General features: G+C 38.0%; 1 protein-coding gene across 2 annotated transcripts; it reads right to left on the bottom strand.

The window, feature by feature from the left end:
- Positions 1–1,229: 1,229 nt before the first annotated feature.
- VDAC1 (voltage dependent anion channel 1) lies at positions 1,230–36,510 on the bottom strand. Of its 2 annotated transcripts, none has more exons than XM_020991177.2 (9): positions 36,403–36,510; positions 20,248–20,317; positions 19,091–19,140; positions 15,721–15,873; positions 15,571–15,623; positions 9,225–9,452; positions 5,790–5,940; positions 4,720–4,777; positions 1,230–2,247 (listed from the first exon to the last, which is right to left on the bottom strand). In XM_020991177.2, exons 2-9 carry the CDS (start codon positions 20,312–20,314, stop codon positions 2,156–2,158), a joined length of 852 nt encoding a protein of 283 aa, XP_020846836.1. In that variant the 5' UTR covers positions 20,315–20,317; positions 36,403–36,510; the 3' UTR covers positions 1,230–2,155. The 2 variants fall into 2 exon arrangements, with proteins under 2 accessions (XP_020846836.1, XP_020846837.1); XM_020991178.2 differs by having other exon boundaries at positions 20,248–20,314; positions 36,403–36,487.
- Positions 36,511–59,474: the final 22,964 nt, after the last annotated feature.

Below are 59,474 nucleotides of genomic sequence, written 5' to 3'. Positions count from 1 at the left end.
AGTACAATTTTATATAGATGTATATGAATGTATGTCTATGTATGATTATAGATATCTAAGTATATATATATGCATATGTATGTATACATACACACATATATAATATATAGTCTCACTTAATTGTAGCCTTCTTGGAGGTAGAGGAAGGGGGAAAAAAGAACAAAGTAAAAATTGTACAGCAGAGAACAAAAGAAAACTTACAAGGAAGCAAAGATGGACAGCTCTGAACACAATGTATGGCATTATATAGGCTTTCTTGAAATGGAAATTTATTGCTGTATATTATTAATCCTTTCCTACATTTTGCTGTGCACATGGCAATACTTTTTTCCTTTTAATTTGTATTTAAGTTAAAAGAATATAAGCTTCTTGAAGGCAGGGACTGTTTTATCATCTTATCATTTGCATTTAGCACAGTGCCTTAGACCCAGAAGCCACTTAAATGCTTGTTTGAATTAGTTCACTTAGGCCCAGACATATAAAGCTGGAGAGCATTCTAGAGATAATTTACATGAAATCACTTCATTTTACAGATGAGAAAACACACCTAGAAATATAAAATTAACTCACCTAAACTCATATAGGTGATAATTGGAAGGACCAGGATTTTAATCCAAGTCTACTCATAGCGAAGCCAGTCATCTTTCAAAGGTACTAAGCTTTATCCAAGGATACACTCATTTCAATTAAAAAATGTTAATTAAATACCTACTCTGGGTAAGGTGTTATATTAGCCCCTAGGGATACAAAACTAAAAACAGAATAGTTTTAATGAACAAATCAGTGACATTCCTTTTAAAGACTTTTCATCTCATTTGATTTTACCAACAGCTAGCATGATGAAACCTGACAAATCCTCATTTCAAAATCCCCTAAATGCAGCCATGGTGTAAAGGAAAAAAAACGAGCTTTGTAAGCACATCCACAGATAAACAAATTGAGACAAATACAAATCACAACAAATACTAACACATGTACTTTTTCTGATACTTGGGGCACAGCAAAACATTAGAACCAAAGGAAGAGCAGTACTCTTTCTGCCTGAAATCCATTCTAAAAATGTGTGTTCATGCTCTTTCTTCTTATTTAACCTTTGTCTGAATAAGGTATACTTATAGAAAAGGGTCAAAAGTATTCAACATGGTTCTAAGCCCATGTGTATTTTTATTTCTATTAACAGCTACTTTGATATGTAAAATAAATAAATTAAAAACAAAGAGGAAAAGGCAGAGGTTTCAATATTTTATTCAAGTTGTATTTTTAAGTGGTGGTAAGTACAGCATTTGGAGGGGAAGGCATCTAATTCCACACAATATGGAAGATTCTAAAATATATCCATTAATTGCTAAAAAAAAATTAGTGTGAGAATACAACAGAAGTCCAATTTTGATTCCAAATAATGTCACTATGTGAGCACAGTTACACAGACTCTTCCCTGCTTATGGTTCTGTGTCCTAGCAGCCTCTTTATATGTAACTCAGCCAAAGTGAATGGAACCACGAGACTGGGAATTAAGTACTACATATTGTCTTAATCACATCAAACTGGCTCCACAACAAAATGGTACAAAATGGACACCTAAAGGACTCTGCAGACAACTTTTGGCAGAAGTAACTAACCAAGGCTGGAACAATTCATAAGGATTTGACTTAAAAAAAAAAAAAGAGTCCCCTTTTCAGACAAGTTTTCACTCCATCAAGGAATGAGCCTCTTTCTACCCACTTAGGATAGATATGTAGCCAAGTTGACTGCAATGGACCATGAATTCTCAGGGAGTAAAATTTCATTCATTTAATCAGTCCACATTTACTAAGTGCCCACATGTCATTGCCTTCCACTAGCAGCTATCTCTAGATAAAAAAGGCGACTCAATGCACCCTTTCAATCCTTAAGAGAATTCTGAAAGCTGTTGTGGGAATCATCACATATCCCCTCAAAAGCCTGGAGCTGAAAGGACCTTTTTTCTGAGTCGGGTTTCTTCTGTATCTCTGAAAGGATAACACTTTAAAGCTGCATCATCTTTAACCTGGAGGTCTAACATGATTGATACATAGCAATACTTGCGTCCCAGACATACAACATGAAAAGGTACACTAATTTCTGAAGGTAGCTATCCTGCAAAATATTTTAAAATTAAGTGATTATACAACTTCTTTTATGCTTGAAATTCCAGTCCTAGACCAAGCTTGTGGCCACCAGCATTGACATTCTTGCCGTCCAGCAAAGCTGATAATGTCAGTTTGATACCTATAGTGCAAACAATCGGGATAAGAAGAAAGATTTCATCAATGAAAGATTAAAATATTTTACATAAACCATAAAAAATTCAGAACCTCCCATTAGAAATGTTCTTTGAGGGCAGAGACAGTATCTTTATCTTTTAGGAAGAACTCCAAGCATACCAAGTCACACAAATGTCTTCTGGTTGAGTGGTCACATGTGTAGACTATTATGTAATAAAGTTAGGAAGAAAAAAAGTCAGAATTTCTTGGAAACACTTATGAGATAGGGACATTAAGCATATGGCAGCAGTTCTCAAAGTGCAGCTTGTGGACTCCTAGGGTTCACCAAGAATCCTTCAGGGGTTCTAACAAACGTGTTATTTGCCCACTAAAAAGTCCCTCCCGTTTCCAATTATGTTTCAATATGAGGACAATTTTCTTTATATAGTTCTACCAAAACAAAATATCACAATAAATTGAATAAACAATTATAAGAATTTAGCTATCTTCTATCAAACTATTCATTATAGAAATTTGCAAAAATATGTAAAACAATGACACTTCTAAATTGGTTTTTGTTTTGGAAAATATAGTTGATTTTTCGTAGAAAAATTATGTTATTTGCATTAACATATAATGGACTTATTTTTAATGAATTAAGTATTTATGAAATGTATTCATTTTTATTTCTAATATTTTGTTATAAATTTTATTTATATTTTATTATCAATATTTTATTTCTAATATTTCTAATATTATCGATAGATAAAGCCCACATAAACAAAAACTCTTCAGGGTTCTAAATGATTTTTGAGAATGAAAAGAGATCCCAAGAACAAAAATTTTGAGAAAAAAAATTTTCCCTAATATAGGAAACTCTGAGGTGAGAAAATTCCCTCTACCAATGCAGGTCAGTACTCTTTCTGTAACTTAAAAGCCTTAGACAGCTGTCTACAACAGCTTAATTAACAGGTTAATTAACTTGCCTATGGTCCCACAGTCAGTATATGTCAGAGATAAGATTTGAACTCAGGTCTTCAAGTCTGTATCCATTAAATCAGGGGTGTCAAACAAAAAGAAACTACTTGCTGCATATTAACTTAGAAAACTACACATTAATGTTTTCTATGTTGTACTGTATTTTTATTTATTTTGTCAAATATTTCTCAATTACATTTTAATCTAGTTTGAGTTGCACTCTGGAGTTTTGCTCACCAAAGCAGCCTACCAGCTGTGAGTTTGACATCTCTGTGCTACACCATGCTGCCTAACGTTGATGATATTCAAATGGAACACTAATCTCACTGGTGTGGATGTCCCTGAACAATAAAGATCACACCTATTTGAAGTCTACCTGCCTTCCACAATTTAAGGTCCTACCTTAAGTTCACTACAATTAACTCACATGTACTTGGTGCTTTAAGAGTTATATGTCATTTAAACCTTCAAATTGTTATTTTTCCTCTCAGCTTATTCTCCTCTGAAATTCCCACTGGATTTTCCATGTTGTCTGGCACAACCAAGTGCACCTGGGTCCATTTCCCTCCCCTTATCATTTATGTCCCAGAAACACATCTTATGCAATGATTAAGAAGTATCTTGTAACAACTAATTTCCCCCATTTGTTCCCCCATTTTTTCCCCAATATATTTAGTATACAAGAATGCATTACCAAGTCTTAGAATTTATCTTGACTGGATGCATGGTTAAGAGCACTGAGTTTAGACTCAGCAGATGTTAACTCTGGTCTAGTTGACATTGACTTGTTGTGTGACTTTGAACCCTCACCATTTCTGAGCCTAAACTTCCTCGTCTTCAAAAATGAAAGGGTTGGGCTGAATGATTTCTAAGGCCTTTTCCAACTCTGAGTCTATGAATTTACGACAAGAAGAAGAAATCAATCACATGTCTAGCACTGATCAGTTCCTTGGAAGAACTTGAAATACTAACTAAATCCAAATGGCTCAGCAGGATAGTCAGAAGACTTGTACATAGGTCAAAGGAATAGAATGAGGATGTCTTTTTCATTTCTGGTCAATAATAATTGGGATTACTTTTAGGCTGGTGGTGAGAATCAGAAGTTGAAGGCTAGAGAACATAACTTAGGAAGCTGGAGGGGACCTTGGAGGTCATATGACCCAACCTGATTTTACAGATGAGGAAATTGAAGCCTTGGGGGTGAAGTGACTTATATAAGGTCACACGAGTAGTATCATAACCAGGATTCAAACCCAATTCTCTGCTTCTAAATTCAATGCTTTTTCAACTTCTCCACTCTGCCTCTCAAATGACATCATTTAACCTCATTATACCAATGGTGAAACTGAACTAAAATTGAGAAACAATTTGGCTTTAAGTCTTACCATCCACCTAAGGGTCTTTCAAACCAAACCCTAATATAAAACATTACAGAAAAATCCCACAACCAATAATATACAACACAAAATATTCTTACTGTTGAGACAAAAAGTGGATTTCATCCACAAGTAACCCTTACCTGGTTTTAGAGTCTGGGTGTAACCTAAGCCTATCAGGCTAGAATTGTTCACTTTAGCCTATTTAGACAAAAAAGAAAAGAGTTAAGTGCTATAAAGTGAACTAGAAAGCTTTTATCATCTACCAACTCTGGGTTTCAGCACAGAATGACTTTCTTCCCATGTTTATGGAACACATAAAATACAGAATTCATGAAAACTTGAAATTAGCTCTTGGAGAGTGAATGCAAAATAAGTATTCAAATGTTGTGTTTAAATCAATATATGTAACAAGCCTTGAAAACCCGATTTCCAAGAAAAAAATCATGCATTTCTTCATTGTTCCTAGAAATATAACTTTTGACAGTTACCTCATGAAGGATTAACTGTGTTTTAATTATTGAGGTCATTCTAAATGGTGTGATTCCTTGTTTAAAATTTCTAAGTAGTTATGACTTCAGGTGGCCCAGGTAGGTGATAATGACTATCTATTCATTCCAAACCCAGACACAAACCAGTCATTTGGTGAAATATAAATAATTGAATGGAGGGCATAGGTAAGAGGCTGAATGAAGATGGAAAAGGTATAGAAAGCACAATGACATTTGCTTTCCTTCTCATTTCTTCTCTACCTCCTGCCACCCTAAGGAGTGGGGTCATTTTTACTCACTCCAGAGAAGAGAGTTACAAAGGACAAGAACTGTTAACACAGCATATGTGGCAACATGAGACATTTCACTAATGGCAATAAGAATAGTCTCTAAGGCTATCCACCAGAGAAAAAGGCTTTTTAAATACTTAATGAGTGCTGTTTTTTTTCCTTTGTTACTAGGGAAGGCTTATGTGAAACATGGGAAGAGGTAAATCAAAGAATGACTTATTTAAAACCAAAAGTAATTAATAAAACTTATTTTAAAAAACAAAAATAAAAGCATGTATATTAAACCTTAATGCATGCTGCAAGCTCATTAAGAGATAAAGGACAAGTCACTGAAACCAAAGCCCAGTATTCCTGGAGCACACAACAGCTGAATTTAAAAATGGAAAATAGTTCTACATTTCCTTTCAAGCTTGTGAAGACCCATGTACTCACAGAGAAAGAGGCTTCAGGGTCAATCTGATATTTGGCTGCTATTCCAAAACGAGTGTTGCTATTTCCAGCTGTCCAGGCTAGGTTGACAGCAGTTTCCAACTTCTTGTTCACCTTCTGATAAATAGAGCCCCCAAACTCTGTGCCGTCATTCCTGTAACCAAACACAGGAAACAAATGGCAAAATGCCATTGGAAGACAAACCCAGAAAATGTAGCAAGCACTTCATAAATACATGTGGAATTGTGTTGAATTTAAAAAGCTAATCATAGAGAATTTTTTAATGGGCTAAAGTTGTCATAGGAATTTTGAATAACATAGTCTTTATCGAACTTCACTAAGAAGGTATGTAAAAATTGGACAGAAACATGAGTCAGGGAGGATCAGAGATGAGAGGCATACTATTTCAGCCACATGAGGGCTGCTAGAAGACAGCCTAGGTTTCTATAATGAAGCCAAATAGCCACATGAACCAAAGTTTACATCTAAAATGGTAAAAAGTACAGGAGTGGATAGTGCAGATGGTGGCACAAAAGAGACACAGGAATCCTATCTTGGCTATAGTTGACATTCTGAGATATTACTCTCAGCTATAGCTGAGACTTCTGAGCAGTTTTTAATATTAGCTACATGTCATGACCTCCAGAATGGACAGCTGCAACGTATTCTGAAGTGTGGCAATGAAATTTATCCAGGGCTGCCATTGCAAGAGTAGCAGTGATGGAAGAAACTAATTCTTACTCTAAACTGTCACCACTTAGGCACATTGAAAAGAGAGTTGTGAAAATCCAATCAGGATTTTCCACTGAAATATGCTCCCACAGTTTTGAGACTCCATTTTAAGAAATTTAAGTATTTTAGGAATTTTTTGTATGGTATTATTATTCTGTTCTGTAACACCCAAATGAAACAGAATATTGATTTTAAAAGCCCTCCACATCCTAGTCCAACCCACTATCTCCTACTGTTTCAAGAACATCCCTTAAATTGATTTCCTCATTGTTCTCACACATGTCAGATTTATATCCAGATTTGTTTTTCTTTATTCATGTTGCTAAAAACCCACCTGCAAGACCTGTCTCACTCCCCTCCATTGATCTGATTTCTAAACATGCTTCTATAAATTTCCAAAATTTCAAAAAGTTCAAACTTCCAAACCCCTACTGCATTTCTGATTTGTTCTACTTTATTTTGTGCTATACGATTCTTGTTAGTGTTGCCTTTCCCACAGAACTGTAGCCTACGCAAGGGAATTCATCCTCCATGATCCTTAGCACAGGATTAGGCTTACATCACAGGACCAGAGACTTGGAGCTGGAACGGATCTTACAGGTCATCCAACACTCACATTTTAAAGAAGAAATGAGGCTAAATGGCTTGCCCAAAATAACACGGTAGTAAAGTGTGGCACAAGGATCAAACCCTGGTCCCCTGCCTTCAAATCATTCTTTCCATTGCTGCCAAGTAGGGATTACAGGAGCTAATAACCTGCCTGATGGATTATCCAGGTTTAAGTCTGTCCACATCTTGCAGCCTGAGAAACTTGGGTTACCTCTTATTACCCAATTGATTGTGTCTTTGATGAAATTGGGAGGGATTTTGGGGAGGAGTGGAGAGCTCCCTGCTTTGAAAACCAAAGTGAATATTTCATCTATCTTTCTAAGATACCCAAGAGATAAGAAAGGGGAAAGAAAGAAAAACAACCTTTCAGAGATAAAGAGAAAACCACAACATCCTCACTTCCAAACCCTCAAGATTTTATCAATGTGGGTCTGGTCTTCATCTTTTTTATTCTTAGTGTCAAGGGCCAAGCTAGTCACTTCACAGGCACTGGTGAGCTCCAGCAGCTCCATCAGTGTATTCTTTATTGTCAGAGTGGTCTATTCTGGAAGATAGAGATGTATCATTCACTATACTGTCAAAGGTCAGAGCTGGAAGGGGCTTCAAAATTCATCTACTCTGGCTGGACTTGACCTCATTTTGCAAAAGTGGAAACTGAGGCCCAGTAAATGCTCAACCAATGCTTGCTGACTGGCTTATTTCTGAGGAAGAACAATGAGGCCTATAAAAGAATGACTTGCTTCCTCTCTCTCTCTCTACCAAAATATGAACAATTCCCCAAACTGGTCTTTAAATACTTCCATAAATTTAACTGGAAAGAAACATTCCACTGTTCTAGTTCATCATTCTGACAATTTCTAAAAAAGATCAGATCTGGTTACAAGTTTGGGCTGACTGTTTTTCAACCAAGATTAGTGGTTAAAGCAGCATATGTCATTAGGAAAAATTAGGTTCAAATCCCACTTCCAAAACTATGTGACTTTGGACAAGTTACCACCTGTATGAATTCAGTTTCATCAGCTACAATATGATGTTAATAATATCTGAAGTATCAAAGTACTTTAGGGAATTGTGATATTCAAATGAGATAATTTAGAGTACTATGCCAACATTAAAATGCTATGTAAATATCAATTATTATTACTTATTACAAAATCCTGGTTGCAATCTCAAAAATTAAAAGGCCTCAATCACTAAGGAAACTCCATTCAGAATTCTAAAATAGTCTATGAAATTTGGTAAAACTATGATATTCTGTCACAGAGTATAAAGCTGGGTTCACCCAATTAGGAGCTAACTTGCAGCTTCCAAACATTTGTATGTTCCCAGGCATTTGTTATTTGAAAACTACTGAGAAATCAACCCAGAGCTACTTAAGGCAAACTGGGCAGGAGAAAAGAGTACCCTGGAAAGACCACCAATTGATGCACCTTTTTGAGGTCTAATTGGAGATGAGATTTTCTACAGCACAAGTGGGTGTCTCATGGGTCATTGGAGTGCTAAAAACATTTTTCAAAGTCTGTCTACAAATTTTTATTTTTGGCTTTAAAAAAGCCTCAGAAAGAACCAGAAAAACCTTCAAACACATGTTTTGTTTTGTTTTGTTTCTGACAGTGAATATAAAGGAAGGAACCTATGAAGAGTCAGAAACACAGGAGCAAATAGGTCTCAACTGTAACAAGAAGCCTAACTTCTAGTGACCTCTGCTGGAAAGGGAGAAAAAAAAAAGTTTGTGCTTACCTCACTGTATCTTATCACCATGACTACCTTCCGTCAATTGAAGGTCGGTAACTCTAAGTTTCTCTGCCACTTAATTTCTAACTATTACTTAGGTTTTCTTCCCAGTTTACAATCTGTCTGGTGCTTTTGCAACCAATCTGTCATTTTGTGTTTACAAAGTAATACATTTGTTGCTTTTAGTTCACAAAGAAAGTACCAGCTAGTTTTACCTCCAGGAAAACAACATGGACTAATACTGTGACAAAAATACAAATACTTTGCCAGTAAGTACTAAGTGAAGGCTTCATCATTTCCAACCAGGGATGAGAAAGAAAGGGGAAAGGACAGGACCAAAGCTTCTTGTCCTTTTTCACTCACACATTGGTGTGTAGCTGGAATTCATCGGTCTTGTAGCCAACAGCAAAGTTGCTCTGGGTCACCCGAGATTTAGAAGTTTCAAAATTCATCTGGTAGCCTGCCAACCAGCCCTCATAGCCAAGTACCACAGCTCCTCGTATTGAAGGTCCAGAAATATCAAAATCCATGTCACAGCCAAGATTGATATGTTCCCGCTTATATCCTGACTTAATCTTAGCACTTTTTTTCCTAAAGGAAAAGAAAGCAGGGTTATCATCTTCACAATCAGCACTTATATATAGCATAACAGTAGTTATACCCAATATGCAGATTTCAATGGATATATCACTTCATTATAATAAGTATACCTAGAAATCCAATAATATCCAGACTTTAGCATTAGAGGAAAAAGTAACAGTGGATAGTACTGGATCCAGCAAAACCTGGGTTCCAATCCAACTACCACTACTTTAATATTTATTAATAACAACTACCACCCAGGGTTATTGGGAGGATATTTGTAAAGGTCTGGCTGACTCTAGGCCCAGTACTCTATCCACTGAGCCACCTGCCTCTATGCCTAGGAAGACCTGGGTTCAAATGCAGCCTCAGACAATTACTAGCTGTGCAACCCTGGGCAAGTCACTTAACCTCTGTTTGCCTTGATCCACAGGAAAAGGAAATGGCAAATTACTCTAGTATCTTGGCCAAATGAGAAAAAATAATTTTAATATAATACCATTTGATTATTAATAATAATTTGTAATATTCCTTTCTCTGTCAAAAGGGGCTTCTGAAGCCCGTCTTGTACAAAAATATTTATAGCAGCTCTTTTTCTGGTGGCAAAGAATTGGAAATTGAGGGAATGTCCAAGCAAGTTGTAGTATATGAATGTAATGGAATACTATTGTGCTATAAGAAATGATGAACAGGCTGACTTCAGAAAAACCTGAAAAGACTTGTATGGTCTGATGCTGAGTGAAACAAGCAGAAGCAAGAAAACATTGTACACAATAACAGCCATGTTGTTCAATGACTAATATCGATAAACTTAGCCCTTCCCAGCAATACAAGGATCTAAGAGATGTCTTATGATGGAAAATGCTATCCATATCCAAAGAAAGAACTATGGAGTTTGAATGCAGATTGAAGTATACTATTTGCTATTTTTTTTCTTCTGTTGAGTTTTGTTTCCTCTTTCTGGTGGTTCCTCCTATTGGTTCTAATTCTTACTTACAACATCACTAATGTGAAAATATGTTTAATAGGAATGTATATGTATAGCCTATATCAGATTGTGCCCCATCTTGGGGAGAGTGGTGGGCAGGAAGGGGGAGAAAAATTTTAAACTCAAAAGCATATGGAAGTGATTGTTGATAAATCAAAATAAATTAATTTTAAAACATAATACAAAAAAGAAAAAATAAATAAAAAACAAAGAGAAGCCCCTCTCAGACTAAAAAAAGTCATAAGCGTTTCAGCTTTTCTCAAGGCACCTGGGCTGGGGCCCACCCACCTGGGAACCTGATTTCTATCTTCAGCATAAACAGTATCCAGTTTGAGTTAGGTTCTTCCCTGAGGGGAAAGAGTGTCAGTCCTTGTTCTGCTTCATTAGTTTAGGGCAACCCAGCTCATGAAGGACAAACCAAACTAGAGAGAACCTGATCAAGATGCCCAGACTGCTGAAGGGGGCTCATACCAGACCACATTCTCAGGTAACCTCCATGAAGAAGTGATTGAGAGGGATCTTAACCCATCTTCTCATTAAATATCCACTAATCAGGGTTGAGTTTCACTTGCCAGGGGATTTCCCTGTCAGAAGGAACACATCTGATTTAAGATTTTTCAGTCTCCCTTGGTATCTTTGATTACCAAATCACTGACCATTAATTTACTGATTGGCCAGTCTATTTAATAAATTTATTTTTATTACCTGGAACTTTGCTCTCAATTTTTACTTCCAACACAAGAAAACCCCGTGAACAACATTGGCATGTCATAGTCAGTCACAACTGAACAACAACTATAATCCTTAAAGTGCATATAAATGCTAGCTATTAATATTATTTTTATTTGTGAGCTCTGTGAGCACAAAGTCCCTTAACTTTTCTGAAACTTAGTTTCCTCTCATCTGTAAAATGGGGTTAACATTGCCTTGTAATAACAACCTCATGGGACTGGGGTTGTGAGGTTCAAATGAGATGACATATGGAAAATACACCAAAGCACAATTAAAACATCAGCTGTGATTTAGAAAGAAGATATGCCAAGATAGTCCTTAAGATGACATGAAGTAAAACGTATATGCTAAGTCATATTTTGATAATCTTTAGCGTTGCTGAAATCTTACTGAGGAGGATCATTCTCCTAACTTGTGAAAATGAACACATTCTAGTGTTATAGAGTATCTAATAACCAGAATGAAACCAAATTAGACAAAAGCACTGATGCAATAACATAATAGCAACACTGTCTCTGACAATGTAACACTTACCACAATTCCCTGAACCCTATAGTAATTTTCTAACCCAGCCTACTATGTATCCTATTGCTAAACATTAACTCAGGTACTTAGCCACTTGGGTTTACTGTGTTTGAACTAAGGAGGGCTGGGAAACAATATTTTTATTGCTATTATTTTAAAACAAGTCCCATTGAGCCCCATGGAACATAAATTATGGAACACACACATTTTTGTCTATGGGCCCTTTGGAAAGTTCAATAGCTAAGAGTCCCGTGGACTCTCTGAAGTGGGTACACTCCTTTCAACAATATAGATCACAACTTACTCATGCATATCCTTTCTGCGTAACCCTTGTTCATTTGTCCTCCAATAACTTCACCAAGGTTTGGGGGGGAGATTCGGGGAGGTGTCAACCAAACATTCTTCAGTCCATCTTCAATTAGGATGAGAATACCACTGAAGCACATCTTGATACAAGACCAAATAACCCTTTTCTTTCTCCTGTGCATACCTATTTTTTTTACATTCTTTGTTCACCCTTTTATTCCCCAACTGATTTTTAGCTCTATAAAATAAAGTCTTTGATAGTTTCATGTGTATGGCATCTTATAAATTAATTTAGATAATGTTGCCATTTTTATTATACTAGCACTGCCCAACCATGAGCAATTAACAACTCTCCAATTATGTAGGTCAGTAGAGTGTTTTATGGTTGCATTTATATAATTTCTTTGTATGTCTTTGTAGGTGGACTCCCAAATATTATACACATTCTTTAGTAATTCTGAATGAAATTTCATTTTCTATCTCTTTCTGCTAGACTACATTGCTAAAAAACCAGGAGGGAGGTAACAGTGGAAAGTTGACAGTGGCATTTTTCTATCAATTTAAAAAGAAAGAACAGTAGAGGTTCAATTATTCATGGGACATAAAATCCAAGGAAGCCAGCAATAAATCACAGGGCTAAATAAACTGCCACATATAAGTGTAATAGGATATAATTTTGCAGTAAGAAATGAAGCAGGGAAATATTTGTATGAAGTGATTTAGACTTAAGTAAGCTAAACCACAAGAACATATGCAATTATTAAAATGTAAAGGAAAACTCACTAAAAGGAAGCTAAAATCTGAATAACTGAAAAACCAGTGAAGGTCCTAGGGAATGGATAACAACACACATCTCCCTCTTCTTGACAAAGTCAGGGGACTATGAGGACAGGAAGCTACATGTTGTCAGATGTGGTCACTATTTTGATTGGCTTTTGCTCAGTTGTTTTTTTTAAGGACGCATACAATTTTTAGGGTGAGAAATAGGTGTTAATATCCAGAAATTACTATGATAACAAAAGAATAGCATTGGATGCTAGAAGCAGGGCCAAGATGGCAGAGTAGGAGGAAGAAGTATAATGAGTTTCTCCTCCAACCAAAAAAAAGAAAAGAAAAGAAAAAACAGCCCTCCTCCAGAGAACTAGAAAATGTACCAGATCATATACTGACTGGAAACTAAAAAAAGAAAAAAAAATCAGTGAGTCACATTTCCAGATCAGGGAGGTGTAGGGAGTCAGAAATTGAGGTCTGTAGACACTGGGGATGAGGTCTGGTCAGGAGCTGGCTGAGTATTCCAGTGCAGGGAGAGGCTGTACACTAGGGCAAGATGTTCCAGATCTAGGAAAAAAGGACCCAACCCTGTAGGGTGCAGGGAACAAGGGTCAATTGGCAGCTCTGTCACTCACTACTCAGTTCTAGGGGAGGAATGAGGAGAGGATGTTCAATGATGGGTGGCATTACAAGGTAAGAGCATCTACGCACCCTAAATTGTGTACCTAACAAGGAAACAACATTTGTATGGGTCAGACCCCAGGAGTAGGGTGCAATCTCAGTTCTAGCTTCTAGGTCAAATCTTAAGCCTACATAACCATGGAAGGAAACCCAGAACAAAGAAAAGCCTATGGTTCTGCTGCTCTGAATCAGCAGAACTTTCCAGCTGGGTGATAGAGGCTGAGTCCAACAGTAGTCATTTGAAACTTCAGAGGGTACAAGTCCACAGCTCAGACCCAAACCCAGGCCAGGAACTTGCAAAGCTCTGACCAAGGGGGCAATGACCACCTGTTGCCTAGGATAAGACCCTCTGGGAGTACTGAAAGCTTCCAGATCCCCAGCCTCAGCTGTCCCTGAAATCCTGGAATAACACAACCCCAAGAAAACAGCAGCAGGACCAGCTTAGACATTTTCTCCAGAAGCACACAGGGCCTGGCTATAATATTAAATTCAACTAGAATTCCTAGAAGAGATAAAGAGAGGGTTTTTTTTAAAAAGTTCCAAAATGTTAAGTGATAAATGAGAGCACTAGAGGAAAAATAGGAAGAGAAATGAGAGCTATGGAAGACCTAGAAAGGGAATTAAAAGCTTGGCACAACACGTGTAAAACATTGCTCAAGCAACAAACTCTGAAAAGGGGTTGTTCCCAAGCAAAATAAACTAAACTAATAAATAAATAAATGAATGAATGAATGAATGAATGAATGAGTGGATAAATTAAAATAAACTAACTAAAGATGCACAAAAATATTTATAGTTCTTTTTGTGATATCAAAAATTAGAAACTGAGAGTGTCCATCAATTGGGGTATAGCTGAACAATTTATGATACATGAATGTGAAGAAATACTATCATGCTATAAAAAATGTTTAAAGGGATGGTTTCATTGAACCCTGGGAAGACTTACATGAACTGATGCAGAGCGAAGCAAGAAGAACCAGAACAAAAAGTATACAATGACAACAACGTAAAGACAAACAACTCTGAAAGACTTAAAAACTCTGATCAGAATTATTGTTGGTCAGATTCCAGAAGACTACTCATGAAATACGCTACCTACCACCTTGATAGAAAGATAAATGATTACGAGGACAGAAGAAGACATTAAACCATTTTTTTAGATACAGCTGATGTAGAAATTTATTTTGCTTCACTACATATGCTTGTAACAGGAGCTTTATTTTTCTTCTTTTCTCTATTGCACAGTGGATGGGAGGGTGAGAGAAAAGCTGAATTTTTGTATAGTGGAAAAATCTTAATTTTAAAAAGAAATAGCATGAATAATTTTTAAAGACCTCAACTAAGAGGGAAACTACTACCTCCCATTCAAGCTATTTCATATAGACAGCCTTACTTGTTGCAACATCCATGAGTCTTTCTAGTTCTGTTCTCTAGAACTAAACAGAACACATGTAATCCCTCTTCCACATGAGAGTCCTTTAAATATTTGGAAAGAACTTATCATTGTCTCCAACTCCCTCGACTAGTTATTCTCTTCCTAGATTAAATATGCTCAATTTCTTCAGCTGAGGAAATGGAGCTTCAGATATATGGCATGACAATGCAGGTATCATCATTAATTTATAGATGAAGAAACTGCGACTCTACTTTTTCCACTACACCACAATATAGTCATCTTCTACTTTAGTCTAGTTGGTTTATCTTCCAAAGTAACTGCTGAGCCACTTAAGCCTTTGGAATTAACAAAGCATATGGCAATAGCATGTATCTTTACTTAATACTCAGATTTTTGGATGTCAAGTTCATATTACACAGTAGATTTAGTTTACACAGAGATCAGGCATTATTTAGTGACAAAATTAGTATCCTTCACAGATTGCACTCAGATGTAAGAGATATTTTTAATGTACATACATGCACATGTACTGAGCTATAACATAAGAACATATAACTTATAGCATGTCTTAAATTGCAGAAAATCAGAACTGAATATAAAATAGATCCATAAGTAAAAGCTATTCAGAACACAGAATCCTATGCCCACCTTCTCCCCTAGTAACTGCTTTGCTTCAGACATTATGACAAAGCAGCCTTGTTACCCAATTCAACTAGTTTAATTCTTACCCAGTGTTAGGTGAGAAGGACGAATCAAAGGTCAGCTTCAGTCCACGTGCAAGCTGAACAGAAAAGAAATTCACAAGTTGCATTTGTAGTTGCAAAGAAGGCTATAATACACAAAATCATAAAATGGTGCCTCTTCAGGGACATGGTTACCTGATCCTCAACAGTAATTTCAGTGCCCAATGTATTGTCTGTGTTCCATTTTTCTATGAATGTCAAGCCATATTCAGACCATTTGTATTTTGTTTCCAAACTGCCCGAAACTTTGCTGGTCTCAGTGTTTGCTGAACCTGAACTTGTAAATTCCTTTTATAAAAGAAAGAAAGAAATTAAGTTAGGGGGAGGCACAAAATTATATAGTTACAGACTTAAAATGGGGAAGAATGACTATTGGTTATCTAAAATGTTCAATACCTACCATTATATAATAAATATCTGAAATACTTCATGGTGTAGTAGAAAGAACACTAGATTCTAAGAAAGAGTTCAAGTCTTGAATCTATCTAGCACTGACCATGTGACTTCTAGCAAGTCACTTGACTTCTCTAAATCTTAGTTTTCTCATCCATAAAATGGGGAGAATAGTAGTACTGTTGTGACTAAAGTGTTTGTAAACCAAAATGTGAGCAGCTATTGTTATTAGTTATAAAACTGTCATTAGCTGTGTTCAAATGATGTTTTCATAAGATGAATCTATACACTTATCACCAGAGGAACTCACAATTCTAAGGAGTTAAACAAAGGATTACTTTGCAAGACAAAGAATCACCTCACTCCAATTTATTTGTTTCCAAATTTCATAAGGGGGAGATGGGAACAAACATTTATTAAGCACCCAGTATATGACAAGCCCTGTGTTTTACAAGCACTCCATAATGACTTAAACTGAACTCGGGCCTAAACAGCTTCCTTCTTATTTTAGTTATATGTGGCATGAAACAGAGTCCTCCTTTGTGTACATTTCCTTAAATTGGCTTTGAAAGGAAGGCTTAAACTGAAGCTGTCTTCTTAGAACTACAACCTGAAAAGTTCTTCAAACTTCAGAGAATCACATATTTAGATCAAAAAAGGACCACAGAAGCCACCTAAACTAACCCCTTCATTTCATAGATGGGGAAATTGATGCCTAGAAAGGTTAAGTAGTTTTGTAAGAGAAAAGAGGTAGTAAGTCATAGAAGTGGGTTCTTTACTTTTACCATGCTGCCTCCTATATGCCAAAAGCTAGTAGTTTCTGCTAATAGATCCATTAAGAGACACACAACAGTTTTAATTACCACACATTTAATTTTTAAAAATATTTAAATCCCTTGTTAGAATGTGGACAGACCTGTTATTTCATCAATGATACAGTTAACCCACCCATTACATCCGAACTTCAGGATTCTTTTCCACATCCTGACATAAATCCTACACAGGAAGTCTAAGTAACCTTCCTCCTGCTCTCCTGACTGCATGGATACCAATGAAGCAAGCAAGCAGGCTATGTACTGGGTTTCCTTTCCATCTCTTGGGAAGAAATGAGAAGGAAACATCTACGCTATTGCAAACCATATACTAGAGCAAGGTAGATCTTTATAGTCTCACAATTGACAAAAAGACTCAGTTGTTGGTTTTTGGCTCCATGTCAAAAATCATACAAGATAGCTTGAGAGACACGCAAGAGGTAATTTTGGTTAATAACACCCTGGTTTTCAAAGTTAGGCAAGTCATATGCCTGACAAAGGTGACTATTAGCATCATTCAATCAGTCAACAAACATTTATTAAGCCATTACTATGTGCCAGGCAGGGTGCTAAAACTGGGGATAGGAAAAAAAAAAGCAAAAATACTGTCTCTACCCTCACAGAGTTCACCAGGACAGAGTACAGATCAAAGTCATGGTCTCATGTTAGAATATGCAAAGAAATCAGTTTTATAATTTTAAAAAAGGAATGAGAAAAGTCAAAACCAAGAAGCTATAACTTGTCTGATTAAACATTAATTAGCATCTAATGTGAAACATGTTGATTAGTATAGATCACCTTTGAATATCCCTCCATCACAAGGGACCCATGACGTACAGGAACTGAAGCAGTAGTTATGCCAAAAATCATTTTGACTTGGTTTGGAATGTATAATGTGAGATTTGGTTTTTTTGTTTTTTTGTTTGTTTGTTTGTTTTGCAGGGTTATAAGCCTCTTTTGGTTTTAGACTGATGACATCTGTGTTTGCATGTTCCCTGGGCAAATATCAATCAATGGGGAAGAAAGGTGACCAAGGAATATGGTGAAGAGACTGGAGAAGTCAGCCTAGGATTGAAATTTTTCTGTAAATAATTTAAAAATAGATGACTTTATTTTTTTGTTTTTCTTTTCCAATATGGCTAATATGGAAATATGCTTTGCATGACTTGACATGGGTAATGGGTATCATATTGCTTGCTTTCCCAAGGGTCTGGAAGAAAGATGTGCAACTAAAAAAATTTTTTTAATGAATGTTAAAAAGAAAATAAAGTTGATGAGAATTGATTCTTTTAGTACCTGTCCTTTCTCCTCCCCACCATGCCATGCAAACTAGTAAAGAATTTCTAAAATAGTATTTCTTCCAGCCTTTAACAAAAGTGATATGTTTGAAAAAAAATTCCAAAAATAAAATCACCCCACCTAATCCCCTACTGGAAAAACTCAAGCCTCTGGGTCAATTTTGGTGAAGGAACAAAGAACAAAAGAGAAATGTTAGCCAACTTTCCCCTATAGGACTGGACAATATTCTTTCCTGTGGCCTGACCAGAGCTTCATGGGGAACAGGCACAGTGACCTGAAAGGATGTGGAAAGAAGAAAGAATCACTGGAGTCAAGTACCTGGACCTGGATTCAAAACCCACATCTGATACTTACTATCTTTATGACCTTGGGCAAGTCACTTAACCCTTATGGGCCTCAGTTTCCCAATCTGTATAACAGGAGTGGAGGTTACTCCCAAATCTAGATCAAAGATTCTATGTTCTTATGATTATTAGGGAATTTGTTTTGCACATGGTTTTCAGAGAAAGGAGGGCCTGAGGCCCAGGCCCCAGAGTCAGGCCTCCCCAAAAGTTTAGCATAGAGAATCTAAACAATGGAAAATCTTCCAGAATTTAAAAATGTATGTTATTTCCCCCTATCAAAGCTGTCTTCTAATGCTACAGCTGTCCCTCTTCATTATTCACAGATGAGGTGGAATTCCTCAGTGTTTGGCACTTGACAACATTTTCTCAAATCTAAAGAAGAAATGAACCGCGATTCTATGGCCCAATCCTGCGCATCCTCTCCCTAGTTCTGTGTTGCCACCCCCACTTCATTAGCTGCTCAAAATGAAGAGCCTAACATGATCTTGAAATGATAACTTTGTAGATGATTCAGTACACGTTTGGGGGCGATGAGACAGACAACGACTGAAATTAGCATCTAGAATTATAGACCATTTCTAAGTGCCACTTTTGATAACAGGGGACTATTTTACGAAAAATTTTCAGGATCAAATTTATAGGGACTGAAAAACTTACCAGTCCATTCTCAGATTTTGTTTTCAGATCCAGTTTTATTAAGCCAAATCCTAAAGGGGGAAAAAAAGATATTAATAGGGAAGAATTACCTAGAAAGAATAATTCTTTTAGTGATATTCTAAGTGTTCCTTTTAAAATAAGGACCATAAAATCTGGATTTTTCAACTCTGCATGCACTAAGCTTCTACTGTATAATAATTATCAGGCCACTGCTGCTAATGGGCTGTCAGAGAATACCAGCCTAGGGAGGTCCCTTGTCCCACCCCTGCTTTCCTAGGTTGGCCCAGGCGGAAGCTGGCACTGCTGTGCAGCAGTCATTGGGCACAGTGCTCATAGGTCTAATGACGAGCTAAATTTAGAAGAAGAAAAAAATCTCCCTCTGGTACTGTTCATATAACTGTCTTCAAGGCAAAGTCAGACCTTGCTTTTTCCTTCCAACTGAGTTCTGGCTGCCAGCTTCAAAAGCTTGGCCACAGGTTAGGCAGAATTGTGTGAATGAAGAAAAGGAGAACATTCCAGGGACTTCCTACTTAAATGCTTAGGATGAATGCTTCTCATAGGTAGATGGAACCATTGAATGAATCTCTTACCATCCATTTAATGCAATTTTTATTCTAACAGGTGATATTAATCATCACTAATGCACCCAGTATTCTGAGTGTTTAGACACATTATTTTCAAAAACAAAGTGTGCAGGAAATATAGAGGATATGGAGACCCAGGGGAAAAAAGCAGGCATCAGTCATGTAGCAAGAATGAGAGACATTAGATAGACAACCAAGTACTGTCCTCTTATAGATGAATTTCTAAAAACAGAGGAAAGCTGCCAGTGCATTAGTAGAGCCTCTACTGAGGAATTCTAGAAAGACATGGCCAAGAAATGCTTAAGAAGACATTGAAGGGTTGCAGTTTGTAGCAGCACAAGAAGTTCCTACATCAATGAAAACATGGATCCAAAGTAGTAAATTATTTTGGGCAACTCTAGAAGCCTTTATATTTTCACTCAGAAAAAAAAGTGGATTAGGAAAATAATTCTAAATTCTTTGAGCAGTTGACATGCGTCTTGTATGCTAAGGTAAGTAGAAATTTACATAGAAAACAGCCCAAGTCTCAGATATGCAATGACAGAAATGGCACAGTTTCCAGAGAGAACTCACCATAGCCCTTAGTAAACACATCCCTGGCAGATTTTCCAAGGTCAGCATAAGTAGGTGGCACAGCCATCTTCTGTAGGAACAAAAACAATCATTAGAATGTGAATGTTTTCTAGCTGTAGAAATTAATGGAAAGTATAATTAAAATTAATAAAATGTAGTGTTCTATTAAAGGTTTCATACACATATCTTTTCCAGTTCTACCACTAGCTAACTGCACCAGCAAATCATTTCCCTCTGTGTCTCAGAGGATGAGAATATCACAGAACTAGAACTGGAAAGGATTTCAGGAGGCCTTTGAGTACAATTCCTTCATATGAGGCTTCAGGAGAGAAAATAGGGAGTAAGAAAGGAAATCAATTAATGAAGAATAAAAAGGATTTTCTTACTGCAGCAAGGGCTCCCCAGTTGAACCTGAATAACATGAACTTATATTTTTCCCACACAGCACAGCTCTGTGACTTCCAACAGCACTCAAATAGAAGCAGGGGAGGCGGATGGTAGGAGTAATCCAGGGATGCAATCCCAGGAGTAACCAACAATGCACCAGAGCCCTTCACAGAACTATCATGGATATCTTCCTCTTGCTATGGCCTGAAAAACATGTTCCTTGAAGTTCCCTAATATTAGATTATAACTAGATATAATAGACATAATATAGATGATAACTAGATATTTCTAGTTGTAACTTTTTGCTGCCCTTCCAAGAAGCAGTAGGTGGCACAGAGGACAGAGTACTGGCCTGGAGCCAGGAAGCCCTGACTCAAATCTGGCCTCAGACATTTACTAGCTGTGTGACCCTGGGTAAGTCACTTAACTTCTGTTTGCCTCAGTTTCCTTTACTCAAAAATGAGAATAACATCTACCTTGCAAGACTATTGTGAGTCTCAAATTAGATATTTACAGAAAAGCACATTGCTTAGAGCCTGGCACATAGCAGGCACTATAGAAATGCTTATTCTTTCCTTCCAAGTTCCACTTTTGTGGTGTCTGCTCTGATCCTAGTGTGTTATGTGGGAAGGGAGGGGTGGATAGACTATACTAATACCCTTTCTTTGCTGCCCTTAGTGTTCCCTTGGGTATCTCTAGTTAAGCAGTATGATGTGGCCCATTTCTTAAATGCTCTTATCTCACTGGCTCTAGCCAGTCTATTTCTTTTCCAATGTCCTTTTCGTACCAGGAACAGATCCAAACACACCTTCTAAGAATGTCGCTTGGGACAACAGACTTCTTCAATGAAAACTCCACTTCATAAAGCACCTTATGGTTTACATAAGGCTTTCCTCACAACAAACCCCTCAAGTCAACAAACATTTATTAAGTGCCTACTATGTGTCAGGTACTGTGCTAAGCGCTGGGGACGCAACGAAAGGCAAAAGACAGTCCCTGCTCTCAGAGAGCTCACAGTCTAATAGGGGAGACAACCTGTGAACAAATAAATACAAACGAGATAGAGAGAGGATAAACTAGATATAATCAACAGAAAGAAGGCACTAGCATTAAGAGAGACCAGGAAAGTCTTCTTGGAGCACGTGGGATTTTAGGTGGGACTTGAAAAGAAGCCAGGGTAGGCAGGAGCAGAGATGAGGAAGGTAGTACAAGTATTATTTATACCCACTTTACAGCTGAAGGAACAGGGGTTCCTAGAGTTTAAGTGACTTGCCCAGACAGATGTATAAGGGTTTCACTGCTGGAAGTCTGAGTGAAAATCTGTCTTCTGCAGTTCTCTGTCTTCTCTCTGCTTTTTCCCCAGCAACCCCCGCTGCCCCCCACAACACCACCTGTCTTCCCCTAAAATGGAGGGCATTTTTACTTCCCACTCCAGCAAAAAGACAAGGCTAAGCTGATGCTTAAGAAGATGAACTTCCAAGTTTCTAGAAACAACAAAAAAGATAAATAAGACAATACCAGGGGCAGCTAGGTGGTGCAGTGGATAGAGCACTAGCCCTGGAGTCAGGAGGACCTGAGTTCAAATCTGACCTTAGACACCTGACATTTACTAGCTGTGTGACCCTGGGTAAGTCACTTAACCCCATTGCCTAGCCAAAAAAAAAACATAGACAATACTACACCTGACTCCAGCTCAACTACCAAGTATGCTTGGGGATCTTGGACTAATCATCTTTTCCCTCAGTTTTGGTTTCCCTAGCTATTAAAAAAAATCTTGTAGGAAGTATTATTAAGGAAGTAGTGATTCCAGACACCTCAGGAAATAAGGTCTTCATTTCCCATTTGGCTGCAGCCCTTTTCACTTCTCCATCACACACTCATACTGGGTACCTTTCCTTTTTTCACTCCTTGTGTACTATTTTCTCTGATTAGATTATAAGCTCCTCAAGAGTGAAGACTATCTTTCTTTTTGTATTTGTATCCCTAGTCCTTAGCACAGTCCCTGACAAATAGTAGGCACTTAGTAAATGTTTACTGACGTACAGATATAACAAAAATTTTAACCACCAAAATGATTTGATTTTAAGCCTCTGGATTGGAATTTTTTTTTAAATGTGCATCACTCCTCTGCATTTTAAAAGGAAGTCTACTGAACATCCACAAACACCTTCCTGACTCAGAATCAGTGTTAATATCTCTTTTTTGGTCCTGTGCTGCAACTCCGGGGTGCACTGCATTACTAGGGTGTTGGGGGGTGAGGTTATGCTTCTTCACTGAAAGGCTCCAGACTGTCGTGCTTTTATCATTCATTGTCTGCGTTGGTGCCTTTTTCAACGATTACTTCTCTCTTCTCAATGTCTTGCCATGAGAATACCTTACTCAAAAACCTCCAGCGGCTCCCTGATGTTTATGGAATAAAATATATGTATCCTAGGCTGGTATTAAGACCAGTGACAAACTGGCCTCCTCATAGCTCTTAAAAATTAATTTATTTTTACATTGTATGTATTATCATGTAGGTTTATTTTACATGTATACATATTTATACATATTTTTACATACATATATTTTCTCCAACTAAACAAGGAAAAAAGTAAAAGAAAATATTAAAACATGCATAGTTCAGCAAAACAAATTCCTACATTGGCCATCTTCAAAAACACTTATATTCTGCATTTCAAATCCATCACTTCACTGGAAGGAGGAGGGAAGTAAGTTTCATCTTTAGTTCTCTGGGCTCATGGTTTATCATTACAATGATGAAGAGTTCTAAAATCTTTCAAAGTTATTTTTCTCTATAATGTTATTGTATTATTTGTTCTACTTTTGCTCACTTCATAGTTTCTTCTAAAACTCTACACTTTATAATTTCTTATGGCAAAATAATATTCTATTATATTCATATGACATTATTTGTTTAGCCATTCCCCAATAAGATATTCTCTCCCCCTTAGTTTATAGATTTTGGCTACTAAGAAAAGAGCTGCTACAAATATTTGTGTACATTTTTGTATAATGTACAATTTTTTTATACATTTGTACATTTTCATTGATTTCTTTGAGCTATACCTACAAGTGGTACGGTTGGATGAAAGTTTGATTGCTTTGGAGGCATAGTTCCAGATTGCTTTCCTGAATAGCTGCATCAATTCAAAGCTCTACCAACATCGGGTTAACATATCTGTTTTCCCACACCTCTCCAACATTTGTCATTTTCCTTTTTTGTTAATTTTTCCAATCTGATGGGTATGAGTTAGAAACAGCAACTTTAATTTGTATTTCTCAAATTAATCAATTTAGAATACCTCTTCATATGGAAGTCAACAGCTTGGATTTCTTCCTTTGAAAACTACCTGTTTTTTAAAGGAGAATGGCTTAGTCATAAATTTGAATCAATTCGTTATACGTCTTGGAAATAAGATCTTTTATCAGAAAAACTTGCCATATAGTCAAAATTATTCATTTAATCTTGTTATCCTGTCCATTGCTTGTTTAGTCATGAACTTTTCTCCTATCTGTAATTTAAAAGGCAGTTTCTTCCTTGATCCTTTAATCTGCTTATCATGTTACCTTTTATGTCTAAGTTACATATCAATTTGGAGTTTATCTTAATATATGGTCTATACCTAATTTCTGCCAGATTACTATGCAAGTTTTCCAGCAGTTTTTGTCAAATAATGAGGCCTTCTCCCAGTAAATGGGGTCTTTGGGAGTATCAAAACTATGCTACTGTGTTTGCTTCTGTTATATATTCAAGGTGTTCCAATGACCAACCTCTTTATTTTATTTTATAATTTGAGATCCAGGACTACTAGGCCCTCTTTCTGCTTGATGTTTTTCATTACTATCCTTGACATTCTTGATCCTTTGTTCTTCCATTGGAATTTCATTATTGGTCTTTCTAGCTCTAAAAAATAATCTGTTGGTACTTTTATTGTTATAGCCTGAATAAGTTATTTCTGGTAGTATTGTCATTTTTATTATACTGACTCAACCTATCCCCCCTAAGCAATTAACGTTTCTTCAATTATTTAGATCTATCTTTATCTTTGCAAATACTGCTTAATAGTAGAATTCACATACTTCCTGGACAAATCTTAGTAGAAATTACTTTCAAATTTATTGTGCTTTCTGTATTTATTTTAAATATAATTTCTTTTTTTAATGGATTCTTATTTATTGAGAATTTTTTTCCTTTTTTTTTTTGGTGAGACAGTTGGGGTTAAGTGATTTTCCCAGGATTACACAGCTACTAAGTGTCAAGTGTCTGAGACCAGATTTGAACTCAGGTCCTCCTGACTCCAAGGCCAGAGCTCTCTCCACTGTGCCACCTAGCTGCCCCAAATGTAATTTCTTTTTCTAGCTCTTCCTGCTGGGTTTTGTTGGTAATATAAAGAAATACTAACATTTTACGGATTTAGTTTATATGCTACAACTTTGCAGAAGTTATTTCAATTAATTTTTTGGTTGACTCTTTATGATCTTCTAAGTAAATCATATCATTGCCAAAAAAAAGTGAATTGTTTCCTCTTTGCCTATGAATATCCCCTTGATTAAATTGTAATCCTACAGAACTTTCCAGCTTTATTTCAGACTACTCACCTACAGACTGCATTTTCCAGTCAAATTAGACCACTAACTCTTTCCCTTCTTGTCCTATCTCCTACACATGCGTATTCATAAAAGAATGGAATGATTTCCTTCAAATATCAGCTTGAACACCACCATCTACATAAGGCTTTTCCTAATGGCCCCCTAATTGCTAGTGTCTTTCCCCTCAGCATCACCTTGAATAATTTGTATATTTCTTCTTCTCGTTGTTAAGTTGTTTCAGTCCAACTCTGTGATCCCATTTGGGTTTTCTTGGCAAAGATAGTGGAGTGGTTTGCCACTTCCTTCTACAACTCATTTTATAAGTGAGGAAACTGAGATAAAGAGGATTAAGTGCCTAGGGTCACACAGCTGGTAAGTGAGGCCACATTTGAACTCGGGTATTCCTGAATCCAGGCTCGGTGTTCTATCAACTGAGCCACCTAGTATACATACCTATAAATGTTTATTTTGTTTCCCCCTTTGGAATATAACCTCCTTGACTGAGGGCAAGGGTCATTTCACTTTTGCCTTTATATCCCCAGAAAAGAGTGCCTGAGACATTGTAAATGTTATAGAAATTTGCCACCTCTGTGCCTGTAATACAAGTACTTATGCAAGTAATACAAGTATCTATATTTCTCTCTCTTCAATTCAACACCTATTTATTAACTGCCCACTGTGAACAGAGTATTATGCTAGACACTGACTATACAAAACCAAAACGAAATAATCTCTGCCCTCAAGGAACTTACATTCTCCTGAGGGAGATAGAATATGTATCCCCAATAAATAAACACAAAGTGTGTGTGTGTGTGTGTGTGTAATAATTTCAAGGAGAAAGCACTAACAACTGGGAGTATATGGGCCCTTGACTGTGTTTTGAAGGAAACTAAAGGCTGAGATGAGGAAGAAGCATATTCTAGGCTTGTGGGGACCACCTGTGAATGCATGCAGGCAGGAGATAAACTGTCATGTACAGAAAAACAGCTAGCAGGGTAGTGTGCCTCGAATGAGAGTGGGAGAAGGGAAATAATAGGAAAGAAGACAGAAAAGCTATGTGGGAGTCAGATTGTGAAGGGCTTTAAATGCCAGGCTGAGGATGTTCTATTTTACCCTAGAGGTAATAGGGAGTCCTTGGAGATTTTTGAGCAATGAAGTTACATAGTTGGATCTCCTTTTTTTGGCTAGGCAATGGGTTTAAGTGACTTGCCCAAGGTCACACAGCTAATAAGTGTTATGTGTCTGAGGCTGGATTTGAACTCAGGTCCTCCTGACTTCAGGGCTGGTGCTCTATCCACTGTACCACCTAGCTGCCCCTATGGATCTCTTTTTAAGGAGTATCAATCTGACAGCAGGGTGAAGAATAGATTAAAAAGCAAACCAATTAAGGAGCAAATGAGATAGTCCAATGAAGAAATAAGGGCCTGAACTAGAACACAGTATAGGCAGAGGAAGGGGCACTATTGCAGAGGCAGAATGAGTAATAACCAATAACGTATTGGAAGGGTGGTGGGATGTGAGGAGTGAGGGAAGGGGAAGAGTTGATTGCTTCAAGGACTAACTCACAGGTTACCTCCTTCATGAAGTTTTATTGGATCCATACCCTGACCCACAACTGACAATATTCGCTCCTTTCCTTTTATAATATTCTTCCTTGTATCATACTTATTCAGATAGCTCATACTCCCTTATAAGATTATAAACTCCTTAAAGGCAGTGGCTCATTTTTCACTGTTAAGTACTTAATGCTGAACATTGTGCTTTGCACAGAGTAGGTGCTTAACAAATGTTTGTTCATCTGAATAATCTAGTTGTAGGATCACAGGGTATAGACTAGAAAAGGAAATTCCTTAGAGATCATCTAGTCTAGTCCCCTTCACTTTACAGGTGGGGAAGTAGGAAGTAGGAAGCCCAAGTTCCAACAAATAATAAACAGCAGAGCCAGGATTCATTGTCTGACTCTAAATCCTATTTGCTTTCTACTGCATTATGCTGCATTCCTGTGTAAATGTCTGTTATTAGAACTGTAGAACCCTGGAATGTTAGAGCTGCCAAGGAGGTTGGAGGTCATCTGGTCCAGCCATTTACAGAGAAATAAACTGAGAGCCAGAGAATGTCAAGTAACTTGCCTAAAGTCACACTCAAGTCTCTAGATTCCTATTATAGGGCTCTTCTGACTGAACTACCAATCTGCTCCTTGAACAGTTCCTATAGTAGCACAAGAACACCTGTACTAAAGGGGTGTCTGTGGATGTGATATTTCTTCAGAGTTAAAAAAAAAAGTCTTTAGAGATTTATCTTGATGAAAGGCAAGATCAGATAGATTTTTAAAAACCAGACTAAGTCTACAAGAAATCAGGCAATGGTCCAGATGGGAAGTACAGATCTCTTCTCTCTGCCTTCTTTGTATGTGACTTTTACTGGTTTCCCAGGGAAAGGGATGGAGTCTGAGTGAACTTGCTGCAGGAAGATACTGGCATTATATGAATGCAAAGGGAAGGACAAGGATAGCATCAGTCAGTGGATAAAGCCAACACAACTATTTTCTGTTTCAAGGCATTCCCTGCACAGCAGCATGTCGCTAGTGACCCAAAATAAGTCACATAATCGCCATCTGCTGGCTCAAAAACGGTACATAAAACGGCATCACCACACTCCAATCTAAGCTTAAAGAAGGGAAACACTGTAGCACCTGGCCTGCTGTGTCTAAACTTATGTAACCTAAAAATTAAACCATCCTTGCAAATCTTACTGTGATACAGTATATCCTCCCACAAATGAGGAGCTCATAACCCCCAACATTATATCAATAACCTTCTCTGAGTTCTTCACAGCATGCCAGACTCAGAGAATCTATTCCAAAAATGTTTATAAGAGTCTTTTCTGCTTCTACCACCGAGGCCTCAATGAAATAAACTACTGCATGAGCTTCTCCCTGTAATGACCTGAAAGCTTCCTGAAGCTTTGAATGAGATACTAACCAAAAAAAGAGATCACAAGAATACAGGTGCCTCTCATTTTACAAAACAGGTATGTTCCTCCAAACACTTATGCATATTAGTAGACACTTAACATTTTCTTTCAGTTGTTTTTCAGTCATATCTGATTCTTCATGTCTCCATGTGAGCTTTTCTTGGCAAAGATACTGGAATGGTTTGCCCTTTCCTTCTCCAGTTCATTTTACAGATGAGGAAACTGAGGCAAACAAGGTTAAGTGACTTGCCCAAGGTCACACTTGGCTGGAACTGAATTTGAACTCGGGAGATGAGTCTTTTTGATTCCAGGCCTTGTGTTCTAACTACTGCACCACCTAGCTCTGTACAAAACTGAATTTAATTTTTTTGCAAACTGAATCCAGTATTAAAGCTTATGATTTAAGGAACCCTGCAACAATGCCATTTGTAAAGCAAATGATGCTTTTTGTAAAGATAAATTATTCACCCTAATTGATGGACATCCTATGTGCTCTACTGGTACCCAAGTAACACCAAGAGGTCTAGACCAGAGGCATCAAACATACTGCAGGCAATATGTTTGGATTTGAAATCAAAAAGAATTGTGTTCAAATCTTGCCTCAGACACTACCTCTAGGCAAGTAATTTGACTTTTCTGGGTCAGTTTGCTCATCTTAAAATGAAGACAGTGATAGCATCTAGCTCATAGGGTTATTGACCAAATCAAATGAGATAATATGTTAAGTGGTTTGCAAACCTTAAAGTGCTATACAAATGCTATCATCATCATCATCATCATCACCATTATTATCAGGAACTGAAAGTGAATATTTTATCTATAGATCTTTTGAAGATATTAAGGAGGTAAGAAGGAACCTCTTCAGAGATAAGACTGTTGTCTTTTTCTTGCATCAATATTTCAAAATACCTGATTTCATAAATGTACATCTTCCTTCCACCACAAATATTGCTAATATTAGGGATCATACAGGTGACTGTGCTCTCTGTCTTTTACTTGTCTAAGAAGGTACACTCTAGGGAATAAGAATAACCAAAGGTCAGCTCCAGCTGGAAGGGGCTCCAGAGATTATCTAGTTCTGCTCCTTCAGTTTTACACAGGAGGAAACAGAGGGCTGGGACTGTCCCCAAAAGGACTTTTTCAACTTTGAATTTAATTACCCTAGGTTCTCTTGAAGTAGAGTCTTCCACGATCTCAATGGGCCTCACCATGGCATTAAAAAAAGCCAGCATCTCACCTCCACAGACGTTGAGGCAGCTGAGGTTTCCTGGAAAACACACTAGATTCAGAGTCAGAGTTCAAGCTCTGTCATTATAGATGTATGACCACGGTGCTCAGTGGCCTCATCTGAAAAAATGGAGGTAACACTGCCAGTAGACATCTAAAAGAGTTGTTGTAAGACGCATAAAACAACAAATGAAAAATGCTTTGTAAACCATGAAGTCACATGACACTACAGAAAGAGCACTGAATGTGGAGTTAGAGGTCTTTGGGTCCCATCCATCTGGCTATCTACTTACATACCAAGTGTTTCTTGATTACTATCTTAGTTACCATGGGCAAGTAATCTCTGGACCTGTTTCCTCATTTGTAAAATGAAGGGTTAGACTAAATGACCTCTAAGTTCCCTCCTAGTTCTATATCTATGGTCTTATGACACATGCTATTGTTAATACAGAACATGCATAAATCCAAAACATGTGAGGGATAGTACCAATGACTGTGGACAAAAACATTATTTAAAAAACAAGGATGCTATGATTGCAATTCAACAAGTAGACAGCAAATAAGTAAGCTCTGGTGTCTAGGGGTTGAAGTAGTTTCTGTACTAAAAGCATTGTCTGATCTTGAGCTCAGAAAATACATTGCTCAAAGGACTTTAAAAAAAAAAGATAATACTACAGTGTGCTTGATATCTAGTATAATGGAAATAGCACTGGCTTTAGAATACAAGAAATTAGTTTTGAGCTAGAGGAACAAGATTTAATCTTCCGAAATGAGTCTGCTATTTACTACCTGTGAGACTTTGGGCAAATTAATTATCCTTGCTGGTCCTCAGTTTTCCCATCTGTAAAATAAAAGGGTCTAATTCAATGATTTCTAAGGTGTCTTTTGCAACTGTGAATACTATGAATACCCTAAGTTTAGTAAGTACCTGACAACCCATACTAACTTGCTGTCTGCACTTTTGACAGGCCTTAAAATTAATTTACTTTCTTCTTTAATTGAGCACCATTCAGAACCTATAAACCTTGGCTTCTACCCATTTCTTTTGTGATGCTGCAGAGGACAACCTATTTTTTAGATTACTCATGGAACTCCTGGGCACATGGGAGGAAGCCACGCTTAATGAATCACCTCCAACAGCAATGTGGGCTATACTTCCAGGCTAATGGGGAGATGGCTCTAAAGCTTTTGTCAAGACACAGCTGTAATTACACACACACACACACATACACACACAGAGGAATTCTAGATGAACACCCAAATGGATTTACAACCATCCAAACAGCCTGGGCCACTCAAGTCTATGGGGGGGGGGTCTCCTCTCCCTGAATCAACTTATTTTAAAACAAAGCCTGAGCAGGCTGGTTGGTAACCACTGACATGTTCCAACAGAGGCAGCTGGGATCCACCTCACCATAAAAGGCTTCCTCACATGCATGCTGGGGATCAGGCCTGCAGGGAACAGCATCTTCCCATTGCAGACTTCTACACGAGCCACTGAAGAAACCCAATCTGGCAGCCTCGGTCTTCTGTCAGTAAGTTTAGCACAGCTAATACCACCTTTACACAAACTCTATGACCTAATCATTCAAGCAGGCCAAGCATGGGAAAGACTGGGGGTTAGGGGGGTAGGGGAAAGGGAAGGCAAGACACACCAACAGCTATAAATGTATAAGGCCATGAGAAATTCCCCAGGACATGCCCACAATTAGCCTCATGGTTCCAGAAGGACTAGATGAAGCTGCCCAGAGCCACCAAGTGACCATCTCTTCCACATGAACAAGGAATAATTTTGGATAAGTTGCTTCTATCATAAAACAACTTTGGAACCAAGAATTAGCCAATACACATTTTTGAAAGGTTCTAGAGAAAATCCAATCTATACCAGCTGGGCAGGTGTCCATAAGGCTGTATGAAGAAACAGGGCTTAAAGGGCTGAAAAAGATTGCATCTTAGTTGAACATTCAAGCCATTCTGCCATAATAGTTATTTGCACAAATCCGAATTCCTCTAGTGTCTTAGTCCAAAGAAAAAGAAGTAACCCATCTATCTAATCATGCTATCTTTCATCTACAAAAATATACTCCTAAGTTAAAATATAAAATATAACACCCTCAGCCTGGCATCTTAAGCCCTCTGCAGTATAAGTTCTCTCCTAACTTTCCATTCTCACTTATTACTCCCTTTCATTCACTCTCTTCCTGTCAAACTGGTCTGTTAGCTAACTGTTCCCTGCAAATGATAATCCATCTCTGGCCTCATCACCTTTACACAGGTGTTTCCCCACTCTCTCCTACCCCTACCATGCCTGTAATACACACAACTTTCCTCAAGGAATTCCTAATTTCTTTCAAAATATAGCTCATGTGCCCTTTCTTGATTCTCCCAGTTGTTAGTTTTTGTCTCCCTCCTTAAGTTACTCTGTGTGTGTGAGTGTTTCTATATGCAGATATAGATCTATCCGCACACATCCATCATTGTATTCTCCACAGCAGAATGTAAACTTTAAGGGCAAAGATTTTTGTTTGTCTTTTAATCTACAGGACCTGGATTATAGTATACAAGAGGCACTATATTTGTTGAACAATGTTCATCTGTCTGAAGAGGTTTTGGGGGTATTGGGACCCCAAGAATGCCAAGGTAGTTTCCTGGAATGAATTCACACATTCAAGACTCCCCCAAACTTCTTCACGTCCATGGGACATAATACTTAGAATGCAAAAGAAATCTGTGAAAAGTAATAATAATAAGTCATTATTTAAAACCACTGGTATCCCATTTGATTATCACAAAAATCTTGTGAGGTAAACAGCAAAAATATTATTTTCCCAGAGGAGGAAACAAAGGCACAGGAAAGGGAAATAACATAATCAATTCAATTGTGAAATGTCTCTGATAACAGGGACTAAATCATTTCTTTCTTTGATCTCTCTAGTACCTAACTTAGGGCTCTACACAAGGTCCAAGGTCATATTTTGTATCACCCCTGAGACACAAATCTAGGTTTCCCCAATTCTGATCTAGATCTCTGTTCTTTGCCAGCAATGTGCCATCCATGCTCCTACCTAAACCCTTTTGTGAATAGAGCACATTTTCATGAAAGCTGAATGGAATCAAGAAACAGTCGGAGGACTAACGTGAAACCACCTAACCAACAAAGTTGTGGACTTTTCCTCACAAGCTCATAAATTATCATGGCTAGGCAAGAGTCTAGTCCAAGAGTCCCCAAACTATAGCTCAAGGGCCAAATACACCTGCAGGATTACCTCTTTTTACATGGCCAGCAAGCTAAGAATTGTTTTTGCATTTTTAAATACAATAAAATTTCATAATGTGAAAATTTTTCTTAACTCACAGCTGTACAAAAACAGGCAGGAGCCATAGTTTGCAGACTCCTGCGCTAGTCTGTGGATTTTTAAACTCGGATCCTTTTAAAAAATTATTTTAATATACTTGGGTAACTATATTTCAATATAATAATTGGTTTCTTTTCTAATGCCATGTATTCTATTTCATGCGCTTAAAAACATTATTCTGAAAAGGGACTGTTACACTTCACCAAACTGCCTTAGGGTCCATGACAGGAAAAAAGTTAAGAATCCATAGTCTCCAGTCCAATTCCAACATTTTACAAAGAAGAAAACTAAAGCTCAGAGATGGCAATGATCTGACCAAATTCACACTGTTATTGATAGCTGTTAGTATGAAGCTCTAATTAGCTCGAGCCTTATTTCTTCACCTATAAACTATGGACAACCAAGCACTTTGGGCCAAGTCACTGCTGAACTCACATTTTCAATGAAACCCCACAAGTCAGGCTGGCCAATTATTCAAATGTCTGATTTTCGAGTTAGTACCATTCATTCTTTCACTCGAACATTTATAATGTGTGACTACATGGACTACAGTGGACTACATGGGAAGAAACTCTTATGAAGGTATATCTTTCCTGCCTACAAAGAGGTAGTGGGTTGAATTGCAAATATCTAATAATTCACTGGTTTGATATTCTCCATTCTGATTTGTCACCTGGATGTGGAACTGCTGGAAGAATACAGAGGGCGATGCTGATGATGAAGCATCTTCCCCGACAGTCACCAAAGAGCTAAATGAGGCATTGCACATATTTTACAAGGTTCTCTCAAAAATTACAGGATTAAAACACTGAAGTCCAGTTCTGATTAGACACTGAGAGCATTTTTAGAAAAGATTTAAGTTAGTAACACAGTAAAGCAAAAAATGCATTAAACTGGCACTCAGGAGACCTGGGTTCTAGTCTCTGCTGCAAAATGTTGGGCAAATCACCCTCTAGAGACAATAATACTATGTTATGTGACAGGATTAAGGAAAGGATAAGATGAAAAAAGGAAATACAGACAAAGGAACTTTGAAAACCTGGATGCTTGGTTTTAGGATGATTCAACTGAAAGATGCTAGGCCACCCAGGGTGGCTGAAAGGTTTCCAGGCATACAAGAAGAGTGGGCTAATACAAAACCCAAACTCACTAGCCTCTTCCAAATACGATCAGTTCCCCAAGTTACCCCAATGTGGCTGGGGCCTGGGAAAGTCAGAGGAATTGGTGTTTCACTTTGTTTAAAGAGACAATGTCATGATGGGGGAAAAAATATGTAGCCTATTCTTGAACAGAATTTCGGTTCTTGGCATCACATTCTGGAGTACACAGTTAATCTTAGTTGACTATAGGATTATCCTCTCTGAGCTAAGCAAGATTCCTCTACCCATTAGGTTAGGAACTGACCCACTCACAACCAAAAGCTCATCTGAAAGAAACTGGTGATCATGGATCCTGCCAAGTCCTTAAAAACTGTGGAGAAGGGTGTGTATCACTAGATCACTAACACTAAAATCTGAGGAGGTATTCATAGAATCATGGGGTGTCAGAACAGAAAAGGACCTTAAATACCACAAAGTCCAATGCCCTGGCTGAGATCCAAAGAGGGGACTTACTCAAGGTCATAAAATGAGCTAGAGACAAAGCCCAGGCTAATTTAAGGAAGGTAGATCTTTTTTTTTTCAATGTTTCTGACCACACCCACCAATATGTAAATGACTTTGACCAAGGAGTAGTAATTCATTTTCAATTTTCCATAGAAAGTATATTTGGGATAAAGGAGTCCAGAAGCATTATTTTTCTAAGTGCACAAGACACTCATATACACACCCTTCTCCTTTGCTCCTATCTTTTTCTTTCTTGCATTAGTTATTTGTTTAACTCTTTCCCCCCTTAGATGGTAACATTGACATACTATCAATAGACAACAGTCTGTTTTTATATCTGTCTTTATATCCCTAGTGCCAAGCACAGGATCTTGCATGTGTGTTTGTGTGTGTATACACACACATACACATAGGTATGTATATATGCATACACACGTATATTCAAGTAGAGGGAGAGGAAGAGGTAGAAGCAGAGAGGGAGAGAGAGCACGACCATGGTTAAAACTTCCTCATGGAGACACCAAATAAGATTTTGAGGTTTTTTTAATGTCTTTCAGCAATTCTAACAGCTGCAGCTTGCAGGCCTAAGCTATTCCTTCCAGTCACCCAGCAGTTATCACTCCAATAGGTTATCCTCATTAAGGGGGGGGGGACACGACGACGACGACGACGACAATGTGGCTTTGAGTAGAGTCATTTCCCCTTGAACATTTCTCCCTCCTCCAATTATTCACTTCAGTGAATCCCTCCAGGTACTAGCAACTATGTAACTAATTCACAAATCTAAAAAATACTGGAATATTTAGAAGAGCAAATCTTGCCTGATAATTCTAGGGACTTCTTTCACATAAGAAAAACCACATTAGGCACAAGGAAAACAAGATTTCGAAAATGCAAATAGCCCTGCACAGGAAGCCAGGAGACCCAGGCTGGAGACGTGGTCTGGCTCAGAACAGTGTGACCTTGGGCCAATCTTTTTTTCTTCTTGGGCCTCAGTTTCATCATCTGGGACCAAAAATGGGGTTAAAAGTGATTATCTCTAGGATCCCTTCTCTCCCTAACATAGTATAATCTGCAAGCTAAAATATTCCTGTTTCCATAAAGGTAGAATCGCACTAGGTTTCACTGCAGACCATGTGGCCTGCTGTCTGTGTAGCTGTTGTGACTGGGCCGCTGTCAAGCGCCACTGCTACCCAGGGACAGCCTTAGAGAAAGCCAGGCCAACACCGATTAACCCTGTGGGCATATTTTAATCGAAGAAGCGCCAAAGAGTGAGGGATAGCTTTCAGACAAGGAGGGAAGAACAAGGGGTCTGTATCCACGGGGTGCTCTGAGTAACGGAATATTAGCACCAGAAGCCCGGCTAGAGGCCAAGCGCAGGTAGGGTTTGGGTGCCCCCGGCTGGGGATGTGCAGGAGAGAGGGGAAGCAAGAGGTGAGAGTGCGGTGGTCCAGGCCCGGCCGACAACGCGGTCCGCACGCGCGGCCCGGCAGCTTCTGGCCGGGAAGGTCACGTCCCCAGCAGCGCTGCGTGGCGTCGCGCCCGGGCCTGCCAGCCTCCCTCCCCACCGCGGGCCCCTATCTCGGGCAGCCCCAGGCAAGGTCTCTAGGAGCACGGGCGCGAGGCTAACTGGGCCAAAAAAAAGGGGCGCCGACATGGGCCCCTCCCTAGCCCGGGCCGGGACTCCCAAGGGGTCAGCGGTGACAGTGCAGCACGGTCAGTCCGGTTCGGGCACCGCAGCCCCACTCATCCCCTGCGCCCCCATGCCCCGGCCGGGTCGGGCTGGGCTGTGCCGGGCTAGGCTGGGCTGAGTTGTGCCCGCGGCCCCCCCGCCCTAGACCTCAGGCTCAGGCTCCAGGCCAGCTCGGCCGGGGCAGTGGCTTGGGCAGCCGCAGCCGAAAGCTCTGCACGAAATCAGCAGCCTCCGTGGATCCGTGCCCTAGCCCTCACGCCTCTGGAGCACAGGAGAAGGGTAGTTGGCGGGGATGAAGGGAAATGGGGGGGGGGTCCCCTACCTTCCTCTCCCGGCGGACACAGCGGTAGCAGCAGCGGGCGGCGGACACAGAGGCAAAGGGGCGGCAGCGGCTGCGGGGGAGCGGGGCGGGGCGCGGACCACGGCGGCGGCGCGGGCCCGCCCCCGGGTGCGGGCTCCTCCGGGCTCCGGCTCAGTCTCCTCCCCTTCATCCATTTTTCCTTTCCCGCCTCCCTCTCCTCCTCTTGTCCCCACCCTTTGCTTCCCTTCCCCCTCTCCCTTTCCATCCCCCCTCCCAGTTTCCTTTCTCCATCTGTCCCCTGACTCTTGTGGCCAGTTAGAATGGCTGCTTTTGATGTGTGTGCACTTATGTGTCTGTCCTTGAACATGTGTGCTCTCCTGCTCTGCTCTCATTTCCACAAGCGCTTTGCATTTTGCAGAGGACTTTCCTCACAACCCCATGTGGTAGATAGGCAAGGATTATTATCCTCCATTTTATGGATTAAGCTCAGAGAAGTTAGATGTCTTGCCCAAGGTTTCCAAAGTAGTGAGTGGCAGAGCCTTTTTTGCAATCCACACCAAACTGCCTTTCCTATTAAGCAGTGTACATTATCTTAGGCCCACAAATTTAGATCTAAAAGAAATCAATCACCCTGAATGAAAAGAGAAAAATCAGTACTTTGAAAATCACTATTTAACTCTGAACTCTGTTATTTGCTTACCTGTATGACCTTGGACAAATCACTAAATCTCACTAGGCCTCAGTTTCAACTTTGGGAAAAATGGAGATTTGGCCTAGATGACTCCTAAAGTTCTTTCTAGCTCTAAATCTTCAAGGAAGGAGCTCAGTTTTTCCAGGAAGTTCTCAAGATTCTGAGCCACAAGGCTAATTCTTGATCTCTCCTGTGTATTTTGCATTTTAACAATTTTGTGTTCTCCTGTTCCACCTTCGGAAACCAAATTAAGTTATGCTAGGGTCAGTGCATCTGAGGACAGAGGAAATAATCCTAAATGTGACCAATAACTACTATGTCCCCTTGCAGCATATACTTTTGCCTTGTGCTTCACCAGGTTCTGACTTCACATACCCTGTGACTAAGGGGCTATTTGGGCTCCTTATCCTGTAGAGCTTCCAAGAACTAGACTCTTCATAACTTAAGATGGGTTGGGGTCATTGAATCATCACTGAGATTGAGCCAGAAACCATTGTTCTGCCTTTGAGTTCCAATATAAGAAATGGTCAACAAATCCTTCTTTGCCCAGTGAAGCCCTTTTTAGGGCTGCAGGTTCTGAACATCAGTAATCATGTCCTAGGACTTAAAATACGTATGTAGAAAGTATAGGGGATAACAACAATAATAATAACTGACATTTTGTATTTCCTTATAATACTGGTAATGGAGGAAGGGGGGAGTGGGAGAGGGTACAACCCAAGACTCCGGGATAACATGCAATAAACAGGTTCTCTAAACATAGATAAAATAAGACAGCTCATGCCTTCAAAGGACTAGCAATCACAATGTATCTAAATACCCCATTTTATCTTAGGCAGAGAATATCTCTACAATGTATCTTCTATCTCTAATACAACAGTTAGAAATAGTATCTTGTTTACTACCACAAAAATTAATTTATGATGTTTCTTGTTTCTATCCTAGCTCCCTATTACTCAAACAGAATACCAGGGTAAGAAGAGGCATTAGAAATTACTTAGTTCATCCTTCTTATTTGATGATGGGGAAACTAAGGCATTGAGGAGAGTGATGCCCAAAGGCAGAAAGAGAATTAGCTGGGACTAGAACCCAGGTCTCTTGCTTCCTGATCACTTTTTTTTTGTAAATAGTATTTTTTTCCCAATTACATGCAAAGATTGTTTTCAACATTCATTTTTATAAGATTTTTCAGTTCCAATTTTTCCCTCCCCTCTATCCCCTCCCCCTCCCCCAAACAGCAAGCAATCTGATATAGGTTATACATGTGCAAACATGTTAAACGTACTTCCACATTAGTCATGTTTTACAAGAAGAAACAAAACAAAAGGGAAAAACCACAAAAACAAAAAAAGTGAAAATAGTATGCTTCAATCTGCATTCAGACTCCTAGTTCTTTCCCTGGAGGTGGATAGCATTTTCTATCATGAGCCTTTTGGAATTGCCTTAGATTGTATTGCTGAGAAGAGTGTCAAAGTTGATCATTGAACAGTGTTGCTGTTACTGTGTACAATGTTCTCCTGATTCTGCTCACTTCACTTAGCATCAGTTCAAAGTCTTTCCAGTTTTTCTGAAATCTGCCTGCTCATCATTTCTTATAGCACAATAGTATTCCATTACATTCATATACCACAACTTGTTCAGCCATTCCCCAATTGATGCGCATGCCCACAATTTCCATTTCTTTGCCACCTGGTCACTCTTAAAGCTCAACAGGACACTCTTCATTCTTTGACCTAAAATTTAGGCACTGCCTCTAAAGCTGAAGTCACATTTCTATCTCTTGAAGTGTCATGTAAAATACAGCATAGTATAGTGGAAATAGCAGCGGACTTGCTGTGAGAAGACCTGGGTTTGATGCTTACCAGCTACGTAACCCTGGACAGATCATTCCCCCTGCCTGGACTTCAGGTTTCTTATCTGTGAAATAGCAATAATTACATTTGCAATGCCTGCCTCATGCCTTACAAGGTTATTAGAAAAGCGCTTTATAAATGTTAATGCACCTTTAATGGAGGTAGACTGGCCTAGCCACTCCTAATATACATCATGGACTAGTAAGGCTTTTAAAAAATTGTTATGGACTCCTTGTCCATGGCTTCTTTCATTACCCAGACTGACTCTAGCCCAAATCAGTGACCTTGGGCAAGACCCTTCCTCTGTGGGGAGTTCTCTTTGGTTTAGGATTTGAGAGATTAGGCTGAGCTAATAAGCACATACTCCTACATCAATTGGTGAGGGGCTGGTTTAGACACTCAACTTTAGTGCAAGTACTGGATTTGGAATCAGAAGACCTAAATTCTAATCCTTGGCTTAATTCTCTCTCTCTCACTCTCTCTCTCTCTCTCTCTCTCTCTCTCTCTCTCTCTCTCTCTCTCTCTCTCTCTCTCTCTCTCTGTCTCGGCTAGTTTCCTCCATCATCTATAAAAGGATTAGAATAGATTATCTCTATGGTCATTTCCATCTCCATATCCTATGAGCAATGAAATAAATAACTCTGCACCCAAACCAAATTTTACTACTTTTTGCCCAGACATTGTGGCCTTCCCTCAAACCACTGTACCTTTGCATAGGCTATTACCTGTCTCTGGAATACCCTACCTTCTAGTATTCACCTGTTGAATACCTACATTTTTTTAAAAAAACAAAATTCAGAATCAGAAAATCTGAATAGAAAGAAACCTCAAAGACCATCCTGACTAAGAATTCCCTCTACAATATCCCTGACAGGCAACCAACCAATTCCTACTTAAATATTTCCAGTAAAGAAAAGTCTACCATCCTTGGACCTAACTCCTATACACCTACAGTCTTCTTGTTCTACTTTTAAATTGCTCTAATTCTCAGGAATTTAGCAATTTTGTTACTGCTTGGTTCAACTTAATATACTCGAAATACTAAAATGGAGTGATATCATAGAAATTGGGGAGTTCCCTTATATAATATAACTAGAAATCCATCCATGCCTGCAAGACTCATCCACGGTCTCCCAAAATTTCATAGTAGGGGGTCCATCTAGCCTTTGGTTTACTTGACAAATGGAGTGAGATGACTGATAAAGACAACACCAGGCTACAACATATGCAAAATCATAAGACGTGTGATGGAAACTTATGAGCTACATCATCTCATAGAGTGGAGAGAAACAGTGGATGATAAAACCAGTTTAAAGAAAGTATAGCAAGACATAGATAAACAAAATAATCCCAAGGACATTAAAGGAAAGAGAACTACAAGCAGAAGAAAATTTTTAAATAAACTTTAAAATAATAGCTCACCATTTTCCAATGAAATCCTAATTCTTGATCTTATTCATAGGTTGAAATGTTTGTGTTTGCTGATACTTGTTAAATTCATAATTTTAAAAATAGCATTATTTTGAAAAGAAACCTGTCTTCTCTATTATTTCCACCTATTGTTTCTAGTCTGTCCTGTGGGCCCAAGAAGAGCAAGTCTAATGTTTTTTCCCTAAGACAGCTCTTCAAATACTTAAAGAGAGGGGGTTTTTTGCCTAAATTTTCTCTTCTGCAGACTAAATATTCTCAATTCCTTTGATTGATCCTTGTATGCTATGATGTTAAGGCACTCAAATTTAATTTGTATCATCCTTTTAAGCCTATCACTTTCTTCAGGAATTGATTCTACTCATGAGCAATGATCTCCCCCTCACACCTCACATAAATATTTTGGTTTATAACTCTCTAATGTGCTTATTATGAAGGATTATAGATAAAGGCCATCTGTATTAGTGGCTAATCACTCTCTTAACCTTCAAGTTCCATTTAGTACCACGACTGTGTCTTGTCAAAAACCTTGCCCCAGGGCTGCCTATTTAATAAATATCCCATACCAATGGTGATTGGTGATCTAAAATGCCTTTGAGGAGATAAGCAAATTCAAGAAATAACAATACTTGATCAGAAAATTGCTGGATAAGCTGGAAAGACCTGAGATCTAGGTGTCCCAAATATACATATTCAAAGATAAATATCTGGGATGGGGAAAAAAGGGCCATCATGGCTGGCCCTGGAAAATTCTTTTTAACTTTGGGAGGCCAGTATTTAGACATCAAGGAGAAGTTAAAAGATAACCCTAGGCTCCTGTAGGAAGTTGACTCCCAACAGGTATCTTCAGAGTAAAAATTGAATTCAAAGACATTTAAATATCTTTGAGTGTATCTGATCTGTCATCTGAGCATGTGGCCATACCATTACACCCTCAACCAGAGGATTTGGAGGGGAGGTCACCTCCATAGATGCCATTCATGTAACATATTTTGTTTGCATTTGCCAGTGACTATGTCTCTGTGAGTATAGGTGAGAATTAAAAAGTAATTTAATTACTGTGAAGATGGGGACGTTTTTTCCCCCTTTCTATCCTCAGAAGCTGAACGAGTGATGCTGCCTTCTTTCCCCAACTACCTTTGCACAATGAATCATCCAATTTCTATTTTTTAAATTTATGTCAACATATTTTTTACATCATTTTAATTTCATCCTGTTTTAAAATGAGAATGTTTTGTCAGGTAACATTGTTGCACTCCTTTCCTCTATCCCCATTAATATTGAACCATTGGATTAACATTTCTACCCAGATAAATTATTTTAACAAACTCTTTCATTTTACAGGTGGGGAAACTGAAACATGTAGAGGGAAGCCAGTGTCACATGTATACTTAGCAGAAGAGCTAGCCATAGAACCCAGGTCTCCTGACTCTCAAGTCTAGAAATTTCTTACACCAGAGATTCTTAAACTTTGTGGTCTCAGAACTCCACTGCACCCTTAAAAATGATCGAGGATACCCAAAGGGCTTTGGTTTAATTAGGCAATAACTATCAATATTTATCATATTAAAAATTAAAATACCATAGTATCATTATAAAAATAATTTTTCACCTCATGGACCCCCTTGAAATGGTGTTGGGGACCACCAGGAGTCCTCAGACTACACTTTGAGAACTGCTATCCCACATTATGCTGTCTCATTGAATGAGGGTTAATTAAAATTGGGTTTAAATGAACATTAAAGACTTTGAAGGATAAAAATTACATAACACTTATAGGCTAATGTATGTATAGAAGACTCAGATCAATTTTTTAGTGCCTCACCCTCTGGCTGTCTCCAGTGGAATAAAGCTCCATTGCCCCTACTCACTGTTCTAACTCAGTAGTTGGGCAGATTGAGCTAGAACCAATCTGAGAGTAATTAGTAACTCAGCCCTACCTAGATCGTGGTTTTCTCTAGTGTCAGATCTCCATCCAATCCACTGTTGGGTAAACAAAGGGAACTAGACTCACTCTAACAGGAGGTGGAGATGAAGGAAGGAGGAAAAGATAGATAAGGCTGTTAATCATTATAGTCATTGTAATTGAGGAAGAGGCAGCCCCAGGTAGAGGCCCGTAGTGTAGATTTAGAGCTGGAAAAGTCCTTACAGAGCATCTAGTGTGGGACGTGAAACAAAACTTATTATCTGTCAGATGACATCAATTCAGCCAAGTGCATTTCCAAATTATCCCATATACAAGTCATTAATCTTATTACTCTGGTATTTTATACTAAGCACATCTACTTTAGAGTTATCAAGTATGGAGTAATTACATTCAATTAAAGAAATAATAATTACAATAGCCAACATTTACATAGTGTCTACTATATGCAAGTCACTGTGCTAAACACTTCACAATCACTGTCATTTTATTCCTCACAACAACCCTGGGAGGTAGATTATTATTTCAATGTTTATAGACCAGGAAACTGAGGCAAACAGAGATGAGATAACTTGCTTAAGATTACACAGCCAATAAATTTCTGCAACTGGAATGTTACTCATTTCCCTGAGTATTTCCAGCATTTTTTTCCCAGCACCTTTCTTTAAGAACCTGATCTGAGATGAGAAGGGTTAACAGCATCAGGCAATGAGGGTTCTCGGAGCTGGGGGAGTCACAGAGGGCTGAACTGTGTGGGACTCGGGGGGTTTCTGATTTAAACCATCTTTTCTCTTCATGGTCAAGGAAGGCTTAACAAGAGATAGCTATAAAGTGCAAACTGTATACCTGTTTATTTTTCTTCATTCAGAGATTACTTTCAAACAAGTTGCCTGCCTTCGTTATACTAAAACAATAGGTCTATCAATCTTCAGAGAAAACAATGTCTAAGCGCTATTTACCCCTAACATTTTTATAAGATTTAATTCTTGGGGCAGCTAGATGGCACAGTGGATAGAGAACCAGCCCTGGATTCTGGAAGGACCAGAGTTCAAATCTGACCTCAGACACATAACACACACTAGTTGTGTGACTCTGGGCAAGTCACTTAATCCCAATTGCTTCACCAAAAATAAACAAACAAATAAAAGGAAGAAAAAAATAATTCAAAAAAATTTAATTCTTATGCTTTTTTCCTAAAACAAACTCTACAGAGTAGTACCCCAAAACTCACTAAGACATTTCAGCATATGCTGATAAGTGAAAATGATTAATCTTCATACTCCTTAATGATTGATCTCCAATCTCCTTTGTCATTTGAAACTGCCCAGCAAAACCAAAAGTTCATCTGATCAGAATAAGGTATTTTAATGACTACTCTTAATTTCTTTAATTTTCAATAATGATTAGAACCTAATTAGCTAAAACAAATTATCAGCTGAATCTGTTACAGATTTATGTCAGATGTCATATACACTGTTTATTCATTCCTGTAACTATTGGGAGTATACTTTGTTCCCATGCTATCAAAGCCTTATCCAAGGAAGAGCCCACAGATATCTTCCTACTGCTGGAACCCATCTTCTGCCATGACTTAATGAAAACCCAAAACTTAATTCTAGACCACCCCACTCTCTGGGGTGAAACAAATTGAACCCTAAACTTCTTCAATCCTTGGGGCAAACCTACAACTTCCTGGGGGGGAAAACAATTCTAAATTCCCCTCTCTTTGGGGGGGGCCTCCTGGTGGGGGAGAGGGCTACAAAAATCCAAACCTAAACTTCCCCAACCCCTGGGGCAAACCTGGACTCTTAATCACCCCACTTCTTGAGGCAAGCCTAAAACTGAATCCAAACCTAAAAAAAATTCTCCAATCCTTGGGGTAAGCCCCAAAATAATCAAAACCTAAACCTCCCCAATCCCTGGGGCAATTGCCAAGCCTTAAAGTAAAAAAATCAAAACAATATCCTAAACCTTACCCAAGCTCAGAAGAAAATGGGTTTGTGAGCAGGAGTCTGACCTCTGGATGAAGTCTTCTGGCAAAAAAAAAAAAAAGTCCCATAGTGAGAAATTAACCAGACATCTCTAGGGAGTTTTTCTGGAAGGTTGTCAGCTGGGATCCAAGTCCTAACTTGACCTAGCATGGTTCACCAGAAACTATAGTGGGTGAAAAATGAAATGACTGAGGGAAAACAAAGGTTTGACCTGAGTGTATCAATTTATTAAGCGATGCATGCCAATTGCCTAAGAAACTGGAACCAGGCCTCCTCAGCTTAGGCCTGAACCCCAAATACAGGAGATGGAATTTTATACACCAAAAACAGTTAACCAAATAAGCCAATCAATCAAAAAGCAACAATATTTCTAATTGGATGGTAATCTAGGTAATTTCTGATTGGATGAAAGATTAGGAACTTTCCAAGTTGAGAGGGATGAGAGGGAACAGATGCAATTCCCTGAATTCAGAAAAAGGAGGCATCCACTCCTCAAAGTATCTGTAAGCAATCAAAGGAACACGGAAATAATAACTGATCAGTACTGGACTAGTTTTCAAATATATGGGCTGCTTGAGATACACAATTGTTTCTTTTTTTTTTTGGGGCAATTGGGGTTAAGTGACTTGCCCAGGGTCACACAGCTAGCAAATGTTTGAGGCTGGATTTGAACTTGGGTCCTTCTGACTCCAGGGCTGGTGCTACATCCGCTGCACCACCTAGCTGCCCCTGAGATATACAATTGTGAGAAAACTCCTTGAATCAATCTTTGGATCTTACCAGGTTTCTGGTTAGCATAACCTAAGTCCTTAGTTAAGGGTCTCTAAGCAGCAGGAAGAGGTGGTCCAGTTTCCCAGTCACACAGGGGTAGGTTCAAACAATGCAATAAGGTTTTCTCCCAATTCTCATAATTAATAAGGTTTTCTCACAAGACAGAAATTGGACTAGACCCATAGATGAATAGAAATTAAGTTAACTCCAAAACTGAGTCACAAGATAGAGTTAATGGTTCACTCATTTCCCACAACTATTTGGTGTCCTAATCTCCTTAATTCCTTCATCTAGCTAAAGATCTACCAAAGGAGATTGAGAAGGAAGAGTCAGACAAATAGGTGGAAACTCAGGAGAGAATATTGCCACAAAAAAAAACTAAAGAAAAGAGATTATCAAGGAGAAGATGATGTTTGACAGTGTCAAAGGCTGCAAAGAGGCCAAAAAGGTAAAACTGTATTAGAATAGACAGCCAAGAGATCATTAGTAACTCTGGTGGAAGCAGTTTCAGTGGAATGATGAGGTTGAAAGCCAGACTACAAAGAGTTAAGAAAAATAAAAAGAGAAAAGGAAGTCAAGTTACCAATTATAGATGACCACAAGAAAACCACAAAAAGGAGGCAAGATATAGTGAGAACTTAAGTGATAAAGATTACACACTATGGCCAGGTTGGATTTATACCAGGAATGCAGGGTTGTTAAGCATAAGGAAGACTATAAAGCATGTTAGCAATATAAAACATTTTCAAAATATGATTTTATCAATAGAGGTTGAAAACACTTTTTTAAAAAAATCCAGGATTCTGGGAAGATGGTGGAATAAGGCAGGAAATTCCCTGGCTCTCCTAAATTCCTCACAAACAATATAAAATGATGCCTCAAAGTGAACTTTGAGCCAGAGAAATATTTAAAAGTCAGGGTAAAGCAATTGTCTGCCTAAGACAACTTGGAAGAACATTAGGAAAGACTCCACCTCCAGGGGTGGTAGTCTGACCTGACTGAAGTGCCCGTAGCTACAGACAGTTACCAACAAATCACTAAACAACACGCCCTGGGGGCAGCTATATCAGGTGGCAGCCTGAGCTTCAAGAGCTTTGGCCTCACACAGGGACAGTGTAGGGGTTGGATAGTTAATCATCAGAAAGTTACAGAGCCCTCCATTGGTGCTGGATGCTAGGCTCCAGTGCACTGACCTAAGGAGGTCCCAGGCTGTGACTGTGGTCAAGGAGGAGTGAGCACAGGCTGGTAAATGCAGTCACAGAGGGCAAAGACCCTGCTGGCTCTGGGCACTTGGGGAGTCCTTGGTTTTGGTTCCAGGGCAGAGGGGTGAGCTGAAGTTTACAGCTGTGGGAGGGACCCCAAGGAACAGGAGTGTTTGCAGTGACAGTGTTGCAAGGGGCCTTGAAGTCAGGTCCCTAGATAGAGCTCAGAAGACAACCCCACAAACAACCTGGAGCCTGAGATATTATCCCCCATACCTCAAGACTAGAGCCTGACTTTAACATAAAGTTAACAGAAAAGAAATAATGAATAAGCAAAAGAGAAAGAACCCAACCATAGATAGCTACTAAGATGATAGAGAAAAATCTGAGTTCAAACTCAGAAGAGTGTGAAGTTAAAACAGCTACTTCTATCTAAAAGGGAAAAAAGCAAAATAGTCACAAGCCCAAAAAGAGTTTTTGGAAGACCTTAAAAAGAATTTTAAAAATCAAAGGAGAGAGATTGAGGGAAAATTGGGGGGGGGGAATAAGAGTAATGCAAGAAAATCAAGAAAATTATGGGGAAAAATCATCCAATTGAAAAAAGAGATAAAAAACTTGCAGAAGAAAATGACTCCTTGAAAAATAGAAGTGGGCAGCTGATCATCTTACAATATTGCTATTACTATGTGCAGTGTTCTGGCTCTACTTATTTCACTTTGCATCAGTTCATAGAAGTCTTTTCAGATTTTGTAAAATAATCAGCTGTGAATGACTTACCTATTCTCAGCAATACAATGATCCAAGACAACTCTGAAGAACTTATGATGAAAAATGCTATCCATCCCCAGAAAAAGAAATGATGGTGTCTGAATACAGATGAAAGCATCCTTTTTTTTTTTTACTTTATTTTTCTTGAGTTGGGTTGGGTTTTTTTTTATCTTTATCTATGTTTTCTTTTACGACATGACTTATTTGGAAATATGTTTTGCATGACTAGACATATATAACTTATATTAAATTGCCTTTTCAGTTAGCAGGGTGGGGAGGTAGGGAGAGAATTTGGAACTTAAAGTTTTAAAAACAAATGTTAAAAATTGTTTTTACATTTGATTGGGGAAAAATGAAATACTAAATAAATAGATCCTTTAAAAAAGAAAACCTAAGGGGCAGCAGTGTAGTGGATAGAGCACCAGCCCTGGAGTCAAGAGGACCTGAGTGCAAATCCAGCCAGAGACACTTGACACTTACTAGCTGTGTGACACTAGGCAAGTCACTTAACCTCATTGCCTAACAAAAAACAAACAAAAAACCTATGGGATATAGCAAAAGCAATAATCAGAGGAAAATTTATATCTCTAAATGTTTACATCAATAAAATAGAGAAAGAGCAGACCAAGGTAGGTAATTATAAAAAGACTAGAAAAAGAATAAACTAAAAATCCCCAATTAAACACTAAATTGGAAATTCTAAAAATTAAAGGTGAGGTTAATAAAATTGAATGTAAGAAACCACTGAATTAATAAATAAACTAGAAGTTGGTTTTATGGGGGGGAAAAGATAAACCATTGGTTAATATGATTTTTTTTAAAGAGAAGAAAACCAAATTATTGGTATCAAAAATGAAAAAGGTGACTATATCACTAATGAAGATGAAATCAAGACAATTATTAGAAGTTATTTTGCCCAATTATATGCCAATAAATTTAACAATTTAAGTGAGATGAAAAATATTTACAAAAATATAAACTGCCTAGAAGAGGAAATAGAATATATAAAATATTCTATTTTAGAAAAAGAAATTGAAAAGGCCATGAATGAGCTTTCTAAGAAAAAAGCATCTGGACCAGATGGATTTCCAAGTGAATTCTATCAAACATTTAAAGAACAACTAATAGCAGTATTAAATAAATTATTTGGAATAATACTCAAAGAAAGAGTCCTACCAAATTCCTTTTATGAAACAAATATGGTGCTGGTACCTAAGCCATGAAGAACCAAAACAGAGAAAGAAAATTATAGACTAATTTCATTAATGAATATGGATGCAAAAATTCTAAACACAATACTAGCTAGGAGACTATAATAATACATCACAAAGATTATACATGGTAACCAAGTGAGATTTATACCAGGAATACAAGGATGGTTTAACATAAGGAAAACTATTAACATAAATGATTATATCAATAATGAAAGTAACAAAAATCATATTAGTATATCAGTAGATACAGAAAAAGCCTTTGACAAAATACAATACTTATTTCTATTAAAAAAGACTTGAGGGGGGCAGCTAAATGGCACAGTGGATAGAGCACTGGCCCTGAAGTCAGGAGGACCTGAGTTCAAATCTGGCCTCAGACCAAACACTTGACACGTACTAGCTGTGTGATCCTGGGCAAGTCACTTAACCCCAGTTGCCTAAGAAAGGAAGAAAAAAAAAAACCAATATCACTAACATGAAAATGTTTGGGGCAGCTAGGTAATGCGATGGCTAGAACACTGGCCCTAGAGTCAGGAGGACCTGAGTTCAAATCCAGCCTCAGACACATAACACTTACTAGCTGTGTGGCCCTGGGCAAGTCACTTAACCCCATTGCCTAGCCAAAAAAAAAAAAGACTTAAAGTATAGGTATAGATCGATTTTTCCTTCAAATGATAAGAAACATTTATCTAAAACCATCAGCAAGAATTATTTGTGATGAGGATAAGCTAGAAGCCTTCCCAATTGGATCAGGAGTGAAACAAGGATGCTTTTTATCACCAGTGTTATTCAATGTTGTATTAGAAATGCTAGCAATGACAATAAGAGAAGAAAAAGAAATTTGAAGGAATCAGAATGACCAACGAGGCAATAAAACTATCTGTCTTTGCAGATGAAAGATGATATACTTGGAAAAAGAGATTCACCTAAGAAGTTAGTTGAAATAATAATTTTAGCCAAGTAGTAGGATATAAAATAAACCCATATAAATCATGAACATTTCTATATATCACCAACAAAATCCTGCAAGAAGAGATAGTAAGAGATACCCCATTTAAAATGGCTCTAGACAGAATAAAATACCTGGGAGTATACCTGCCAAGATAAACCCAATAATTACATGAATGTAATTATAAAATACTTTTTGTGCAAATAAAGTCAGATTTACATAATTAGAGAAATATTAATTGTTCATGTCTGGGCAGAGTCAATATAATAAAAATGACAATTCCACTTAAACTAATCTATTTATTCAATGTCATCCCAATTAAGCTACCAAAAATTATTTTATTGAGCTAGAAAAAATAATAATAAAATTCATTTGGAAGAACAAAAAGTGAAAAATATCAAAGGAATTAGTGAAAAAAAAAAGTAAAGAAAGGAGATTTAGCAGGACCAGATCTTAAACTATATTATAAAGCAGTAATTATCAAAACTATCTGGTACTGGCTTAGAAATAGAGAGATGGATCAGTGGAACAAAGTAGACATATAATGCATAATAGTAAATGATTATAATAACCTTCTGTTTAACAAATGTAAAGATTTAGGCTTTGAGGAGAAGAATACACTATTTGGTAAAAAAGGAAAAAAGTTGTTGAGAAAAGTGGAAAACAGTCTGACAGAAATTGGGTATAGATCAATATCTTACACCGTTTACTAAGATAAGGTCAATATGGATACATGACCCAGATATAAAGGGAGATATAAGAAAACTAGAAGAGGCGGGCAGCTAGGTGGTGCAGTGGATAGAGCACCGGCCCTGGATTCAGGAAGACCTGAGTTCAAATCCGGTCTCAGACACATAGCACTTATTAGCTGTGTGACCCTGGGCAAGTCACTTAACCCCCATTGCCCAACCCCTCCAAAAAAAACAAAACAAAACTAGAAGAATGTAGAACATATTACCTATCATACATATTGATAGGAGAAGAAGTTATGAATAAACAAGAGATAGAGAGCATTATGAGATATAAAATGCATAATTTTGATTACATTAAATTAGAAGGTTTTTGTACAAATAAAACCAATGTAGCCAAGATTAGAAGGAAAGTAGAAAATTGTGTGGGGGAGAAGATTTTATAGACAGCTTCTCAGATAAAGGTTTCATATTTCAAATGTATAGAAAACTTTGTCAAATTTATGAGGATATGAGTCATTTCCTAATTGATAAATGGTCAAAGAATATGAACAGGCAGTTTTTTGATGAAGAAATCAAAATTATCTGTAGTCACATGAAAAAATGCTCTCAATCATTATCAATTAGAGAAATACAAACTAAAATAACTTTGAGATGCCTCACACCTATCAGATTGGCTAAAATAATAAAAGGGGAAAATGACAAATTTTGGAGGGGATATGGAAAAATTGGGACATTAATACTCTGTGGAATTGTGAACTGATCCAACAATTTTGGAGAACAATCTGGATTTATTCTCCAAAAGACATAAACCATGTATACCCTTTGACACAGCAATACCACTACTAGGTCTGTTTCCCAAGGTGATCAGGGAAAAAGAAAAAGAGCCTATATATCCTAAAACATATATAGCAGCTCTCTTTGTGGTGGCAAAGAACTAGAAATTTAGGTGATGCCTATCAATTGGGGAATGGACAAACAAGTTGTGGTATATGATTCTGAAGGAATACTACTGTGCTACAAGAAATGATGAGCTGGTGGGTTTTAGAAAAACATGGAAAGAATTGCATGAAATAATGAAAAGTGAAGTGAGTAAAACCAAGAGAACACTGTATACAGTAACAGCAATATTGTTTGAAGAATAATCATGAACAACCAAGTTATTCTGAGTAGTATATATACTCAAATCAACTATAAAAGACCTATGAAGGAAGATGCTATCCACCTCCAGAGAAAGAACTGATAAACAGAAGTATGTATATAATGATTTTATATATATTTACAAATCAGTATCAAATGATGGCCTCTCTAGTGCTGGGTAAGGAGGGAAAGAGAGAGGGAGACAGTTTGGAACTTGAAATATAACCCCCCCAAAAAATTAATTTAAAAATAAAAAGATGTATGGTTTTTAGGGTGTGTGTTTGTTTTTTAGGCAATTGGGATTAAGTGACTTGCCCAGGATCACACAGCTAGGTATGTGTCAAGTGTTTGCTCTGAGGCCAGATTTGAACTCAAGTCCTCCTGACTTCAGGGCCAGTGCTCTATCCACTGTGCCACTTAGCTTCCCCAAAGATGCATGATTTTTAAAACTCCAATTCCTACTTATGTTAAAAATTTCTAAAAACCATGAGAATAGAGAGGTCTTCTTTAATATATTAAATAATATCTATCTAAATCCAGAAGCAAATATTACATGCAATGGAAAAAAGTTAGAAGCCTTTCCAAGAAGATCAGGGGTAAAGCAAGAATGCCATTATTATTTAACTTAGTGTTATAACTGCTAGCTATAACAATAAGACAAGCAAGAAAAATCAAGGGAATAAACACAGGCAAAGAGGAAACAAAATTATTGCCTTTTGTGGATGATAAGATTTATTTAGAAAACCCTAAGAAGTAAAGAAAAGTGTGACCCTGGGCAAGTCACTTAACCCCATTGCCTAACCCCCCCCCAAAAAAATTTCAGGGCAGAGAGAAGCAATCATGGTCAATCTTAAGGGAACAGGGGCCTTTCACAGCACCAAAGCAGAGAGGCGTGCTAGCACATGCAGCTGCAGGGGACCAGAGGCCCCTTCCTTGGTAAAGACCAGACTGCAAACCAGTATAGCAGTGACTATACCTTTCCCAGGATCACACCACATTGGAAGTACCAAAAACTCACAGACCTCCAGAACTAGCTGTGAAAGTAGCAGAATAAAAAATCCTGAACCTTGAAATAGTGCCTCTTCACTCCCAGGAGAGCAGAGTCCAACTTTAACATAAAGTTCAAAGTCAAGAAATAGGCTGGGAAAATGAGTAAATAACCAGAAAAAGAATTTGACCATAAAAAGCTACTACAGTGACAGGGAAGACCAAGATATAAACTCAGAAGAAGATATCAATGTGAAAACAACTACCAAAAAAACCTCCAAGAAAAATACTAATTAGACCCAAGCCCAATATAAATTCCTACAAGAGTCAAAGAAAGAGATGAGTGGTAAAAGAAAAATTGGGAAAAGAAATCAAAGTGATGCAAGAAAATTATGAAAAGAGAATTAACAGCTTGGTGAAAGAGTCACCAAAAAATACTGAAGAAAATAATACCTTAAAAAAAACAGAATTGGCTTAATAGTAAAAGAAGCACAAAAATTCATTGAAGACAAAAACTCCTTAAAAAGGACAGTAGGTCAAATGGAAAAGGAGGTACAAAAATTCACAAAGAAAAGAACTCCTTAAAAATTAGAACTGGACAAGTGGAAGTTCATGATTCCATGAGACATCAAGAAGCAATAAAACAAAGTCAAAGGAATTTAAAAATAGAAGAAAATATGAAATGTATCATTAGAAAAACAACTGACCTAGAAAATAGATTGAGGACAGATTATTTAAAAATTATTGGACTACTTAAAAACCATGATCAAAGAAAGAGCCTAGACATTATTGTTCAAGAAATTATCAATGACAACTACCCCAATATCTTAGATCCAGAGGGTAAAATAGAAATTGAGAGAATCCACCAATCACCGGAAAGAGATCCCAAAATGAAAACTTGCAGGAATATTATGGCCAAATTTCAGAGCTCCTAGGTCAAAGAAAAATACTTTAAACAGCCAGAAATAAACAATTCAAACATCATGGAGCCAGTCATGATGACACAAAATTTAGCAACTTTCATCTTAAAGGAGTATGACATTCTGGAGGGCAGAGGAACTACAATTACAACCACGAATTACCTACACAGCAAAACTGAGTATAATCCTTCAGGAAGGGAAATGGATATTTAATAAAATAGAAGATTTTTGAACATTCCTGACGAAAAGATAAGAGCTGAATAGGAAATCTGTCAGTCAAGTACAAAATTCAAGAGAAGCATAGAAAGGTAAACATGAAAGAGTAATCATAAGGGACTCAATAAAGTTAAACTGTTTACCTTCCTATATGGGATGATGATACATGTAACTCCTAAGAATTTTATCATTATTAGGACAGTTAAAAGAAGTTTACATAGAGAGAAGGCATGAGTGTGAGTTGATTATGTTGTAATGATCTCCAAAAAAAGAAAAAGAAGTGGGAGAAAGAAGGATGCACTGTCAGAAGGGGGAAGGAAGAGATAGAATGGGGAAATTTTTGTCACATAAAAGAGGTGAGCAAGGAACAACTTTCACAATGAGAGGAAAATGGGGAAGGTGGCAGGAAATGCTTGAACCTCACTCATCAGAATTGATTCAAAGTTGGAAGAATGAATATACATACTTAGATGGGTATAGAAATGTAACTTACCCAACAGAGAAATATGAGGGGAAGGGGAGAAAGGGAGAATTGACAGAAGGCAGGAGGATTAAGAGAGACACTGGTTAGAGGCAAAATAGACTCTTGAGGAGGGGAAAGAGAGAGAGAGAGAGAGAGAGAGAGAGAGAGAGAGAGAGAGAGAGAGAGAGAGAGAGAGAAGATAATGGGATAGAAAGAAATACACAGTAATCATAACTGTGAATATGAATAGGATGAGCTCACCCCTCAAAATGGAAGCAGATTGCAAAATGGATTAGAAACCGGAATCCAACAATATTGTGTTTACAAGCAATATACTGGAAACAGAAAGACACACACAGATTTAAAGTAAAGGACTGGAGCAGAATCTGATATGCTTCAGTTGAAGTAAAAAAGGCAGGAATAGCAATCACGGTCTTAAACAAAGCAAAAGCAAAAAGAGACCTAATTAACAGAGAGTATTAGGGAAACTACATTTTGGCGTTTGTTTTTGTTTTTGTTTTGTTTTGGTTTTGGTGAGGTATTGGGGTTAAGTGACTTGCCCAAGGTCACACAGTTAGTAAGTGTTAAGTATCTGAGGCTGGATTTGAACTCAGGTCCTCCCGACTCCAAGGCCAGAGCTCTATTCACTGCACCACCTAGCTGCCATGAAACTACATTTTGCTAAAAGGTACCATAGAAAATGAAGTAATATAAAAAAAATTTACAGCAAGTTTCCCTAATAAAGACCTCGTTTATCAGATTTTTCAGACTGTAGAACTGAGTTGAATTTACAAAAATAAGAGCCATTCCCCAATTGATAATGGTCAAAGGACATAAAGAGCAATTTTCAGAAGACGAAATCAAAGCTATCTGTAGTGATATGAAAAAATGCTCTAAATCACTGTTGGTTAGAGAAATACAAATTGAAACACACCTATCAAAAACGACAAATACTGGAGGTGATGAAGGCAAAATAGGTAATGACTTTTTAGTGAGGTCACGAACTGATTCAACCTTTCTGGAGAACAATTTGGAACTATGCCCAAAGGGCTATAAGACTGTGCATATTCTTTGACCAAGTAATAACACTATGAGGTCTATATCCCAAAGAAATTTTCTTTAAAAAAAAGAAAAGTGCCTATATGTACAAAAATATTTATAGCAACTCTTTTTGTGGTGTCAAAGAATTGGAAATTGAGAGGATGCTCATCAGTTTGGGGGAATGTCTAAACAAGATATGGCATATGATTGTGGTGGAGTACTATTTTGCTATAAGAAATAACAAGGAGGGGCATGAATTCAGAAAAACGTGACAAGACCTGAACGAACTGATGCCGAGAGAAGTGAAATGAGAAGAACCAGAAGATCATTGTGCATAGTAACAGCAATGTTGTAATGATGATCAGCTGTGGAACACTTGGCTACTTTGATCAATACAATGATGAAAAACAATTCCAAAGGACTCATGATCAAAAATGCTATCCATCTCCTGAGTGGATTAACTGATTAATTCTGAGTATAATTTGAAATATAATTTTCTCACTTGATTTATTTTGCTTTTTAAAATGTGTGTGTGTGTGTGTGTGTGTGTGTGTGTGTGTGTGTATGTACATGGCTAATATGGAAAAGTTTTGCATGACTTCATATATATAATTTATATCAAATTGCTTGCCTTCTCAGTAAGTGGTAAGGGGTAGAAGCAAGGGAGAGAATTTAGAATTTAAAATTTAAAAGAAAGGAATATTTCAAATAAGTAAATAATAAAAGTTTAAAGAAAGAATTTTAAAAAGAAAAAAAAGAATTCCATCAAATGATGCTGATAACCAAGAGCTGTTTAGTAGCAGAATCTTCAATCTTGGATTCACAAATCACAATATAGAAAGACTACAGCCCCTGTGGAGACAGAGGATCTAACAAAGGCCAGGATGTCATTGCTGGGAACTTCTCCCCTGCTGAAGAAATATATGTACCCCAGTGAAAGATCTACAACTTCAGGAGCAAAAGGACAGTACATTAAACTGTTATGGCTATTTTTCTTTATCACTTTTTTTTCTTTTCTTAATAGCATTTTATTTTTTCCCATTACATGTAAAGATAGTTTTCAACATTCATTTTTGTAAGATTTTGAGTCCCAGATTTTTCTCCCTCCCTCTCCTTCCTCTCTCCTCCCCAAGACAGCAAAGGTATACATGTAGAATCACGTTAAACGTAATTCCACATATCATGTTGTATCACTCTTCAAAAAAAAAAATTGTACTCTCGTTCCTAAATTTTGTAAAAACTGTATCTAGAATTAGATTCTCCCAGTCTTCAATAATCTCTTTCCCTTTTATGCATCCCCCCCTTGTCCATCTCTAATCCCATGCAAGTCAGAAGAGAAAGACAGAACACCAGCATATGTCACAACTGAGATTGTATAAAACTAGTCTCGGTGATTTGTTGTGTGGTGACAGAGTGTGATTTGTGGAAAGATTAGCACCCAGCAAAACTGAGTATAATCCTTCGGGGGGGGGGAAATGGTCATTCAGTGAAATAGAGGACTTTCAAGCTTTCTTGATGAAAAGACCAGAGCTGAATAGAAAATTTGACTTTCAAATACAAGACTCAAGTGGAACATGAAGAGGTAAACAGGAAAGAGAAATCATAAGAGACTTATTAAGGCTGAACTGTTTACATTCCTGCACGGAAAGATGATATTTATAACTCATGAGACCTTTGTCAGTATTAGGGTAGTAGGAGGGGAAAAATTATATGTACGTATGTATGGAGAGAGAGGGGGGGGCACAGGGCGAGTTGAAGATGAAGGGTGATATCTGGAGAATAAAATTAAGGGGTGAGAGAGGATTGTACTAGGAGAAGGAGAAAGGGAGGGGTAGAATGGGGTACAGTATCTTGCCCAAAACAGACAAGAAAAGGTTCTTACAGTGGAGGGGAAACAGGGGAAGGTGAGAGGAAATGAGGGAATCTTATTCTCATAGGATTTGGCTTAAGGAGGAAATAACATACACACTCAATTGGGTATGGAAATCTGTCTTACCCTATAGGAAAATAGGGGAGGAAGGGGACAAGAGAGCAGGGGGATGATAGAGAGAAGGGCACATTGGGAAAGGGGTAATCAGAAGGAAATACTTCTGAGGAGGGACAGAGTCAAAAGAAAGAATAGAATAAATGAGGGGGCCAGGATAAGATTAAGGGAAATAGAGTTAGTTTTTCACAACATGTCTACTATGGAAATGTTTTGCATAACTGCACGTGTATGGCCTCTATTGACTTGCTTGCCTTTTCGATGAGGGTAGGTGGGGTGGGAGGAAGGGAGAGAATTTGGAACCCAAAGTTTTAAAAACACATGTTTTAAAAAAAAGTGTTTCCACATGCAACTGGGAAATAAGAAATACAGGAAATGAGGTACAGAAATCTATCCTTCCCCATAGGAAAATAGGAGGGGAAGGGAATAAGAGAAGGGGGGGAGAGATAGAAAGGAGGGTAGACTAGGGGAAGGGGTATTCAGAATGCATGCCATCTTGGGGTGGGGGTGGGGCAAGATGGGGTGAAAATATGTAATTCAAAATCTTGTGGAAGTAAATGTTGAAAGCTAAAAATAAATAAATTTATATTAAAAAAAAAAAGAAGAAGAAAATCGACTGAAAGAAAAAAAAAAAGAAATGATGAGCAGGATGCTCTCAGAAAAACCCGAAAAGGCATGAGCTGATACAAAATGAAATATGCTGTGTACAAAGTAACAACAATATTGCAAGATGGTCAACTGTGAATGACGTAGCTATTCTCAGCAATACAATGATCCAAGTCAACTCTGAAGGGCTTATGATGAAAAATGTTATTCATTCCCAGAGAAAGAACTGATAGTGTCTGAATACAAACTGAAGCATACTTTATTTATTTTCTTTATTTTTCCTGAGGTTTGAGAGTTTTCTTGGTCTATGCTTTTTTCACATGATTGTTATGGACATGTTTAGCATGATTACACATGTATAACCTACATCGAATTGCTTGCCTTCTCAATAAAGTGGGTCGGGGAGGGAGGAAGGGAGAGAATTTGGAACTCAAAGTTTTTAAAATGAATGTTAAAAATTGATTTTACATGTAACTGTAGAAGAACAAAATACTAAATAAATTTTTTAAAAGTAAAAAAAAAGATTAGCTAGGAATGTGGGATTAATTATTGGTTGAGATTTTTACCTGCAGTCCCGCCCCCCCCAATGGAACTGTTCTCTTCAACTGCCATACATTGCCTGAATGACTGTGTGATGAACAGTACAAAAGGATCCTGAAAGATGCTGATAAAAGTCCTTCTCCTCTCCCTCCTCCAGCAATTACTCCTTCTCCGAGAGTGGATATTATTAGAGCTCAGAGCAGAATTGGCCATATCATCTAACCAATTTCACTGAGTATTATGTTTAAAATGTGTTTCTTGAAAAAGGATTTGTTAGATGTATATTCATATAAGAACAGGATTCCTTGTGACAGAAGTCTGTTAACTATACTATTCCTTATCAAAGCCAGCAATGCCTTTCCTTGGTAATTGGATATGGCTTCATTCTTAGTACTTGTGAAGTGGGTAGGGTGGGACCATTTTGTTACCTCATTACTAAATATAAAAATGGGAAAGAAACGGCTTCTAGGATACTTTCTGCCACTTGTATTCTCCTATGATGTATTCAATTCCATGTTATTAGTGTAATAACCTAATGGCTTTGGTGCATAGAATACACGGGGTGGGGGGAGGGAAGAAGATGGATGTGGGCAAACACTATGCTAGAACTGTTAAACTTGCTCTTCCTTTGATAGACTTTCAGGTTACCTTTCAACACTATAATGGTCCCAAAGGAGCAGCTATTTGATTAGAACATTATAGGGTTATGCCTAGGTCTTGGGGGTCTACATTCCATAAGATGACTAAATGAAATTTAACTGAGCATCTTTGTTATGAGACCAAGACTGCAGTTTCAGCCTGGAAATATGCAAAAAGATTTAGAAAGAGACTACCGTTTTGTTACAATCTCAAACCTGAAGTATCATACTATCTTGGCTCAGGCCTGGCTTATGCCAACTTTACTAGATTCTCTCTCTCTCTCTCTCTCTCTCTCTCTCTCTCTCTCTCTCTCTCTCTCTCTCTCACTCTCCTTTTCTTTCTCTCTCTCTCCCTCCCTCCCTTTCTCCTTTCTTCCTTCCCTCCTACCCACCTCACACATAAACATACACACATTCCCCTCGTATTTTATTGATGACTTTTTATAAAACATGTAACAATAGCTTGAATAACCCCTCCCAAGACTATGGGGCCTATAGAATCTTGAGAGACAAGCCATTCCGCTGTCATTCTGATGGCTGGAGAGAGACCTAGATTTCAGAAAGAACTAAGAGAATTTCTTTCTTTTAAAAAAATTTTTTTCAACTAGCAAACATTTCTTTTCTCTGCCTCCTACATTCCCCAATTGGGAAGAGAAAACAAAACAAAACTTTGGAACAATAAACCAGCTCCAAATGAGTTTAGGAATGCTCCATATCATTTCTTCACTAGTCAAACAAATGAGAGATTAGCCTATAGGCCATGGGTGGGGAACCTGCAGCCTCAAGGCCACATGTAGCCCTCTAGGTCCTCAAATGCAGCCCTTTGACTGAATTCAAACTTCCTGCAGCCTTGAGGCCACATGTGGCCTCACCCCTGCTATAGGCTGTCACATGAATGAGACAGCTGGGTACACTCTAAGGTATAAGATATCTTAAAATGATTAGTTGAGGGTTATTCATGATAACCTAATTCATTAGCAGTGGTCTAACAGTTGAAGGGGCTCAAGTTGGGAATGCAACCACTCAAGATGTACCTTCATGTCAACACCTATGTCTACATTCAGGGGACCTAGGCCCC

The sequence above is a fragment of the Phascolarctos cinereus genome, unplaced genomic scaffold (assembly GCF_003287225.1).
Source record: "Phascolarctos cinereus isolate Bilbo 61053 unplaced genomic scaffold, phaCin_HiC Scaffold_2;HRSCAF=192, whole genome shotgun sequence".
In the NCBI taxonomy this organism is placed as follows: Eukaryota; Metazoa; Chordata; class Mammalia; order Diprotodontia; family Phascolarctidae; genus Phascolarctos; species Phascolarctos cinereus.
Note: the sequence above shows the minus strand (reverse complement) of the source record. Positions and strands in the feature narration are given on the sequence as shown.

Coding starts and splice junctions, on each gene's coding strand:
- VDAC1 (XM_020991177.2), bottom strand. CDS start 20,314: ATGGCTGTGCCACCTACTTATGCTGACCTTGGAAAATCTGCCAGGGAT. Junction 19,141..20,247: donor TGTGTTTACTAAGGGCTATG/GTGAGTTCTCTC, acceptor TTCCCCCTTTAG/GATTTGGCTTAATAAAACTG. Junction 9,453..15,570: donor TCCTTCTCACCTAACACTGG/GTAAGAATTAAA, acceptor CTTTTCCTTTAG/GAAAAAAAGTGCTAAGATTA.